General features: G+C 41.2%; 1 protein-coding gene across 1 annotated transcript; it reads left to right on the top strand.

Moving 5' to 3' along the window:
* The first annotated feature begins 30,056 nt into the window (after positions 1-30,056).
* Positions 30,057-49,626, top strand: MGC80947 (protein). Its single transcript, NM_001092397.1, is given in 9 exon segments — positions 30,057-30,106; positions 31,629-31,666; positions 35,433-35,439; positions 35,527-35,568; positions 38,321-38,452; positions 39,558-39,647; positions 42,036-42,209; positions 45,107-45,210; positions 49,176-49,626. Coding segments are annotated over 7 exon segments (552 nt in total). The 5' UTR covers positions 30,057-30,106; positions 31,629-31,655; the 3' UTR covers positions 45,203-45,210; positions 49,176-49,626.
* Positions 49,627-72,089: the final 22,463 nt, after the last annotated feature.

Genomic DNA, 72,089 nt, shown 5'->3' with positions numbered 1-72,089 from the left:
TCAGTTTCAACTGTAAGGAATGTAATCAGGAAATGGAAGGCCACAGGCACAGTTGCTGTAAAACCCAGGTCTGGCAGGCCAAGAAAAATACAGGAGCGGCATATGCGGAGGATTGTGAGAATGGTTACAGACAACCCAAAGATCATCTCCAAAGACCTGCAAGAACATCTTGCTGCAGATGGTGTATCTGTACATCGTTCTACAATTCAGCAAAATTTGCACAAAGAACATCTGTATGGCAGGGGGATGAGAAAGAAGCCCTTTCTGCACAAACAGAGTCGCTTGTTGTATGCAAAAGCTAATTTAGACAAGTCACAGTTATTTTGGAACAAATATGCTAAAAAATAAGGTTATTATTAACAAAATTGCAGACGGGCAGGAGCTAGGACCCGAATGGACTAGGGGCGCACGGCCTAGGAAATCTGGTCCTGATCACTCCTTGTAAAATAGACCAACATAAAAAGGAGAAATTCATGCAGATGAAAAAATGTTTGAAGGATTTATGAAATACTTCATTCACCTCGGCTTTCAAAAAAACCCCAAAACAAATGTTAAATCAGGGACATCCCATGGCACTTCTGCCCCTTCCTGAACCAACGCTCTCTTAAAGGGAATTCTGTTCCTGTAAGCTTCACATTAGTGTTTGATTTAATGCCAAATTAGATAAGTGCTTCAACTAAGATGTTTGGAGAGTGGCCATGTAGAGAGATATTATTATACTGCCAGATACATAGCTTTTCCAGCTGATTTATGCACAGAATCTGTGCCTTGTTGGTTCACTCTTTCATGTGTAATCAAAGTTATTTTAGCCCCAGGATAAAGATGGACAGTTTGATACCTCTGGGTTTCCGTGGAGGTACAGCTTGAGCAGCTTAAAAATGAAGGAGCTGCACGTTTTACCTGCACTTGGCATTTATTGTTTTAGTATAAGCCAACGACAATGCCACTACGGAAGGTTCCTCTACAGTAGGCACTAATGGGCAGATTTATTTAGAGTTGAACTGGAAATTCGAATTTTCAAATAGTTTTTTTGGTCAAAACTCACAAATAAGCAAACTCGGTTCGAATTTAGCAAACTTTTACCCTGGGAATAATTAGAATTTGACTATTCGCCACCTAAAACCTGCCGAGTTCATGTATAAATCAATGGGAGAGGTCCAGTGACCCATTTAAAGCTATTAATAGCCTTCCTGACATTCAAGTTTTTTTCAGAGAAAAAACTCGATTCGAGTTTTCGAGTCTGTAAAATTCTTTTGAGTTTTAGACATTCAATTTTTTTCTTAAATAACCTCACAATCAAATTTTGAGTAGATTCGAATTTATTAGAGTAAAAAAAACCACATGAATTCGAAATTCGACTTTTGATAAATGGACCTCCCAGTCTTTGATTATAAGCTATGGATGTAACCACTCCAAGCCGGGTGAGGACATGGGCATAGGGTAGAACTCAAATGAGGCTCTTTATTATGGATCCACTGTTACAAATTTCTCAGGATTTCAATAGTAGCCAGTTACCATTCAGTAGCTCTACCTGCAAATGGTGCCAGGGTTGGGCACTGCTAATGGGAGGGAGCTCCAGGAGCGAGCGGCCATGTCTTGCATAGCGCATGCGCATAATGAGCAAGTTGCGCCATTCATTATGCTCATTTGTGTGTCTCAATATGGCTGCTCATACTGGGAACGGTAGGCCTACTGTTACTCCCTACCAGAATACAGGTTCTATTAGCCCGCAGTTGGGAACAATATTTTTGCCCAACAGGTGCCTTATCCAAGGACAATGTGGCCTGTGATGGTTCAGTGGTTTAGGGGAAAGAACACTCAGTTCTTCAAGCAGTGGTAGATTTCTATCTTTTGCACCTCTAGGCTGGCACCTCACGCCTACTTTTCCTGAGCCTGCTCGAAACTCTTGTGCCAAAAGAAGCCATTGTTATCTACATGGCCCACACACTACTTGCCACCCAGGGTTTTGTTGCCTGATCACAAATCCAGCCTGCCTTTAAGCATAACAAGACATTTCCAGATATTTTTAGGATTTCATGTTTAGTGTAATCCAGAATAGTTTTTCAGTAGTCCGCTTTATGGACCTGAACACAAAACGGGAAACAATAAGTACATAACAAGAAGTCTTAAAACTCTGGAGACCTTCTCAAAGGAAAATGTATAGTTATGTTGAACTGAAGCCAGCACAGAAGTCCATGTCCTCCTTTGACACCATAAACAAACACTTCCAGTATATAACAAAATGATGCTGCTCAAAGACATAACAAAACCGCAGAATACTGTAATAATTAATTATATTAATTAGGGATGCGCCAAATTCAGCTTTTGGTCTTTTTCAGTCCCTGACCAAACCGAATGCTAAAAATCATGTGATTTTGTCGGACCATATGATAGCATCTATCGTCTCCTCTTCTAGGGACTTCGACTGTATCGATTACTTGGAATTTAAGATGAATAACCAAGTGTTTGTCCTGATTGACATGTGTTAGAATAAATAGTGTGATGACTTGGGGCAGCTGGGAAATTGACAATATGTCTAGCCCCATGTCCGATTTCAAAATTGAATATAAAAAAATCTGTTTGCTCTTTTGAGAAATGGATTTGAGTGCAGAATTCTGCTGGAGCAGCACTATTAACTGACTTTTTTTTTCCCATGACGGTATCCCTTTAACCGCTGCACCTCCCCTCTGTATGGTTACAGTGTAGGTACAGTGTAGGAGATGTCCCAAAAATACAGCTGTGTAGGAAACAATGTGTACCGTTTCTGGAGAAGCCTCCAATATGTTTTTGTTTTGCACTTAATAAGCTGAATGCTTCCAATAGAGGGGAGGGCGTATTATGTGGAATGCGCGCTAATTATTCCACTTCTGTTGGCGACTTAAGACATAAACTTTACTAAACTATACTCAAGGGCCTTTTTTTCTAAGCACTAATGTGTTCATATTCCTGTGCCTCACATCAATAAACTGCACTTCTTTTGTACAATTTCCTTCAATCCATTTATCTCCAAGGCTGGGTAAAAAGTATCTTCCGGATTCCCTCAGTTCCCAAATTCTTTTCAATACGTTTTCCATGAGCAAGAATAAGGGCTTGAATAGAAGAACACGTGACTAAACAAGTAAAAAGCCTGTAAAATGTTTATAGTGTTGTTGATATTCTGTTTTTTCTCGGAGCGTCCTGTCTACGGAACTTCCTTTCTCCCCTAGTAACATGGTGTACATCAAGTAGATAAAAGCAACAAAATTGCCAAAAAAGACCAGTAACATCAGAAAACAAGACAGAAATAACATCCCTTCTTCGAAGGGCTACTCTAGCATCTAGGAGATGCAGCTGGCTTATTAATGGAAAGACAGAACATTGGAAACTAGATCCCACCCTGGCTGGACCACAGCAAGTTAATTGAACTGTAGAGTATGTCCACAGGTTCTTCATACTTCACTAAACAGAAACAATTGCCAGTCTACGGTCAAGGTGGCCATAGACGTTACAATTATGATCTTTCCTGGAAAACAGCTTTCCAGGAAAGATTGTTCTTTTTAATACACATGAGGGGGGCACATGGGGTACTGTTGTACTGGGCTCAGGCCTAAAGGGGAGCCCGGCTGTGCTGCACTTATTCAAAATAGCCAGGCCCCCCTTGACATCGCCAAAGTCATGCCGCACCTGCCGAAGTCCCGAAATGACGACGTCCCAAAGAGTCGAAGTCCGGAAGAGCCGAAGTTCCGAAGCTGCAAAAAGACCCGAAGCCACAAAAGTAGCCGAAGTTAAAGACCCGAAGCCGCAAGAAGACCTAAAGCCACGAAAGGAGTTGAAGTTGAAGTCCCGAAGCCATGAAAAGACACAAAGCCATGAAAGGAGCCGAAGTTGAAGTCCTGAAGTCGCAAAAGGAGCCTAAGTTGATGTCCTGAAGCCATGAAAAGACCCAAATCCACAAAAGGAGTCACTGTTCCAAAGCCACGAAAAGACCCAAAGCCATGGAAGGGGCCAAAGTTGAAGTTCTGAAGCTGCAAACAGACCAGACGCCATGAAAGCAGTCGAAGTTGAAGTCCCGATGCCACGAAAAGACACAAAGCCATGAAAGGAGCTGAAGTTGAAGTCATGAAGCCGTGAAAAGGCCCAGAAGCAAGGAAAGGAGCCAAAGTTGAAATCCTGAAGCCACGAGTTCAGTTCAATTTGTTTGGTACGATAATATCTGCGGGTCTATAGCCACCTTTACTGATATCAATACCTGACCAATATCTAGTCCGTTAGACGAGCTAATTTTCAATTTACATTTTTTTGATCTTATAGTTAGCAGAGGATGCTTTTAGCTGCCCTTGGTATCGTGCCGCCTAAGAATAGGTTCTGACCTTCCCCCAAAACAGAAGCACTATTGGTCTTTGGTCATGGACCACAATGGCAGTCCTCTCCCAACAGATCTCCATAGACTGGCAGTGGAGGTCAAACAATCTGATTTGGTCCAGCACTTCTTGGGTGGGCAAAATCGGGACAAAAAAAAAGAGCTGGGGGGAAAGTTGGGACATACAGTATTATGGAGTAATATTGCTGTACTAAATATTTATATATTGTTACTGCTTATAATGGCACTTAACAAAGCATAAAATAAACTATTATTTAGTGGTATGAACCAGGCATTTTCTATTTAAAGGGGTTGTTCATGTTTAAATTACCTTTTAGTATGGTGTAGAGAGGGACACAATTTGCAATCGGTTTTCATTTTTTATTATTTGTGGTTTTTGAGTTATTTAGCTTTTTATTCAGCAACTCTCCAGTTTGCAGTTTCAGCCATCTGATTGCTAGGGGACAATTGACCCTAGTAACCATGCATTGATTTGAATAAGAGACTGGAATATGAATAGGGGAAGATCTTAATAGAAAGAGGAGGCATAAAAAGTAGCAGTAACAATACGTGTGTAGCCTTACAGAGCATTTGTTTTCAGCTGAGGTCACTGACCTCCATATGAAAGGTGGAAAGATTTGGGAAGAAGGCAAATAATTCAAAAGCGATGAAAAATAAATAATGAAGACTAATTGAAAAGTTGCTTAGAATTGGCATGGCATACAAAAAGCTAATTTGAAGGTGAACCACCCCTAACACATAAGAAAGTGTTAGAGCAACATGCACAGTACATGGGTATAAACTGAAGCAATTGTGGATTTTAAGATGTTTAACTTCCATGCAATGTTGCAGCTCAAGCACATGCACAAAGTAATTACTACTCCAGCATAATATTTCCAAACAGCAGGGAAAGTAGTTATAAACACTCTCCTTATAATGCAAGAAGAGGTCACCCTAAGGACTTCCCATTCCATTAAGTGGGTTTATGGTCTGCTCCTCTCTGCCATATGGAATAGGATTTAAATCTCTCAGCGGTAATGCTTTGAAGTGCAGTCATGTTTCTTTAGCTCCTGTAGAGTGATCCCTCTAGAGGAATTTTGGGACTATTGTTTTTGATTCAGATGAAGCTTTTCCTTTAATCCTACCTTTTGGTTGCCTCTCTCTCTCTCTCTCTCTCTCTCTTTCTCTCTCTTTCTCTCTCTCTTGGTGCAAGGAGGTTTAAGCTGAAAACAGTAAGTCTGATACAGAAGCCCATGAGTACACAATAGAAGGAAAGAAATGTGGTGTTGCGACAGCCCCATAGAGTAAAGCTGGCCATATATGTAAAGATTTTTAAAAGATCTTTTTGTAATCGTTAGACCAAGCTTATCTTGAAACGATCGTTTAAAGGAGAAGGAAAGCTCCAAGACAGTTTATTGCCAACAGATTAGCCACAACAGTGCAAGCTAGAATCATGTATTCATTCTACAGAATGCTTTACCTTACCTGAGTAAACAAGTCTAGACACTGTCTCTGTTTGTTTAGGATAGCAGCTGCCATATAAGCTTGGTGTGACATCACTTCCTGCCTGAGTCTCTCCCTGCTCACTCATAGCTCTGGGCTCAGATTACAGCAGAGAAGGGAGGGAGGGGGAGAGGAGCAAACTGAGCATGCTCAAGCCCTAGCCCTGGAGGTTTAAGATGAAAACAGGAAGTATGATACAGAAGCCCATGAGTACACAATAGAAGGAAAGAAATGTGGTGTTTCTTTTGACAGAGGACTCAGAGCAGCATTACTGAGAGTTTACTGGTGTATTTATATAGACCTTTCTGATAAAGCTTACTTAGTTTTAGCCTTTCCTTCTCCTTTAAAGGATAAGTAAACCTTTAAAATAAGTGAATGTAAAATTGATGAGAGTGCTATTCTAAGCACTTTTGTCATTTACAATCATTATTTATTTTCTTTTTATTCCAAGATATTAGGGGATACATGTGCTGTTAATATGAATGAATTTTGTTCCTGCTGGTCAGTTTCTGACCAGTCTGACCACCAAGTAGTCAAGGAAGTTGTCAGGAGAAAGAAAGAGGCTGCTCTGATGTTCTTCTGCTTGGTATTACAATATCTCCATGATTATGGGAGAAAATCTTTACCTCCATTCATAAATCGTATAGATCAGGGCTGTCCACATGCGGCCCTTCCCTTTCCTTGTGAGGCCCCTCGCATGAAAGTCTGTCTGCTGTGTCTGCTTACCATGTGTAAGATTTCAAAGGTATAACTGCAGAGATTAAATGGCCCCTGCATTGTTTAAACCTCAAATTCAGACTGTAATCCCCTGTTTTGTTCACACATGTAATCTCACCCCTGTATTGTTCACACCTGTGACACCTCTATTGTTTACACCCCTAAAGCCCTGTACTGTTCACACCTGAGACCCAGACCGAAACTGCCCACATTGTTCACCTGTTCACACTTTATACAAAATGCTAATGGGGCACCAGCACTGTGTCACTGTATGTAGTACATATTAGAGTGGTCCTGATAGGTTTCCCTGTCTCTTGCTCTGTTCTGCCTTCCATATGCTCCCTGGGTGTGCCATACTCTGACTGCCCTATTGTGCTTGGGTGTGCCATACTCTGCCAGTGTCTGCCATACTCTGCCTTCCTTGTGCTCCCTATGTGTGCCATACTCTCCCTGTGGAAGCCTGGTATTTGTTCTGGGTATTTGCTAGCATTTGAAAATTATTGTTAAGGGCCCCTAAGGTGTTTATGCAGTGAGCACCAACCATTTGGTCCTTGGTCCTTTTAAGTGACAAGTTTTCAACCATATGCTGTCTGATTAATACAGTCATGGGATCCGTCATCCAGAAACCCATTATCCAGAAACTCAGAATTACATAATAGGCTCCATTTTATCCAAATAATCCAAAATGCTTTCCTTTTTTGATCCAAACTAAGATACAATTAATCCTTATTGGAAGCAAAATCAGCTTATTGGGTTTATTTCATTTTTAAATGATTTTCTAGTAGACTTAAGGTATGAAGATCCAAATTGCAGAAAGATCCCTTATCCGGAAAGCCCCAGGTCCTGAGCATTCTGGATAACAGGTCCCATACCTGTAGTCTGCTTAGCTACGTACCACATTATAATACAGCTCTACAGTATGAAAAAGGCTCAGTCTGCATCTGGATCGGGTTCCTAGTCCACTATAGAGGATCTCTCATGGCATGCAAGAACAATATCAGCCTGTTTCCATCCATACCTCCTCCACTGCACTAGGCGCTTCTAAGCTTTTTTTTCCAGATTTAATGTAAGGCTTCTCGGTGACATCTAGTGGTTGTTTTAGAGGTTTTGCTGGATCCAAACTCAGCAGTACAATACTGAAGCCACAAATGTATTGAAGCAATAAAGAAAAAAAGGAAAATTACTGACCTGTTACATATGTTTAGCAATTAAAGGATAAGTAAACCTTTAAAATAAGTGAATGTAAAATTGATGAGAGTGCTATTCTAAGCCCTTTTGTAATTTACATTCATTATTTATTTAATTTTTATTCCGAGATATTAAGGGATACATGTGCTGTTAATATGAATGAATTTTGTTCCAACAGCGCCACCTTCTGGTTAATTTCTGACCAGTCTGACCACCAAGTAGTCAAGGAAGTTGTCAGAGGCTGCTCTGATGTTCTTCTGCTTAGGAAAGGTTTCTAATTATTTTCCTAAGCAGGGGTTAGTCCAACTTTATGTTAACTTTTAACAGTTTCTACAATGTTCGGTTATTAGCAGTTTATACAATGTTCTATTCTTAGCATAGTTTCAATTGGTCTGCATTTTATACGGATTTTGAATGATTTGCCTTCTGCTTCTTTCCACTTTTCAAATGGAAGTTATTGGCCCCAACATCCAATGTATATGAGCCTAAATGTGTATTACTTTCCAGCTTTGTCCTTAGCACCTGTCATAGAACAGGCAATAAGTACAGGGTCTGTGGCTCATGCAGCTCCTTAACATGTGGGTCTAAGGTACATACAGTAAATGCCTCCTCCTCACCAATAAATCAATGACCAACACAGTCAGTACTGTATTCATGAGGCAAACAGCAAGTCTCTGATCTGAAACCTGCGCAATTCAAGAATGGCATAGTGAAATGTGTAAAGAAATGGCAAATTGTAGTCTTTAATTAACCCTTTGGTGTTGAATATCACTCTCTACATCATACTAACAGTTAATTTAAAGGTGAACAATCCCTTTAAAGGACAACTATACCCCCAAATCAAATACTTGAGCAACAGATAGTTTATATCAAATTAAGTGGCATATTAAAGAATCATATCAAACTGGAATATTTATTTAAGTAAATATTGCCCTTTTACATCTCTTGCCTTTAACCACCATTTTGTGATGGTCTCTGTGCTGCCTCAGAGATCACCTGACCAGAAATACTGCAGCTCTAAGTGTAACAGGAAGAGATCACCTGACCAGAAATACTGCAGCTCTAACTGTAACAGGAAGAGATCACCTGACCAGAAATACTGCAGCTCTAACTGTAACAGGAAGAGATCACCTGACCAGAAATACTGCAGCTCAAACTGTAACAGGAAGAGATCACCTGACCAGAAATACTGCAGCTCTAACTGTAACAGGAAGAGATCACCTGGCCAGAAATACTGCAGCTCTAACTGTAACAGGAAGAGATCACCTGACCAGAAATACTGCATCTCTAACTGTAACAGGAAGAGATCACCTGACCAGAAATACTGCAGCTCTAACTGTAACAGGAAGAGATCACCTGACCAGAAATACTGCATCTCTAACTGTAACAGGAAGAGATCACCTGGCCAGAAATACTGCAGCTCTAACTGTAACAGGAAGAGATCACCTGGCCAGAAATACTGCAGCTCTAACTGTAACAGGAAGAAGTGTTGAAGCAAAAGACAGAACTCTGTTTGTTAATTGGTTCATGTGACCTAACATGTATAGTTTGTTTGTAATGTCTGTGTTCAGCGTGAATCCTATGATCCCAGGGGGCGGCCCTTGTTTTTTAAAATGGCAATTTTCTATTTATGATTACCCAATGGCACATACTGCTAAAAAAGTATATTATAATGAAAATGTTTTTTTTTTTTTTTGCTTTTTGTAGAATTGCAGGGGCCTATTCATATTCCAGTCTCTTATTCAAATCAATGCATGGTTGCTAGGGTTATTTGCCAGAGCTGCTGAATAAAATACTAAATAACTCAAAAACCACAAATAATAAAAAATGAAAACCAATTGCAAATTGTCTCACAATCACACCCCTCAGGAACTATTTTCATTCTAAGGGATCTTACAGATGAGCGTTTGAAGCTACGCTCCCCTGCGTTCTGTTTTTATGCGTTGAGCCGCAGGGGAGTAGGGATGTAGCGAACTGTTCGCCGGCGAACTAGTTCGCGCGAACTTCGACTGTTCGCGTCCGCCGAATGTTCGCGAACGTCGCGCGACGTTCGGCAATAGGCGTTCGCGTCAAAAATCGTTCGACCATTCGATTCCTTCGATCGCTAAAATCGAAGGATTTTCGTTCGAATCGAACGATCGAAGCCATTGGATTGAATGAAATCATTCGATCGAATGGCTTCGATCGTTCGATTCGAACGAAAATCCTTCGATCGAACGATTAAAATCCTTCGATCGTTCGAATCGAACGATTTTCGGATGTTCGAAGTTCGCGAACAGTTCGCGAACTGTTCGCATTTTTTGCAGGTGTTCGCGAGGTGTTCGCGAACGGCGTTCGCGAACATCAAATCGGCGGTTCGCTACATCCCTACAGGGGAGCACAGGAGTAGATGCATTCAGTTTTTTTCAATGGGGCTGTAGTCACACAGGTGCATGTAGGCGCCGAACTCAGGTTGAGATGCAACATGCTGCATTTTTCCTGCGTTCGTCACCTACATGCAACTGTGTGAGTACAGCCCCATTGAAAAAAACTGAATGCGACTACTCCTGCGCTCCCCTGCGGCTGAACGCATAAAACCGGAACGCAGGGGAGCGCAGCTTCAAACGCTCATCTGTAAGAGCCGTTATGTTTCTCCCCAACCCTTCTTACATTTGAATGTGGCTCACAGGTGAAAAAGGTTAGGGATCCCTGTTCTACATCATACTAAGGGCTCTTACACACGGCCATTTTTGCCTGCACTCCCTGTGTTTTGCGCTTTCTTCCGTTCAGCCGCAGGGGAGCGCAGGAGTAGACGCACTCAATTATTGTGAAGGGGGGCTGTACTCACACAGACACATGTATGCGCCGAACGCAGGTGAAATGCAACATGCTACATACATGCGTCTGTGTGAGTACAGCCCCCTTCACAATAATTGAGTGCGTCTACTCCTTCGCTCCCCTGCGGCTGAACGGAAGAAAGCGCAACGCAGGGGAGCGCAGGATAAAACGCCCGTGTATAAGAGCCCTTAAAGTTAACTCAAAGGTGAACAACTCCTTTAATGGTATTATTTTGTACACGCTATGAGCAAACACGGGGGGGCAGTTCCTGCTGAATTGTGAGAATACCTTTATTAAAATATTGTTTGGGTGCGTGCAACACAAAACTCTTATAGAAATAGCTTTTTTTGCCACTGATACACATATTTAATTAATTTCAGAAATTAGTTGGCAGAAAATATTCCTTTTTCTTTTTTTATGGTTTCCCTCTCTTGTGTATTGTTTAGTTGTCCATGTTTTCAACTAAAAGTGTATGGCAGCTCTGGCACAAGTTATTATAGGCAAATGGAATTTTACATACAGTAGTAAGTAAGGTTGAAAAAAGACACATGTCCATCGAGTTCAACTTTTTTTTTTTTATTAACTACCTATATGCCAGTTGATCCAGAGGAAGGCAAAAAACCCATTTGAAGTCTCTCCAATTTGCCTCAGGGGGGAAAATTCCTTCCTGACTCCAAAATGGCAATGGGACCAGTCCCTGGATCAACTTGTACTATGAGCTATCTCCCATATCCCTGTATTCCCTCACTTGCTAAACACCATCCAACCCCTTCTTATACCTATCTAATGTATCAGCCTGTACCACTGATTCAGGGAGACAATTCCACATCTTCACAGCTCTCACTGTAACAAACACCTTCCCAATATTTAGGCGGAACCTCTTTTCTTCTAATCGGAATGGGTGACCTTGTGTCAGCTGGAAAGACCTACTGGTAAATAAATCATTAGAGAGATTATTATATGATCCCCTTATATATTTATACATAATTATCATATCACCCCTTAAGCGCCTCTTCTCCAGCGTGAACATCCCCAATTTGGCCAGTCTTTCCTCATAGCTAAGATTTCCCATACCTTTTACCAGCTTAGTTGCCCTTCTCTGGAATGCTGTATGAATTTTGATGGCATTCATACAGCAGTCTATTATTCAGTTTATAATGAAGGTACAAGTCAGCTGGAAATTTATGTTTGGAACTGAAATGTTTCATGTTTATGAAGCCAAATATATCAGATATTGGTAATATGTCCCTGACAGTTCGTCCATGCCCTTGAATGTCCCCTCTTTTTCTGGGCCCTCCTTACAAGATAATGTTACAAATATAGGAAAACAATTGTGCACCAGCCATTCAGCCACAATCCCAACTATCTAGAGCAACAAATATGTTTTCATCCCAACTCTTACCCTAAGGGTTCTTACACACGGGCGTTTATTGCTGCGTTACTCTTTCTTCCGTTGAGCCGCAGGGGAGCGCAGGAGTAAACACACTCAATTATTGTGAAGGGCGCTGTACTCACAAAGCAACATGTATGCGCCTAACGCAAGTAAAATGCAACATGCTGCGTCCCATCTGCTTTTGACGCTTACATGCGTCTGTGTGAGTACAGCCCCCTTGACAATAATTGAGTGCATTTACTGCTGCGCTCCCCTGCGGCTGAACGGAAGAAAGAGCGGCGCAGGGAGCAGGAAAAAACATCCGTGTGTTAGAGTCCTTACTGACTTTTGGGAGATCGAATAGACAATCTTTCACAATTAGGTTACCCTGATTGGATTTCAAGTTGACACTTCCCTGAAACTGCTCCATTTTTCCCCCTAGGGGGGAATGAGATGGGGTTAGTAAAAAGCATGGGAGGTCTAGAAAAAACAAGGAATCACAGAAAAAAGCCCTAGAAAAAACAAGGAATTACAGCAGTGATCCCCAACCAGTGGCTCGCGAGCAACATGTGCTCACTGAACCCTTGGATGTTGCTCCCAGTAGCCTCAAAGCAGGTGCTTATTTTTGAATTCCAGGCTTGAATGCAAGTGTTGGTTCCATAAAAACTACCTGTACTGCCAAACTGAGTCTCCTGTAGTCGGCCTGTCTGGCTGCTATTGCTTAAAGGAGAACTAAAGCCTAACTAAAGAAGTAGCTAGAAATGTTGTACATTATGTTTTGTGCTTCTGTACCAGCCCAAGGCAACCACAGCCCTTTAGCAGTAAAGATCTGTGTCTCCAAAGATGCCCCAGTAGCTCCCCATCTTCTTTTCTGCTGATTCACTGCACATGCTCCACTTACTGAGCTTAGGGAGCCACTCACAATATACAGTACACATAGAATAGAAATGTCACAGTATAAGGCTGATTAGTAATTAATACACATAATTACTACATGGCAGCACAGAAACCAGTGCAATTAGCATCAGAATTTAATAATCAGCAAACCTGTAGCATCAGCTTATATTACAGCCAGGGAAGCTCATTTTCTGCTGGATAATTAGTGACGAGCCCTAAGCTTAACTTCTCAACAGCCAATCAGAGCCCACTGAGCATGTGAGTGTCACAGACACTTTCCAAGATGGTGACCCCCTGTGACAAGTTTGAAGTCCTGGATCATTGCTGCTATTGACAAGCTCAAACTTTAGCCTCGTGTAATAAGTTCCATTTATAAAATATGGCATTTGTAGCCATATTATTTTTTAGGTATTACTTCTCCTTTAATTACCCTAGCAAGCAGACAGCAATTTGCAAGCCAAAGCAGAAGGATAAAGAATAGAAATAATAACATTTAAGCTTCACAATCAATTTGTTATAAGGGGTTAGTCATCAATAACAATCATTTTGAGATGAAGGCCAGTAAGAACCAGAATAGAAAGACCAACTGAAATTTGCTTAGAATTGGACCATCCGCAACGAATAAAGCTAATCAGTATTATCCTCAGGGTTAATTAATCAAGTCTGGGTAATTAATGAAGGTTTATTTCGAGAACCCATTACATTCCCTACTGCCGTGCCGTCTTATGTGTTTTCTGTGGAATGAAAAGTCATTGTTTTTCCAGTTACTTGTCTCCCCTACAGTAAATCAACATTTCAGGGCTATTTTTGAGCGGTGCTGACGCCTGGTAATGCATCGTATGGAGGTGGCGCATGGTCCAGCTGTAGTATATAAACTATTTATATCTATTCTTATTCAAGGTCATTGGAGTTAGAGCTGTTGAGTGCATGCTTAAGGGTGAGGCTTTGCTTCCCTAGGGATTGTATCTTCAGTACAGAATGTGTGCCCTTAGGTTAAGAGTTACCATTTAAATAGTTTGGTTAAATGCTATATCTATATATATATATATATAATTATTATTTTTTCCTTACATTTGTCTTGCTGGAATGTTTTCTTTAGCTTTTATAATGGTATACAAGCCCACTCCTTGCTTCTTTCCTATAATGCTTCCAAAGTTGGCCTTATATGGGCCAACAGTAACTGACAGTTTGGCCACTGTTCGTAATGTGCAAGGCCAATATCAGTGGTGTAACTAGTTTATTATTGGGCCCCACAGCAAATTAATTTAAGAGCCCCCAACATAAGCAGAGGTTGTCCTTTTTTTACCAATATATGTTTAAATTGCTCATTATTTAGGGTCTCCCTATACCTCCCGGGTCACATGGTCTGCTGTAGTTACGCCCCTGGCCAATATCAAGCCCCCACCCTCATGGAATGCTTGATTGGGGCTTTGTGAAATATAATGTGGGGAAAAAGCCCAGTAATATGGACCAGGGATGCAGCCACCCACTACTCACAAGGCCCCCTCGCTGTTGGGCACTGCCAAGAAATAAAATTGGTCCCCAATAGAATAAAAATGCCCCTCGCACACAGATGGCCGTGACTAGTAATGGGCGCATAAATCTGCAGCGAATTTCCGTGTTTTGCGAAATTTGCGAAATTCTCAGGCGAAAATTCACCGGCGTCAAAATGGACACAACGTCAATTTTCGAGTTCCATTAATTTTTCACTTTTCAATTTCGCGGCAAATTTGCAAATTGTTCGGTGAAGTAAAACAGGAGAAATTCGCCCATCACTAGCTGTGACTCTAAACCAGGTCGCTCCCTGATTCAGCCAAAACTTTGCCCACGATCCACACTAACTCTCACCACTTCTCATAAGCAACACCCGTTTCACAATCCACAAATGAAGCTTTTAGGTGCCCCCTTCTGTCCCCCGATTGCACCTGCCCCAACCCCCCTGATGGTAACAATTACCCCCAGCCCCCCCTCCATCGCAAATAACACCACCAGGAAGTCTCACAGCTGCACCTAACTAAAAACTGTAACTGACTAATAAATGCCGATTAGCAGAAAGCCTAACGCGTTTTGTATCACCAAAGGACATTTAATCATAGACCTAAGATTAAAACTGGCCATACATGAAGAGATTCGCTCGCCTGGCGGCATCGCCAAACGAGCGGATCTTTCCCCGATATGCCCACCAATGGCAGGGCTATATCGGGGTAATCCGAACATTGGGCCCTAGTGCTGACGATCGGATTACAACGAGGAGCAATGGGCTCCGGAAAAAATAAAACTTCCCAATCGATATCGTGGCCAGATATCGATCGGGAAGACCCGTCGGAAGCCCTCATACATGGGCATACATACATTAATTGCCGAATTTAGCTGCCCGTGTATGGCCACCTTAAGTGTTCTTTGGTGACACGAAACGCATTAGGTTTTTTTGATTTAAAGGGGAACTATCACAAAAATTTTAATTTTGTATTAGCTTCCTCATACTGAAATAATAAACTTTCTAAAAACAACCAATTAAAAATTCTGTACCGTTTCCGAAATAATCACGTTTATCTTCACTATTCCTCTCTCAGCATCTATTTCTGTTCATTCAGGAGTTGGGTGTCAGATGAATGATCCAATGTATCTTATAGGGGGGGCTCCTTTTGCCTAGAAGATGTATTAGAGCTCCTCTATTAAACTCACCAGACATCATGTCTCTCTACATGCAAAGTTTGTACTGGAATCAGTTATTTGAGTGAACTCTAATACATCTGCTAGAAAAAGGAAGCCCCTATAAGATATATTGGATCATTCATCTGACACCCAACTGTTGCATGAAGACAGAATGAAGAGAAACAGATGCTGAGAGAGGAATAGTGAATATAAACTTGATTATTTCAGAAACAATGCAGAATTTTTAATTGATTGTATTTAGAAAGTTTCTTACTTTAGTAGGAGGAAGCTTATATTAAATTTTCATTTTCGAAATAGTTCCCCATTAGTTATGGAAAATAAACATGTATCATTTGAAATGTCAATAATTTGACTTCCTAGTTCCTCAACTACATATAGTCTGGTATGTGCCTGCTTGCAATGATGTTTTCCTTTGCACACCTCCCCCGCTGATGGTCTGGGGTAAAGGTGGCCATAGACACACAGATCCTATCGTACGAATCGAGGATTTGTACGATTTTCGGATCGTGTGTGGGGAGTGCCGACAGCTTTCGTCCAGCGGAGATCGGTCGTTTGGTCGATCAGTCAGGTTTGATTTTGACCCGACCGATCCCGCCGGAGCCCATTGCACATCGTAATCTAATCAGATTACCCCCGATTTAGCCATGCTCGTTAATGGCATATCGGGGAAAGATCTCCAAACGAGCGGATTTTTTCGTCTATGGCCACCTTAAGTGTACCCAGACCCACCATGTGTAGCGGTAAGCATTTACTTTGGCAATTAGCCAATGTTGTGGGATTTCAAAGTCAACACTTACCACTAAACATGGTGGGTGAGATTTGGCCAAACTTGGCCAGATTAGCATCGGCTGTGGTACACTCATAGGGGCAAATTTACTAAAGCGCGAAGTGGCTAACACTAGTGCAAATTCGCCAGCGTGACGTCATTTCATTACTTCGCCGATTTACTAACGGGCGCTGGCGTTAATTCGCTAGCGAAGTGGACCTACTCTAGCTCTACACGCACCCTGACGCCAGGCGAAGTTGCGCTATGGAGAAGGGACGTAACTACGCTAATTCACTAATTTGTGGATTTTCATGAACGTTACCTCTTGTGCCAGACTTGCCTTTGCCAACTGAGACCAGGCGAAGTGCAATAGAGTAGATAGGGATTACTTCAAAAAAAGCTTTTTTAAGGGTGATAGGCTAAAAAAGACTTTTTTTGGGGGTACCCTCCTTCCCCCCTACATTTCCTAACATATGACACCTAAACTATACACTGGGCACATGTATAGGGCAATATAACACCTCTATTTTATTTTATGAAGCTTTCCCAGGCTTGTGTAGTGTAATGTATTTGCTGCTACATATACGTCAGTTGTACTTTAACTTGGCGCCGTATGCAAATTAGGCAGCGCTAGCGTAACTTCGCTTTGCTTGACGAATTAACGCTAGCGCAACTTTGCTACCGTTCGCCTCCCTGAGCGCAACTTCACATTTTAGTGAATATCGTAGCGCTGGCGAAACTACACCTGGCGAAGTGCGGCAACTTCGGATTTTAGTGAATTTGCCCCATAGAGAAGAAGAAAGCAGAGTGAGATGGCAACTGCCAACTCTGTAGTGCTATTTGGGATGGAGTCAGCAGGTTTTGTCCTCCTTCCACCTCCTATTTTACAGAATTCCGAGTTACCTCCATGGAACAACAAACAACAAACACATTCCCTCTGTCCTGACTGTATTTATGAAATATGTCTATTAGGTTAATCCCCCTCGAGTTCCTAATTGCAGAGACAATCTCTGATTGACTAGCAGCATCCCTGGAAATTTTAAGCTTGGAAATATTCTTGATTTTCAAAACTGACCAGAAATCGGCTTAATTTATTTTTAAGGGTTGCAAGAAATTTTGTCCTTAAGGGTCCATTTCTTTCATGGTTTCTATGATAGAAAACTTGAGACTTAAAATACATTTCCGTATTTTTCACCTGTACATGCATGAAAAGGAAAAAAATGGAAAGGATGATTGGTGAAGCACATTTAATCTTTGTGCATTGGAAGTTCCATTGGGTGCCTTGGGTGTTCCATCTATGCACATGAATTTTGGGCCAGATTGAGCTGTTCACTAAGCAAACGACATGATTTAGCATGATGTATATTTAGATCCTCAATCTCTCACGTTTTTAAAGGAGAAGGAAAGATACGGAGGCATTTTATTGCCAATAGATTAGCTGCAAAAGTGCAAGATATAACACTATATTTATTATGTAGACTGCTTTACCATACCTGAGTAAACAGCTCTAGCAGCTCTCCTGTTTATTTAGGATAGCAGCTGCCATATTTACTTGGTGTGACATCACTTCCTGCCTAAGTCTCTCCCTGCTCACTCATAGCTCTGGGCTCATATTACAGCAGGGAGGAGGGAGAGAAGACCAAACTGAGCATGCTCAAGCCCTAGCCCTGGAGGTTTAAGCTGAAAACAGGAAGTGTGATACAGAAGCCCATGAGTACACAATAGAAGGAAAGAAATGTGATGTTTCTTTTGACAGAGGACTCAGAGCAGCATTACTTTGAGGGTTTACAGGTATATTTATGTGAACCTTTCTGAGAAGGCTTACTTAGTTTTAACCTTTGCTTCTCCTTTAAAAGAAATAGCAAGAAATAAGAAGGACACTGATTGGCACGTTGGGAAAGTGTTCCTGGAAATTTCTTTGAATGTTGGCGACTATGGGAGAGTAGGAAGGGATCAAGCACTTGCACATTTATGGAAAAGATAGTAGTAGTAGCCTATAATCTTACAGGCACAATTAATGCTGTTAAACAGCTTCAAAGTCACAGCAGGATTGTCTTCTTTAGGGCTCTTACTGACGAGCGTTTTTACCTGCGCTCCCCTGCGTTCCATTTTTCTGCGTTCAGCCGCAGGGGAGCGTAGGAATAGACGCATTACATTTTTTCCAATGGGGCTGAAAAATGCAGCATGTTGTGTCTCAACCTGCGTTCGGCGCCTACACTTGCCTGTGTGAGTACAGCCCCATTGGAAAAAATGTAATACGTCTATTCCTGCGCTCCCCTGCGGCTGAACGCAGAAAAACGGAACGCAGGGGAGCGCAGGTAAAAACGCTAGTCTGTAAGAGCCCTTAGGGCTCTTACTCACTGGTGTTCTGACCTGCGCTCCCCTGCGTTCCGTTTTTTGGCGTTCAGCCGCAGAGGAGCGCAGGAATAGACGCATTACATTATTTCAAATGGGGCTGTACTCACTCAGGCGCGTGTAGGCGCCAAACGCAGGAAAAATGCAGCATGTTGCGTCTCAACCTGCGTTCGGCGCCTACACGCGCCTGAGTGAGTACAGCCCCATTTGAAGTAATGACATGCGTCTATTCCTGCGCTCCCCTGCGGCTGAACGCCAAAAAACGGAACGCAGGGGAGCGCAGGTCAGAACGCCAGTGAGTAAGAGCCCTTAGAGACACTACTCCTAGTATGATGTACCCCCTCCCTTCTATTATTCAGGTTTGGGTATGCCAGATATGTATGCTGGGATGGCTTTGGTCAGTTTTGCAAAGGGTCTGCAACAACACCAAGAGCAGCTGTCTACAAGCTCGGCTACATTTAGGAAGGTTAAAATAACACTAACGAGGGCTGAAAATGTTTATTGCAGTTAACAAGGTCTACATAAGTCCCATTCAAGTTAAGTTGTAGGTGTGGGAAACAAATTCAATAATGTTCCCCAAATTTTATCATGACTATGAAAGCAGCACTGGCAAGAATATACTATGGATAAAGCTTGCGGAATTCCAGGTGCAGCAGGACAAGCTGACAGCAGTAATTCAGATAATTCAGAGTGTGCAGCCTATTAGCAATTGCCCTGAATAGACTGAAAAGTGAAGGCCTAGGAAAATCAAAGAAAGGAGCTCCATGTGCAGGTACTGTATTATAATAAGCATAAGCATTGTTGTGCCATGTAGGAAAAAGTATGGATATCAGTATAGATTTCCCTGGAAACTGCCCCGGGGTAGGAATCTGCAATTGTTAAAGGAGAACTAAACCCTAAACATGAATAGGGCTAAAAATGCCATGTTTAATATACTGAACTTATTGCACGAGGCTAAAGTTTGAGCTTGTCAATAGCAGCAATGATCCAGGACTTCAAACTTGTCACAGGGGGTCACCATCTTGGAAAGTGTCTGTGACACTCACATGCTCAGTGGGCTCTGATTGGCTGTTGAGAAGCTAAGCTTAGGGCTCGTCACTAATTATCCAGCAGAAAATGAGCTTCCCTGGCTGTAATATAAGCTGATGCTACAGGTTTGCTGATTATTCAATTCTGATGCTAATTGCACTGGTTTCTGTGCTGCCATGTAGTAATTATGTGTATTAATTACTAATCAGCCTTATATTGTGACATTTCTATTCTATGTGTACTGTATATTGTGAGTGGGTCCCTAAGCTCAGTAAGTGACAGCAGCACAGAGCATGTGCAGTGAATCAGCAGAAAAGAAGATGGGGAGCTACCTGGGCATCTTCGGAGACACAGATCTTTACTGCTAAAGGGCTGTGGTTGCCTTGGGCTGGTACAGAAGCCCATAACAAAAGCCCAATGCCCTTTAAATGATCACAGAGGGAGGGAACAGAAGGAAAGAAGGGGGTGGCTTTAGTCAATAGCAGGGAACTGTAATGGCTATAGTGGGGTGATGAGGCCAATGTATCTGGTTGCCAATATTTCCAGCATTCAGCAAGTGATCTCTGTGCCCAATTCTTTAGGTGCAAGTGCAATGTGTAGATTGACGCAGGTCGCTGTGGGATGCCTGGAGCTACTGCCTGGTTTGGAGGTGACAGTGATTTTAGGGTTCCCCTGAATCGATAGATGCAACTGCACAAAATTCAGCATGATACATTTAGTAACTAACAGGTATGTACCCATAAGATTGGCAGTGCTTCCCTAAGTGCAAAGTATTTGGTCGTGACTTTTTTTCTGATACAGGCCTCGAGGGGTTAGAACAATTACTACACACATAAAAGTTCACATTAAATTCTCTTTGTCAAATGGCATCTAAAACCCCCAAAAATAATCAATTTAAACTTACTCAGGGTGCTTGTCTGAGCACTTGTGCGATTTATAATCACATTCTAATCTGAGCGGTTTTCTGGAATAGTTATCATGCTCATCCCTGATCACGGTTATTCAAAGGCACAGCGTCCTGCAAATAAACCCACCAATTTGCCAAACGACAATGCACATTGTTTTTCACTTTTTTAAACTGTGCGACATTTTTTTAAAGGAAGTTGTCAGGAGAAAGAAAGCGGCTGTTCATTAAGATCTTGCCGAGACTAATGCCCCCCATACACGGGCCGAAAAAAGCTGCCGAATGCCGCTGCCCATGTGTGGGGCCATCCGACGGGCATCCCCGATCAATATCTGTCCGAAAGGTTAAAAGATTCCGTCGGATAGCGGCATCTTTTCCTTGATGCGGTCCCGTGATCTGACCTCTTGTTTGGCCTCCATTCTGATCCAATTGTTGGGCCCTAGGGCCCACAATCGTATCAGCCCGACTTCGTCCACCTCAATGTGGGCATATTGGGGAGAGATCCGCTCATTCGGCGACATCTCCCTGTTTATGGCCACCTTAACCTGTGATTAACCTCCTCTTGCCTGCCTCTCTTCAATCAGGTAATGCCTTATGCATCATTTGATTAAAGGGGAATTCTCCAAAAAGGTGCACAGTGGCCTGCAGCCATTCTCCATAGTGAGCCAAGGCCTGCAGCCATTTTTCAAATGCACAAAGCAGTGTGCAAAGTGCAAAAAAATGGTGGGGCTTTAATAACACAATGCGCACTATGTGGTGCATTGTCATTGGCCCTAATGCTCTATGTATTTCATTTTTAAATAATACCTGAGCCTGGTTCTTTAAGTGCAAGTCCAAAGACAAAGAGGCAACATCCAACTAGACTTGAATCTGCTCCAAAATTCATCCACTTGCTAAGCATTGCCATCTGCCATTATCAGCTCATTTCTGTACAGCACATTTTTTTAAAGGAGAGAAGTACTGACCCAGCACAGGTAGTGCCCAACAACCTGGACACCCCCAAAAATACTTCTTCTGCTGCCTTCCCCTAGTTCGGACCTTAATGTCCCCCACCTGCGGCGCATCTTGGGCACATGCACTCTTCTGAGCTTGCATGTTTGTACTCGCGCACACCAGGAGGGGGCGATGTAGTCAGCTGGGTTGCCTAGGGCTCCCAGCCAACTGGGCCCCCCAAACCTTTACATCCAGGACCGCCATCAGAAATCACAGGGCCCCATACGAAAAAATTTCCTGGGCCCCCTGGGCTGCGCCCACTGCAAGCCCCACCTACCGGTCCGCCCTCCCCACCCCACAGGTCCACCCCCCACCACACAGTAAAAAAACAAAAAAAATATTGGTGGCTAGGGTTCCCACATGTTAATAAAAAAGATATTGGTGGTCAGGGCCCCCCATAAAAAACATTTGTGGCCAGGGCCCCCCCATTAAAAAATATTGGTGGCTAGGACACCACATGAGAAAAAAAATTGGTGTGCAAAACTGGTGGCCAGGGCCCCTCCCACATTATAAGAAAATTGGTGGCCAGGGCCCCTTAAACGTCCATGCCTTCCCGAAGTCAGCAGCTCTCAGAAAATGGGGGGCCCGGCTAATCAAGTAAGTGTGGCGTGGCCGGGCCCCCCTTACCCTCGGGGCCCCCTACAACTCTCCCCCCCTGATGGCTGCCCTGTTTACATCCACTACAATTTGGGAGCCTTTTTAAGGATATGGTTGTTTAAGTTGCCGGAGAAGACGGTAAAGCTCATAACACTCAAACTTTTTTGAACTACACCCTCCAGAATTCCAGAAAAGCTGCAGGGGAGCTTGAAATATTTGTTTTAATATATTGCAGAAAATGTTATGAATGTATTTGATGGGTGTAATTGGTTCCATCTTGTGGCCGCCAGCCAAAATATTGCAGTAAATATTGTCATCACCCTCGACACTGGCACTGCCAGTCTGCACAACTGGGAAAACTGCCCAGGGATAATCACCTGGGATCTATCCATGAATCTTATCCAATTCATGGGAATATGCACACCCCTTGTTCTCACATTCACTTGCATAAGTCAAGGTTGTTTTTTTGATTCCAGGTTTCTGGGCCTGGTATGTACAGCTTGGATGCTCTGCAATAAATCTGTTAAAAATATACTGCCATCCCCTGCTTTTTATTTTTTTTAACAGTGCTATTTATTTTGATAGTTAATAGTGCAAGGCTGTTTTGTAGCTTTAGTGTCACATTTCATATATTTATTTAAGGCACATGTCATATCAGACTACCTGCAACATTGAGCATAAATAGCTACACAACTCAGACTTTCAGAGTGGACAAGCATTAAGGGTCAGGGCACACAGGCAGATTCGGGGAGATTAGTTACCTGGCGACAAATCTCCTCTTTTTCGGGGCGACTAATCTCCCTAAACTGCCTCCCCTGCCTTCCCGGCGGATGGAAAACAAATCTCTCCGAGTGCCATCCAGCTGACGATTTGCATTTTAGCCAGCGGGAAGGCAGTTCGGGGAGATTAGTCGCCCGAAGAAGAGGAGATTTGTCGCCGGGCGCCTAATCTCCTTGAATCTGCCTCTGTGGCCTGACCCGAACGGTATATCCAGATTGGAATGGGGTGATGACCATACGTCAACTAACAAATATTAAAGACCACACACCTCTCACATCGCAGCCTCATTTTTTTTTTAACTTGTAAGGGGGGCCCTGCCACCAATGTTTTTTTAAAAAATATTTTTTGGGGGCCCAATTTTTTTAACTTGTAAGGGGGGCCTTGGCGCCAATGTTTTTTTTTAAAAATATTCTTTGGGCCCCAATTTTTTTTAACTTGTAAGGGGGGCCCTGGTGCCAATGTTTTTCTAAAAAAAAAATTTTGAGGCCTCAATTTTTTAAACTTTTTTAAAAAAATATTCTTTGGGCCCAGGGGCGTAACTATAGAGGAAGCAGACCCTGCGGCTGCAGGGGGGCCCAGAAGGTATAGGGGCCCCACAAGGCTCTTAATTCATATACAAATTCAATAAAACTTGGTAAAACAGGTCAATCTCTAGACATTTTTGGGGCCTATAAAATTATTTGCTGTGGGGCCCAGTGATATTTAGTTACACCACTGTTTGGGCCCCCAATTTTTTTCACTTGTAAGGGGGGTCCTAGCACCAATGCTTTTTAAAAACAACTTTTATGGGGGGCCCTGACCATCAATAGCTATTTATAACTTGTGTGTGTGTAGGGGGGGTACTTTTTTAGCACTGATGTCTGTGTGTTTTTTTAACTGTGATGAGGAGTGGGCGGGATCTGGGGTGGGGCTTGGGCGACAGGGTGGGCAGGGTCCAGGGGGCCCCGAAAATTTTGTTGTACAGGGCTCCGTGATTTCTAATGGTGGCCCTGGAGGGGGTTGTTCAGTCACCACATTGAAGATATGTGGCCCATCCATAGTGTGATCAACCAAGTTTTAGCTTTTGAGCACCGAATTTGATTGATCTGATAGAGGCATGCAGGGCCAGCTTGTAGGATGTCCATTGAAATACTGTTTTTTTGTATTATAAAATATAAAGTTTTTAGGTGGACATCCCCTTTAGAACAAACCAAAAAGGAACTTTTAAAATACATTCGATTTTACGTAATATCGTAATCGTATTGTAATATCGAAATTATTGAAGCAAAATGTTAACTCTCTAAAGGTAATATCGCTTTAAGGATTCGTTGTTATGCCGGGTTAGGTGTCCGAAAAGCAGAATTAGGTGGATAGCTGGTTCTTCAGGACTAAATCTTTACACTGCACCTTATCTTCTTGTGCACTGAAACAACAATATACCCTGCCTTGTAAATCCTGCACCATCTGTTCCTTAGAACATTTGCTATTTAAAATAACTTCAATTCTAAATACATAGAAGCCAGGGCAGGTCCCCTGGAAACACGACACGGCTCACTTTGTACAAAGACACTAAACGGCATACTCTTCTGACACACTAAAACACTTAAAGGAGAATTCAACCCTAAAGTAAAAAAACCCTACCATCCCCCCACCCTACATAGAGCCCCCTCCCTCCTCCCCCCAGCCTAAGTGCTGCCCCGGGCAAATGCCCCTAAGTCTTTATTTACCCCTCGGTGCAGATTCTGTCCAGTGGAGTTCATGGGCGCCATCTTCTTCTCTTCTGTAATCTTCAGGATGAAAGAGGCGTATTGGCGCCTGCGCAGTCGGAGAATTTTCCCGGTTCACGACAAAGTGACTAAATTCCCGAAGCGTGGCTCTCATTCCAAAGATTAGAGCTGGAGGGTGGCTGCTGTGAACTCTGCTGGACACAATCTGCACCGAGGGGTAAGTAAAGAGTTAGGGGCATTAGCCCAGGGTGGCAGTTAGGCTGGGGGGAATGAGGGAGGGGGGTCTATGTAGGGTAGGGGTGTAGGGTTTTTTTTTTACTTTAGGGCTGAATTCTCCTTTATAGGGATTCTGTCGTGATTTTTATGAATCGTTTTTATTTCAAAATGACACTGTTTACACTGCAAATAATTCACTCTACAATATAAAATTGGTGTGTAGGTGCATCTCAGGTCATTTTGCCTTGTGCTTTCAGAACCAGCACTTAAGGATGGAACTGCTTTCTGGCAGGCTGTTGTTTCTCCTACTCAATGTAACTGAATGTGTCTTAGTGGGACCTGGATTTTACTTTTGAGTGCTGCTCTTATATCTACCAGGCAGCTGTTATCTTGTGTTAGGGAGCTGCTATCTGGTTACCTTCCTATTGTTCTGTTGTTAGGCTACTGGGGGGGAAAAGGGAGGGGGTGATATCACTCCAACTTGCAGTACAGCAGTAAAGAGTGACTGACGTTTATCAGAGCACAAGTCACATGACTGGGGAGAGCTGGGAAACGGACAATATGTCTAGCCCCGTGTCAGATTTCAAAATGAAATATAAATTCCTTCACCAGTGTCCAGAAAAATAAGAAGACACGATTTTAGAGAAAACACACAACAATTATTTATTATAAAGAATCTCAGGATGTTGTTAAGAATGGAGGCCTAGTCTGACTCAAAGGGTTTATGTGGGGTTGAACAGAGTGGCTCATGATCCTTGGAGTTTTGTCTACCCAGAAGAGTAAAATAAAATCTGGAAGCAAAGATAGTTGTCACAGAGGAGAACTTAAAGGGATACTGTCATCGGAAAACATGTTTTTTTCAAAACACATCAATTAATAGTGCTACTCCAGCAGAATTCTGCACTGAAATCCATTTCTCAAAAGAGCAAACACATTTTTTTATATTCAATTTTGAAATCTGACATGGGGCTAGACATATTGTCAATGTCCCAGCTGCCCCCAGTCATGTGACTTGTGCCTGCACTTTAGGAGAGAAATGCTTTCTGGCAGGCTGCTATTTTTCCTTCTCAGTGTAACTGAATGTGTCTCAGTGGGACACGGGTTTTTACTATTGAGTGTTGTTCTTATATCTACCAGGCAGCTGTTATCTTGTGTTAGGGAGCTGTTATCTGGTTACCTTCCCATTGTTCTGTTGTTTGGCTGCTGGGGGGAAAGGGAGGGGGGGTGATATCACTCCAACTTGCAGTACAGCAGTAAAGAGTGACTGACGTTTATCAGAGCACAAGTCACATGACTGGGGACAGCTGGGAAACTGACAATATGTCTAGCCCCGTGTCAGATTTCAAAATGAAATATAAAAAAATCTGTTTGCTCTTTTGAGAAACTAATTATTAACTGATTTTTTTCCCATGGCAGTATGCCTTTAATTCACATAGGGGGCAATTTACCTCCCTCCCTATTGTAAAATATAATTTATTAATATTCAACGAGAAGTCCCATGGCCACTTTTATACAGCTCACAGAACTAGGACGTTCCATGACCTGTATGAATGTGGCCATGGGATGTGTGTACAGTAGGGCAAATGGGTGCAGCTCTAGTGCATATAGCTAGGCATTATGGTGTCAAAAAATGATGTGCAATGTAATGCAAGATCAGAATGCCATATGATCTATATCTATAGTACTTTCTTTGGGGTACATCAATACAGCCTCTTTCAGTTGGGTCTTGACATTGGTATTGGAGATATTCCTTTGCAGCTTCTAACATACACTCTTTAAAGGAGAAGGAAACCCCCTGGGCGCAAAAATCCCTCCCCCTCCCCTGTGTTGCCCCCCTCCCTCATCCCCCTGGCCTACCTGTCCCCTCTGCGCAGGTCCTGTCCACGGAGCTCACAGGCGCCATCTTCTCCCAAGCGGTCTTCTTCCTGCTTTGATCGGCATCTTCTGGCGCATGCGCAGTAGGAGCATTTACCGATACGGATCTACTGTGCATGCGCCGAATGTCACAAAGTTAAAGTTCGGCTTTTCGATCTACTGCACATGTGCATCCGCGAGAAGAAAGAAGAAGCCGGAAGAGGATCGCTCGTGGTGCTCATTGGTATAACCCAGGGCTGGTGCAGTTTTCTGCTGATAGGAGCACCGGCCTGGGCTTTCAGGTAAGTCAATACAATCACTTGGGGGTGCCTAACATTTGGCAAGTGGAAGAAGACTTTCCTTCTCCTTTAACTTGTGTCTGAATGATAGTTTGCTCCTGTTTCGTGTACATTGCACTCTGTACATGGTCAATGACCCCTATGGGTCTTTAGCCTAACCAAATCCTAACCCATAATGTCACATGCTTGAAAAAACTGAACCCTAGAAATATGCCCTCTGCTGCATCACAGTCACCGGGCGGGAAAGGTGGCAACCCTATCCCCATCTTGGCTTCTATTTAGAAGGTCAGTGACATTGCATATGCTCAGTATGCTCTGAGAAGCTGGTACCAAGATAATCTTCTAAGGACATAACTACACAGCACCAGACCCCCTTTGGAAAAAAATCTTTAGAGGGTCCTGAAATGGCAAAAGTGCCTCAGGAGAAGCACACAGCTTTATTAATTGGCCCCATATATTTTCGGTGGGTCATTATGAAAACAAAAACCTAATTGTTATTTTGGCGCCAAGCCCAGCTTTCAGCAATATCATTTTCATACTTTGTCAATGAGTCTCAAGATATATTTTTAGCTTTCTAATGTTCTTTGCCTTCATAAATAGCATAAAGAATAACTCACATAAGTACTGTCTGATTGGTTCAGCCTGGATGCATGCCTCCTCCTTGTAATCAGACAGACGCGTGTCTGGTTGCACATAATACAAATGTTTTATATCAGGGGTGTCCACACTTTTTGCAACGAGGGCCAGATTTGGTGAGTTGAAAATGTGTGGGGGCCGACCATTCAGCCCGACATTCTTTGAACCATTAACATCATTTATCTCATTTAAACAAGGAATCGCGTAGCCGTAGCAGTAATATTTGGGCACATTAGTGAAATGATCTGCCCCTTGGTCTATACTGCTGCCTGTGAGCTGAAGGTGTTAGTAATAGACACGTACTGGCACGTAGTGATGCGCTGATTGATATACTTCTTTAGGGCTGAAGGTGTTAATAGACGAATATACCACATTCCATTATATTATTGACATCCTTGACATTCTTCAAGTGGGATTAGGGGGTAAAACTATAATATACATAGTAACATAGTAAATTAGGTTGAAAAAAGACTAGGGATGCAACGAATCCACTTTTTTGGATTCGGCCGAACCCCCAAATCCTTTGCAAAAGGTTCGGCCGAATACCGAACCGAATCTGAACCCTAATTTGCATATGCAAATTAGGGGTGGGAAGGGGAAAACATTTTTTACTTCCTTGTTTTCTGACAAAAAGTCCCGTGATTTCCCTCCCCGCCCCTAATTTGCATATTAGGATTCGGATTTGGTTCGGCTGGGCAGAAGGATTGGGCCGAATCCGAATCCTGCTGAAAAAGGCCGAATCCTGGCCGAATCCCGAACCGAATCCTGGATTCGGTGCATCCCTAAAAAGACACATGTCCATCAAGTTCAACCTTTTAACTTTTTTTTAGGGATGCACCGAATCCACTTTTTTGGATTCGGCCGAACCCCCGAATATGAAAACATTATTTTTCCTATAATATATGAAGGGAACATTTTCCCCCCCTATAATGTATAGGTAAAGATACATGTTAATAAGAGTGGGTATGAGTATTGACCCCAGTACCCTTGGGTGGTCCTAAATATTGACATTCTCAAACCAAAAACAGCAAAGTGTATCACAAACAAAAAAGAAATAATCCATTTCTATAATTGGCTACATCTAATTCATTAGCCAATCACAAAAGAAAATATCTATAACAACTTCTGCTACTAATCATACATTAAAGGGATAATGTCATGGGGAAAAAAATTTTTTTCAAAATTAATCAGTTAATAGAGCTGCTCCAGCAGAATTCTGCACTGAAATCCATTTCTCAAAAGAGCAAACAGATTTTTTTATATTCAATTTTGAAATCTGACATGGGGCTAGACATATTGTCAATATCCCAGCTGCCCCCAGTCATGAGACTTGTGCTCTGATAAACTTCAATCACTCTTTACTGCTGTACTGCAAGTTGGAGTGATATCACCCCCCTTCCTCCCCCCCCCAGCAGCCAAACAAAAGAACAATGGGAAGGTAACCAGATAGCAGCTCCCTAACACAAGATAACAGCTGCCTGGTAGATCTAAGAACAACACTCAATAGTAAAAACCCATGTCCCACTGAGACACATTCAGTTACATTGAGAAGGAAAAACAGCAGCCTGCCAGAAAGCATTTCTCTCCTAAAGTGCAGGCACAAGTCACATGACTTGGGGCAGCTGGGAAATTGACAATATGTCTAGCCCCGTGTCAGATTTCAAAATTGAATATAAAAAAATGTGTTTGCTCTTTTGAGAAATGGATTTCAGTGCAGAATTCTGCTGGAGTAGCACTATTAACTGATGCGTTTTGAAAAAAACATGTTTTCGATGACAGTATCCCTTTAAGTTCTCCTCTGTGACAACTATCTTTGCTTCCAGATTTTATTTTACTCTTCTGGGTAGACAAAACTCCAAGTAGCATGAGTCTCTCTATTCAACCCAACGTAAACTCTTTGAGTCAAAATAGGCCTCCATTCTTAACAACACCCTGAGATTTTTTATAATAAATAATTGTTGTGTGTTTTCTCTAAAATCATGTCTTCTTATTTTTCTGGACACTGGTGAAGGAACATGGCAGGGTTGAATCATTCTATGTGTAGTTGCTGAGTAGGGAGGAAGATGGTAATTTAAGACTTTTTGTTTGGCACTAAATAGTTGAAAGCACCGTGCAAGCTTTAACGACTGAGTATAAGGAATGAAGATGTAACCTCACTCCAAGCACATGCCTTGATGGTGGATATTTTAAGTACAATGAATGAGTGAAAAGCCTCGTTCCATTACAAAGGGCACCTTGTAATCAAAGTCATAGAGAAGGAAGGCTTGTATGACAGAAGATGCAAAAAAAAAAAAAAGTCAGGGCAGTTTACAATGCAACTGGTATCGTATTTCTAACCAACAAGGCAATGGCAAGGAAAGAGGCTATTTAATGAGCCATTCACAAGTCAGGAGGTGGAAGAAGAAGTGAACAGAACTTGGCCACCAGCTGCCGGCACTCCTCACCACCGAGAGCTTTTCCAGGTAAGTCATCTCCTGCTATGGCTAGTTACATAGATAGAGAAGCAAGTATACAGTCAATTGAATTGATACAAGTGATGGAAACAAGGACAACTAAAGAATTATAGAATAGATTTATGGGATACATGGGTCAGAGAACGATGGTGGAAAGCTAAAGCAATGGACGCCGGCTGTATCTGTATAGATCCCAAGAAGTGGACTTTGATCATTTCATATATAAGAGGGTAGATTTGTGTCCAGACATATTTGTGTATTACAGATTTGCCAGATATTTCTTAATCTTCTTGGCTCTGGATGGACAGGTCAACCAACCTTTCCCTGATCACATGCAGACTCTCAGCATGTACAGTATAGGTGCAGGTATAGTATATCTATTTTGTGGCACTTTGTAGCCCTTTTATAATAGATATACAGGTTCTGTGGCTGGTATATCGGCATATGTCAATGGTAGAAATAACATCAAAATACATAGGAGGTTTCTTTTTTTTTCAGTCAGTAGTAGTTGCTGGCTTACCGTTTTCTGATCGGTTGCTATGGGTTACTAGACCTGGAACAAACTTTGCTGCAAATCTGGAGCAAAATTGTTGGTCCCTTGTAAGGTGACAGACTTCTCAGCACAGTGGAATATTCCACTGTGCATATAACTATTTGTACACCTCTATGATCTTGTTAAAGAAATAGGTTACATGTATTAGATTAATTATATTCCCATTGGATATCCGGATCAGTTGAAGGCTCACATTCCCCCTACCTACCCAAGATAAAAGTTACTTCTTCATCCTGACCTGGTCGATTCACCTCTGGAGTGACGCTACTTTACGGTGACATCCCTGCTGGTTTCATGGGTCCCCCAGGTTGAGTTAAAGGGTCCAGATCGGGTTGAGAGTCAGTGGACCTGGTTTGGCACAGGTTTGCCCAAGGGAACCCACACAGGCTTCTATATTATGTTATTCCAGCAGCACTTTGATGGAGGATTCCATTCTCACATTGGGGATGTCTTACTTGTATCCTGTAAACTACTGTTGAACTGTGAGCCTCACTGCAGTTTGGGTGCACCTGATTAAGGTGATTTTTTCCCACTCAGATTTTTTGCCCTAACCTCCCTGAATTTCCAGGCTCCTCTTCTTCTCTCACTCTGGCTCTTCAGCATTCATATGGTACAAGTTGCTAGGGGCTTTAGTTAAGTGAAAGATTGTTGATTAGGAATGTCCAACCCAATGCTCTCAGAGTTTACTCCCATTTGCTGTGAACATGAGCAGCTTTTATTGGGGTCAATGGTTTTGCCACAAGGAGTATTACTTGGGAAGGTGACCAATGTCACACACTACACAGCAAATGTACTTTATATACACACACACTATATAGATTTTGTTTGGTGCTTTGTGTTTGGTAAACATGAATGGAACTGCAAATCAGGATTTTTAATATACAGGATTCATAGTCTAATATTTATATAAATATAAATGCAATGAGTAAAGATTGTTGGCTTAGTAATGCTATTGCTAACCTGTAGATTTTCATTCAGGTTGACAGACGTACTAAAGATTAAACCATGTCTGAAGGGTAAGTACAGATGGTTTTGTGCACTACTGTTGAAATGTGTGAGATGTTATTTCTTTGTTTTTAAAAAATAAAAAAAAAATAGTATACTTTTATATATATCCTTATACACACAACTACTACTTGCAGCATGGATAATAGTCTCTGGGAAGGGACTGTGACTGTGGGATAGCAGGTATAGTAGGGAGAGATGGTGTCTATAGTAACAGTGGGATAATAGTCTCTGGGAAGGGAGTGTGACTGTGGGATAGCAGGTATAGTAGGGAGAGATGGTGCCTATAGTAACAGTGGATAATAGTCTCTGGGAAGGGAGTGTGACTGTGGGATAGCAGGTATAGTAGGGAGAGATGGTGTCTATAGTAACAGTGGGATAATAGTCTCTGGGAAGGGAGTGTGACTGTGGGATAGCAGGTATAGTAGGGAGAGATGGTGCCTATAGTAACAGTGGATAATAGTCTCTGGGAAGGGATTGTGACTGTGGGATAGCAGGTATAGTAGGGAGAGATGGTGCCTATAGTAACAGTGGATAATAGTCTCTGGGAAGGGAGTGTGACTGTGGGATAGCAGGTATAGTAGGGAGAGATGGTGCCTATAGTAACAGTGGATAATAGTCTCTGGGAAGGGAGTGTGACTGTGGGATAGCAGGTATAGTAGGGAGAGATGGTGTCTATAGTAACAGTGGATAATAGTCTCTGGGAAGGGAGTGTGACTGTGGGATAGCAGGTATAGTAGGGAGAGATGGTACCTATAGTAACAGTGGGATAATAGCCTCTGGGAAGGGAGTGTGACTGTGGGATAGCAGGTATAGTAGGGAGAGGTGGTGCCTATAGTAACAGTGGGATAATAGTCTCTGGGAAAGTAGGGAGAGATGGTGCCTATAGTAACGGTGGGATAATAGTCTCTGGGAAGGGAGTGTGACTGTGGGATAGCAGGTATAGTAGGGAGAGATGGTGTCTATAGTAACAGTGGGATAATAGTCTCTGGGAAGGGAGTGTGACTGTGGGATAGCAGGTATAGTAGGGAGAGATGGTGCCTATAGTAACAGTGGGATAATAGTCTATGGGAAGGGAGTGTGACTGTGGGATAGCAGGTATAGTAGGGAGAGATGGTGTCTATAGTAACAGTGGATAATAGTCTCTGGGAAGGGAGTGTGACTGTGGGATAGCAGGTATAGTAGGGAGAGATGGTGCCTATAGGAACAGTGGATAATAGTCTCTGGGAAGGGAGTGTGACTGTGGGATAGCAGGTATAGTAGGGAGAGATGGTGCCTATAGTAACAGTGGGATAATAGTCTCTGGGAAGGGAGTGTAACTGTGGGATAGCAGGTATAGTAGGTAGAGATGGTGCCTATAGTAACAGTGGGATAATAGTCTCTGGGAAGGGAGTGTGACTGTGGGATAGCAGGTATAGTAGGGAGAGATGGTGCTTATAGTAACAGTGGGATAATAGTCTCTGGGAAAGTAGGGAGAGATGGTGCCTATAGTAACGGTGGGATAATAGTCTCTGGGAAGGGAGTGTGACTGTGGGATAGCAGGTATAGTAGGGAGAGATGGTGCCTATAGTAACAGTGGGATAATGGTCTCTGGGAAAGTAGGGAGAGATGGTGCCTATAGTAACGGTGGGATAATAGTCTCTGGGAAGGGAGTGTAACTGTGGGATAGCAGGTATAGTAGGGAGAGATGGTGTCTATAGTAACAGTAGATAATAGTCTCTGGGAAGGGAGTGTGACTGTGGGATAGCAGGTATAGTAGGGAGAGATGGTGTCTATAGTAACAGTGGATAATAGTTTCTGGGAAGGGAGTGTGACTGTGGGATAGCAGGTATAGTAGGGAGAGATGGTGTCTATAGTAACAGTGGATAATAGTCTCTGGGAAGGGAGTGTGACTGTGGGATAGCAGGTATAGTAGGGAGAGATGGTGTCTATAGTAACAGTAGATAATAGTCTCTGGGAAGGGAGTGTGACTGTGGGATAGCAGGTATAGTAGGGAGAGATGGTGTCTATAGTAACAGTGGATAATAGTTTCTGGGAAGGGAGTGTGACTGTGGGATAGCAGGTATAGTAGGGAGAGATGGTGCCTATAGTAACAGTGGATAATAGTCTCTGGGAAAGTAGGGAGGGATGGTGCCTATAGTAACAGTGGGATAATAGTCTCTGGGAAGGGAGTGTAACTGTGGGATAGCAGGTATAGTAGGGAGAGATGGTGTCTATAGTAACAGTAGATAATAGTCTCTGGGAAGGGAGTGTGACTGTGGGATAGCAGGTATAGTAGGGAGAGATGGTGTCTATAGTAACAGTGGATAATAGTTTCTGGGAAGGGAGTGTGACTGTGGGATAGCAGGTATAGTAGGGAGAGATGGTGTCTATAGTAACAGTGGGATAATAGTCTCTGGGAAGGGAGTGTGACTGTGGGATAGCAGGTATAGTAGGGAGAGATGGTGTCTATAGTAACAGTGGATAATAGTCTCTGGGAAGGGAGTGTGACTGTGGGATAGCAGGTATAGTAGGGAGAGATGGTGCCTATAGTAACAGTGGATAATAGTCTCTGGGAAGGGGGTGTGACTGTGGGATAGCAGGTATAATAAGGGAGATAGTGCCTATAATGGCAATTGTGCAGCCAACACAATTGCATTTGTAGCACACCCTTGAGTGTACTTTTGCTGTGTATTAAGGCGATGTGTGACCAGGCTAAAACTGCTTGTAGTGTGCCCAGACCCCCAGTGTACCCGTGCAACTCCCGGTACCTGGTGTGATTAAATGCAGCAGGATATTCAGCCAGACAGTTTCTTTGCAGTAAACTATAACTGGTTTATTTACAGAGAACAGTGGAGAATTAGTAGTTCACAAGTACTTTGATGTTCACAGCAATCATAGAGTAGCTTCAAACAGCTATATTCCCTCCAGGGGGTACAAGGTACAGCAGACAGGCTAATATTCAATATATTATAGTTACAGCAACAATAGACTTGGGGGAATAGTTACCACTCTCACTGGGCACTATCCCTCTGGTGAAGCACTAAGGCATGGGTTTCTCAGCCTGGGGTCTTGTATCTTGGCACCGGACTTGGTCCTCACCTCACCCACTGTATTCAGCCTGGGGTCTTGGGTCTTGGTACCCTATATGGTCCTCAACTCACCCACTGTAGTCCCTGCTCTAGTGGTTCAAATACCACGGGGTCCTAACCCCACTATTTCTCCTCGTTGGAGCCACATCTGCTCACTAGCTACCCTGTGCTGACTCTCACTCCTAGAGTGACTGTTACTGTATTCACTATCACTAAGTCACACTTAACTAACTTCACCGGCAGACCTGGACCTGTAGTACCTCTCAGTGAGGCAAAGTCCCAGGACAGACCCAGACCGCATGGTGCTAAACCCCTTTATATTGACAAACAGTGCCATCTAGTGGACAATCTCCGTGAACTAATTTGGACCCAGCAAGGGACATAGCTGCTTGAGTTAACTAAAGGACCCTTAGGTGTCCAAATACTAAAGGGGAACTGCCTGAGTAATTTAACCTAAATCTCAGGGTCCCTACACATTTATTTTAAGTGTCCCTGATTTCAACTGATCTGGTAGCTGTACGGTAGGGTATAAGTTACAGCAAGACTCATAACCAGGTGTAATATTAATTACATAGCTAAGTTATATACACAGATAGTCTAACCTTTAAGGGAAAATGGAAATATTCTAGTATGAGTTTTATTTTTAGAGTATCACAAGTACAAATTTTAACCTTTTTTCCCCTTTTCTTTTAATCCATACATCAAGCTCAGAGGTAAGCTCCCCTTTTTTTTACATTTCAGATATATTCTAACAGGAGACTTTTTTCGCAAATATCTAACGGTAGCTTTATTATTTCTAGAGAAAATCAAAAATCCCTGCTTCCAGAAGGATACTTCTGAAGGTATGTTGTGTTTAGTTTCTTTCTATATAAGCATGAATAACCTTAGTGATGTCATCAGTTAAGATCTAAACGCAGGATGAGTGTGTGTCGTACAGGTACGGGATCCGTTATCTGGAAACCCGTTATCCAGAAAGCTCCGAATTATGGAAAGACCATCTCCCATAGACTCCATTTTATCCAAATAATCCAATTTTTAAAAAATGATTTCCTTTTTCTATGTAATAATAAAACAGTCGCTTGTACTTGATCCCAACTAAGATATAATTAATAGTGATGGGCGAATAAATTTACCAGGCGCGAATTTGCGTTGAATTTCCACATTTCACCGCCGGCGAATAAATTTGCGAAACTGTCATGAAAGTTTCTGGCGAAAAATCCGCCGCATCAAAAAAATTTGGCCGCGCATCAGAATAGTCGCACGCATAAAAATTGCCGCGCGTCGAAATTATTCAGACGTCCATTGACTTTAATGCATTTGGACAAAATAGGCACGTGTATAAAAATTTGAAATTGACGGGCGTCAAAATAATTTTTACGCCCATTGACTTTAATGCGTTTTGCAAATTTTTCACCGTTTCGCAGGAAATTGGTGAAACGGGACAAATTCGCTCATCACAAATAATTTATCCTTACTGGAAACAAAACCAGCTTATTGGGTTTATTTAATGTTTACATAATTATCTAGTAGACTTAAGGTATGGAGATCCAAATTACAGAAAGATCCGTTATCAGGAAACCCCCAGGTCTCGGGCATTCTGGATAACAGGTCCCATACCCATAACATAGGTATATAGATTGTGTTGGTGACCTCCCTGGGGGGGAGATGCCACATAGGATGACATATAATGGGTCGTGGACACATGAGCTTGCCATTTAATGCTCATGCAGGAAATACTTCTACCTGGCGACTGGCTGTGCTGTACAGGGAGTCCTCGAGTTACATACAACTCACACTAAGGGGCATATTTATCAAGGGTCGAATTTCGAAGTAATGGGGGTTTTTTTGAACTCCCATAACTTCGCATTCAAATGAAAAAAGACCAAACTTTATCAAAAAATCAAAGTTTTTTTTCCGAGTTAGGTCCGTATTCGTTTGAATTCAAATCGTACTAATTGAAGTACTGTAATAGCGTAATTCCAAAAAAAACCTCCAGTCCACCAATTGACTCCAAATAAGTCATAGGAGGTCCCCCATAGGCTAAAACAACAATTCGGCAGGTTTTAGATGGTGAATGGTCGAAGTCGAATTTTAAAGAGACGGTACATGATAAATTTCGATATTCGAATTTTCGATTGTTTTTCAAATTCAAATCGAATTAGGACTATTCCCTAGTCGAAGTACAGAAAAATTTTCATTTCGACCTTTAATAAATCTTCCGCTTACAGTATTACGGTAACACACTGTGGTTTGCTTGACCGTTATTAACATTTAGCTTTAATAAACCACCTGCCCCAATCCCCTCTGGCGTGTGTTGTCTACTGTACACCCAGGGACGTAACTACTGAGATAGCAGACCCTGCGGCTGCTAGGGGTGATAGGATCTATTGGTGGCCAAAAAAAAAAATCGGCAGGTGCGAAATCACTGCGAATTTCTGCCTTTTGCCACCGGTGTATAAATTCATGAAACTCCCGCGAAAAATCGCCGGCGTCAAAAAAATTTAGGTGCGTGTCGGAAAAGTCGCTCGTGTCAAAACCGTCACGCGTCAACACTATTCGGACGCCATTGATTTTAACGCCGGCGTCAAAATTGACACGGGCATCAATTTTGGAGTTTTTGCAAACCTTTGGCCATTTAGTGAATTTTGCGGAGCAATTCGTACATTTTTCAGCGAAACGGGAGAAATTCGCCCATCACTAATAGGGTCCCCATCTAATTCATATATCATTTCATTAAATATAGATAAAACAAGTCAACCTCTTGACATTTCGGGGGCCTGAAAAATTATTTTCTGTGGGGTCCCGTGCCTCTGGTTCCTGAAAAAAAAATGCGGAATTGTGGATAAAAACCTGATTTCATCCTGCGCACTTGCACTGCATTCATAAATGTACCTTAATGTTTCCATGTTTATATGACCTTGCCGTGAGTAGTGATGGGCGAATTTGTCCCATTTTGCCAGGGTTGAAAAAACTTTGACGCCGCGAAATCCGCAAAAATTTGCGAAACAGCGGTTTTGACGCCTGCGCCCATTAAAGTCAATGGGCGTCCATTTATCGTCGATGGCGTCGAAATTGTCGTCGTGGTTGAAAAAGCTTTGACACCGGCAAATTTTCGCCAGTGAATTTTGGCGGCAAATTATTCACCAGCGGCGAAACAGGCATGTTTATATGACCTTGCCGTGAGTAGTGATGGGTGAATTTCTCCCATTTCGCTTCGCCGTGAAATCCGCAAAACTGGTGAAAAATTAGCAAAACATCGGTTTTGACGCCTGCGCCCATTAAAGTCAATGGCCGCCCATTTATCGTTGCTGGTGAAAAATTTACAAAACAGCGGTTCGCTGGCGGCAAACGGGCAAATTCGCTGCAAATTCGCACCTGGCGAATAAATTCACTAGCCATGAGTTTGCAGAAGCCCTGACCAAATGGTGGAGAGCAAAGAGGAGCTTGAACCCACAAAGGCCGAAAGCTACGGACTTGGTCCGTTTATAAAGCTACGACATTTTTGGGGACTTAGATGTATGATCTTTAATTATCGCAATCGCCGCAAATAAGTACACTGTATAAGCCAGACTGATCACTTTTTGCTTTGGGTAGACTCTTATGCTTCAGAAGGCGACTGAAAAGTTGGAAAAAGAAAAGAGAGAGGCAGACGAGGAGAAGACAAAGATTCTTGACGAAAAGGTTCCATCTTTACAAATTGCTGGGCTTTCCCTCCAGGAGCTGCAGGTAACATATTTGCATTATTCATATGATACTCAGTGTAGCTTGGTCTCCATATTGCTTCTTCTTCTACTGTCCTTCTGTTCAGTCCTTATCAAATGCCATTTGTCCCAGGTCTTATAAATTGCCATTTGTCCCGTCTTCGTTTCCATCTCCATCTCTAGGAGCAAACACAGGTGACAACCACTGTTACTACTCTTCTGCCTGACATCTAGTGCTGCGAGAAGCAGTAGTAAGCAACATCATTGGTGTGGTTCCAAAAAGGGCAGTCACTGTAGGGAACCAAGGTTGTGTAAATGGGTTTTATACTCTTTTAAAGGAGAACTGAACCCTAAAAATTAATATGGCTAAAACTGCCATATTTTATATAGTGAACTTATTGCACGAGGCTAAAGTTTCAGCTTGTCAATAGCAGCAATGATCCAGGACTTCAAACTTGTCACAGGGGGTCACCATCTTGGAAAGTGTCTGTGACACTCACATGCTCAGTGGGCTCTGATTGGCTGTTGAGAAGCTAAGCTTAGGGCTCGTCACTAATTATCCAGCAGAAAATGAGCTTCCCTGGCTGTAATATAAGCTGATGCTACAGGTTTGCTGATTATTAAATTCTGATGCTAATTGCACTGGTTTCTGTGCTGCCATGTAGTAATTATCTGTATTAATTACTAATCAGCCTTATATTGTGACATTTCTATTCTATGTGTACTGTATATTGTGAGTGGGTCCCTAAGCTCAGTAAGTGACAGCAGCACAGAGCATGTGCAGTGAATCAGCAGAAAAGAAGACGGGGAGCTACTGGGGCATCTTTGGAGACACTGATCTTTACTGCTAAAGGGCTGTTTACTTAAATACATAAGTACAAACATCTTAAGGTATTTGAATTGCATTTTTCAGGGGAAAGCAGTGTTTTTTCTACAGAGCATGAAGTTCCTCATAGTCTCCTATAAAGAGGCCTCTAAAACCCAGCAGGACATTGCCATAAGGGAGTTTGCATGTGCAAAACAAGACAGTTTTCACTGAAAAAAATGTGTTTTTGTCATACACACCCATTGCTATTTTCATTGTTTTTCCCCTTGAATCTGTATTACTGACAATATCCCTTTCTCTCTAGGAACTGTGCACAAAACTACACAAACAAATTGATAGCGTAGATGAGGAACGTTATGACATTGAGATGAAAGTAAAAAAGCACAATATGGAGGTACCTCTTTCCAGTCTTGTTTATTTGTAAGCATTTAGTAACTGTCAATAAATACATAACGCTCACCACATATATACACACAACAGGAAGATAATTGGACTGTGGGATAGCAGGTATAGTAGGGAGAGATGGTGTCTATAGTAACAGTGGATAATAGTCTCTGGGAAGGGAGTGTGACTGTGGGATAGCAGGTATAGTAGGGAGAGATGGTGTCTATAGTAACAGTGGGATAATAGTCTCTGGGAAGGGAGTGTGACTGTGGGATAGCAGGTATAGTAGGGAGAGATGGTGCCTATAGTAACAGTGGATAATAGTCTCTGGGAAGGGAGTGTGACTGTGGGATAGCAGGTATAGCAGGGAGAGATGGTGTCTATAGTAACAGTGGGATAATAGTCTCTGGGAAGGGAGTGTGACTGTGGGATAGCAGGTATAGTAGGGAGAGATGGTGCCTATAGTAACAGTGGATAATAGTCTCTGGGAAGGGAGTGTGACTGTGGGATAGCAGGTATAGTAGGGAGAGATGGTGATTATAGTAACAGTGGATAATAGTCTCTGGGAAGGGAGTGTGACTGTGGGATAGCAGGTATAGTAGGGAGAGATGGTGCCTATAGTAACAGTTGATAATAGTCTCTGGGAAGGGAGTGTGACTGTGGGATTGCAGGTATAGTAGGGAGAGATGGTGCCTATAGTAACAGTGGATAATAGTCTCTGGGAAGGGAGTGTGACTGTGGGATAGCAGGTATAGTAGGGAGAGATGGTGTCTATAGTTACAGTGGATAATAGTCTCTGGGAAGGGAGCGTGACTGTGGGATAGCAGGTATAGTAGGGAGAGATGGTGCCTATAGTAACAGTGGATAATAGTCTCTGGGAAGGGAGTGTGACTGTGGGATAGCAGGTATAGTAGGGAGAGATGGTGCCTATAGTAACAGTGGATAATAGTCTCTGGGAAGGGAGTGTGACTGTGGGATAGCAGGTATAGTAGGGAGAGATGGTGCCTATAGTAACAGTGGATAATAGTCTCTGGGAAGGGAGTGTGACTGTGGGATAGCAGGTATAGTAGGGAGAGATGGTGCCTATAGTAACAGTGGATAATAGTCTCTGGGAAGGGAGTGTGACTGTGGGATAGCAGGTATAGTAGGGAGAGATGGTGTCTATAGTTACAGTGGATAATAGTCTCTGGGAAGGGAGTGTGACTGTGGGATAGCAGGTATAGTAGGGAGAGATGGTGCCTATAGTAACCATGGGATAATAGTCTCTGGGAAGGGAGTGTGACTGTGGGATAGCAGGTATAGTAGGGAGAGATGGTGCCTATAGTAACAGTGGGATAATAGTCTCTGGGAAGGGAGTGCGATTGTGGGATAGCAGGTATAGTAGGGAGAGATGGTGCCTATAGTAACAGTGGATAATAGTCTCTGGGAAGGGAGTGTGACTGTGGGATAGCAGGTATAGTAGGGAGAGATGGTGTCTATAGTTACAGTGGATAATAGTCTCTGGGAAGGGAGTGTGACTGTGGGATAGCAGGTATAGTAGGGAGAGATGGTGCCTATAGTAACCATGGGATAATAGTCTCTGGGAAGGGAGTGTGACTGTGGGATAGCAGGTATAGTAGGGAGAGATGGTGCCTATAGTAACAGTGGGATAATAGTCTCTGGGAAGGGAGTGTGACTGTGGGATAGCAGGTATAGTAGGGAGAGATGGTGCCTATAGCAACAGTGGATAATAGTCTCTGGGAAGGGAGTGTGACTGTGGGATAGCAGGTATAGTAGGGAGAGATGGTGCCTATAGTAACAGTGGATAATAGTCTCTGGGAAGGGAGTGTGACTGTGGGATAGCAGGTATAGTAGATAGAGATGGTGCCTATAGTAACAGTGGGATAATAGTCTCTGGGAAGGGAATGTGACTGTGGGATAGCAGGTATAGTAGGGAGAGATGGTGTCTATAGTAACAGTGGGATAATAGTCTCTGGGAAGGGAGTGTGACTGTGGGATAGCAGGTATAGTAGGGAGAGATGGTGCCTATAGTAACAGTGGATAATAGTCTCTGGGAAGGGAGTGTGACTGTGGGATAGCAGGTATAGTAGGGAGAGATGGTGCCTATAGTAACAGTGGATAATAGTCTCTGGGAAGGGAGTGTGACTGTGGGATAGCAGGTATAGTAGGGAGAGATGGTGTCTATAGTAACAGTGGATAATAGTCTAAAATGCTAGAACCCTTAATGATCTTATACAAAAATGTTAGAGGAGCCACAAAAAAACTTGTGAAATCCTGCACCTCAAGTTGGACACCCCTACTGTACAAGATAGTTTTTGTATGTACATTCTCAGATGTTTGAGACATTTATACATCTTTATCATCCATCACCAGCATAAAACATTCTCCTGTTTCCTAGATTGATGCCTTAACTCAAAAGATTTTCGACTTGAAAGGAAAATTCAAGAGGCCCAACTTGAAACGAGTGCGTATCTCGGCAGATGCCATGCTCACAGCCCTTCTGGGAACATCGATGAAGGTTTCCGTAGATCTAAGAGCCAACCTGAAATCCGTGAGAAAGGAAGATGAGAAGGTGAGTGGATATTTAATGATTATCCTATATACTAACCGAAGGCCTATCTATGTCCCGAGTGGAGGGGAGGCAGATGCGCACGCAACTTCGGTTAGGATCTATGAGATGCGCGCGCAACTTCAGCCGAAAGACATAGATGCGGCCTTCGATTAGCAGATGTGCTGGAAGGTTAGGATCAGAACAGGTTAGGATCGGGGAGGCAGATGCGCTGGAAGGTTAGGATCTAGGGAGGCAGATGCGCTCACCGTCTCCTTCTGCCTCCCGCCGCCTCTTCTTTCCTGCTCACTCAGGCGGCGACCGCTGGAAGGTTAGGATCTAGGGAGGCAGATGCGCTCACCGTCACACTAGGGGAACCGGTTGCGTACCTGCACGAAAGTCTGTATAAGCGTCGGCCATCTTGCTACTCCTCTGCGACTTTGTCATCCGCCCACTGCCAAATCCGCCCACTAAAGTCTGTATAAGCGTCGGCCATCTTGCTACTCCTCTGCGCGTTTGTCATCCGCCCACTAAAGTCTGTATAAGCATCGGCCATCTTGCTACTCCTTTGCAAGTTTGTCTAATGGCGGCGCTAGCGTCACTCTAGGAGGGGAACCGGTTGCGTACCTGCACGAAAGTCTGTATAAGCGTCGGCCATCTTGCTACTCCTCTGCGACTTTGTCATCCGCCCACTGCCAAATCCGCCCACTAAAGTCTGTATAAGCGTCGGCCATCTTGCTACTCCTCTGCGAGTTTGTCATCCGCCCACTAAAGTCTGTATAAGCGTCGGCCATCTTGCTACTCCTTTGCAAGTTTGTCTAATGGCGGCGCTAGCGTCACTCTAGGAGGGGAACCGGTTGCGTACCTGCGTGGGTGGCCATTTTTAGCAAAACGGGCTATATTATCTCCAAAAAATATTGATGTTGACATGATAAACAACCAAGTGATTGCATTACTTCCTGGACAAAGCTGTGTCTTTCTGAGTACTGACTGTATTGATTCTGAAGACGAAAGTGAGAAACTTAACTTCCCATTAGAATATTTAAACACTATCAACAATGCTGGATTACCACAACACAATCTTATACTCAAAGTAGGAACAATAGTCATGCTGTTAAGAAACCTTAAGGGTAGGGGCACACGGCGCGATTTCGCCGCGATTCTGCGCTAAGCGAGTTGTCGCTGCGTTTTTTAAGCCGAAATAGCTTTGCTAACTTTGGCGCTGGCGTCAATGCAAATCGCGGCAAAATCGCTGCGCTAATTCACACGCGGCGATTCGTTTTCTATTGTCGTCCGAAGTTGCCTCGCTGAGCGTTTCCGGGCGACAGTAGAAAAAGAATCGCCGCGTGTGAATTAGCGCAGCGATTTCGCCGCGATTTGCATTGACGCCAGCGCCAAAGTTAGCAAAGCTATTTCGGCTTAAAAAACGCAGCGACAACTCGCCCAGCGCAGAATCGCGGCGAAATCGCGCCGTGTGCCCCTACCCTAACACTAAGCAAGGTTTATGTAACGGTACACGGTTGGTTGTGAAGAGCATGAGACAAAATGTTATCAAGGCAGAAGTGCTTACAGGATCCCATAGCGGTGATACTGTTTTGATTCCCAGAATTGACCTTACCAGTTCTGACCAGGAATTACCTTTTAAACTTAAACGACGACAATTCCCCATTAAGGCTGCATTTGCCATGACAATCAACAAATCACAAGGACAAACATTGGATAAAGTCGGCATTTACCTATCTGAGCCTGTGTTTGGTCATGGTCAACTTTATGTTGCATTTTCAAGAGTGCAGCGTTCATCTGATGTTAAAGTCAAGATTTTAAGTACAGCTCACCAGGGAGAACTCATTCAAGGACAGGAGAACATTTTCACAAAAAATGTTGTTTATAAAGAAATTTTTCAGTAACACTTTACTACCAATAAACTCAAAATTTAAGAATTCTAATAGCAGATAGGTAATAACAAGCAATAGGCACAGATTCACTCTACATCCCCACAAATTAGCGTCGCCAGTTGCTGCCTGGGGATGCCGAGTGAATCAGCACCCATCGCATTTTGCTGCCTCACTGTTGTTACCATTCTTTCATTAACGATTCTTTAGAGAATCGGGGGTTTACTGGTAGATAATAAGAGACTAGACAAGGAGGAGAGGACAAAGATCTGAAACAGGATGAATGGTGGTGAAGCAGGACCGATTGGAGGGGTGTGTGTTAGAGAAGCAGGACAGATATTCAGTGTTTTAACAAATGGACACAGAAGAGCCCGGCCAAGAGATACAGGAGCTCAAGACTGCCCAAAGCCCCCAGCTTGTTGACAGCCCATCCCTTGTTTTCTACTGATCAACCCATCTCCCTAGTACTACATGCTAAGGGCTCAGGGTGGTGGTAACTGATGGGAATTAAATCCTCCTCCCCCCCAGAATGGCTACCCCAAGGTACCTGCCTACCCTATCTACTAGTGATGTGCGGGTCGGATAAAACCCAACATGCACGCAACCTCCCTCCACCTGCGCCCGCCAGAACCCAACTTCCGGCTTTCATTTATAGACCCGCATCGCCCCGCCGATGATGTCACAAAAGGGGTGGGGTGATCAGGAGCGTGTCTATAAAAAAGGAAGCCGGAAGTGCAAGGTGGCGGGGAGAGCAGAAAGAAGAGCTCAACCCGGACCCTCAAAAGGGGGTGCAAGGTCGCTCCGAACCTGCCCTACCAGCAGGTAAACCCGCAGGACCCGTGGGTATCAGGGTGGCCCTCATATCACTACTCACTACCTCTAGCTACAGCCATTGGACACAGAGCAAAAACAATTACAACTATAATATACATTGATTATTTTTTTGGGCTTGTGATCCTCCCACATCTAAATAATATGCAAAAACATTTTATAAAAAAATATATTTTTCTGTATCTTTCTGTAATACAGGAAAAGGCAGTAGAAGTTACTGATTGGCGTAAAAACATTGAAGCCATGTCTGGCATGGAGGGCAGAAAGAAGAAATTCGACACCAGCAACGCTTAAAAATCAAGGTAATTATACAAGGCAACATAACTGACCCTATGGGAATACCATAGGGTCAGTTATCTTGAAGATCAGTTGGGGTTAGATTTTGGGGAACACTTATTTTCTGTCCTAGATTAGGGTTGCCAACTGTTCAGTTTTGACCCGAACAGTTCAGTTTTTGTAAGGCCTGTTCGGGGCTGAACTTTCTGTTTGGTTTTCAGCCTTACGAAATCAGAACAATAATCTGGCCAATACATGAAAAGCATTTCAATACTCATCTCAACATGGCTTAGTTACTATCAAGTTCAGTTCATTTCTTATTATTAAAGATACAAAAAAAGCTAATCTATCAAAAATAAGAATGTTTTTTTCTAAATTAGCATTGCTGTATTTCAGAGCTTTCTGGATAACCGATTTCTGTATAATAGATCTCATACCTGTAATTAAAGGATTGGGCTTAATCATCAAGCAGAATGTAGCTAGAGATAGGGGTGCCACCTGTGTGGTTTTGAACTGGGCATCAACACTTAAAAACATTGAGAATGCTGGATAGAAATCTAGCAAGTTGCATCTAAGTGATGCAATAACCTTGCCCTGGTTTCATAATTCCATCAACGTCATTGTGATGTCATAATGCTAGTTCCTACATCACTGCCCCACCCCCAATGTTATCTGCCCTGCCCCCCGTGTTCGGGTTTAGCCATCAGAATTGGTGGCAACCCTAGGACCTAGATGTTCTTAGAACTATGGCTTAATGGCTGGTGCACCAATGTTTTCATAGACCTCTAACCTTCTTAGGAACTAAAGAGGACCCTGACCAAAAGATTGGACCTCAAAGTCAATGTGATAATTGGCTGTAAGACACTTCAGTACTGTTGAGGTCCAAGCGGACATCTTTCTCCTCATACTTTGCAGTAAAATGTAGGATCTTAAAATACTTTCTTTTACATAGTTAAATTACATAGTTTAGCTTAAAAAAAAGACAAAGTCCATCAAGTTCAACATGAAACCCAGAAAGATTATCCTGTTGAGGTTGTTGGATCTAGAACAGGAAAAGCAACCTTTGGTGTTCCAGATGTTACAATTACAACTTCCATGCGTTTTAGGAGTATCTAGCGTGCTGAAGAAAGCCCTTAAAGGATAATTAAACCTTTAAAGCAAGTGAATGAAAAATTGATGAGAATGCTATTCTAAACACTTTTGTCATTTACTTTAATTATTTATTTTTTATTCCAAGATATTAAGGGATAAAATGGATGTAATGGAAAACAATTAGAAACCTTTCTCAAATCTTTCCTAAGAACATCAGAGCAGCCTCTTTCTTTCTCCTGACAACTTCCTTGACTACTTGGTGGTCAGACTGGTCAGAAACTGACCAGCAGGTGGCGCTGTTGGAACAAAATTCATTCATATTAACAGTACATGTATCCCTTAATATCTTGGAATAAAAAGATAATAAATAATGAAGATAAATGACAAAATTGCTTAGAATAGCACTCTCCAGGGGTGTAACTACAGAGGAAGCAGACCCTGTGGTTGCAGGGCCCCATGAGGCCCTAATTCAAATACAATTTCAATAAATATTGCTAAAACTTCTAGACATTTTGGGGGCCTGAAAAATAATTTGCTGTGGGGCCCATCAACATCTAGTTACGCCACTGGCACTCTCATCTATTTTACATCCACTTATTTTAAAGGTTTACTTATCTTTTAAGATCTGGAGGTCCAATGTATGGTTTTCTGATTCCTCCGTGTTACACAGAACATACATTGGGCCTTCTACTGGCCCCACAGTAGGGCTTTTCTTTTTTACTAGAGCATTGACCAGCATATACCATATGTCAGTATAAAGTACCGAATTAGACAATCGGCCAATACCTCTGCGTAACAGCAACATTGGGCCTGCCTTTCCATGGTTCTACCCTTGAGCTTCATCTTGGACATGTGGATAATTAGGCATGCACAGAATCCACTATTTGGGGATTCTGCCAAATCCTGAATCCTTTGTGAAAGATTTCGGCAAAATACCAAACTGCATCTAAAGAAGGGAAGGGTTAAAAAAAATGTACTTCCTAGTTTGTGCAAGGAAAAGTCATTTAAGATGATTTAAAGGATTCCGATTTGGTCCAACCCAAATGCCTGTGAAAATAGTCTAAATCCTGAACCATATCCTGGATTCAGTTTATCCAGTAACTGGCTCCGTATCATGAGTATCATAAGTGTAAAGTAAAGAAATACACTATTAACCAATATCAATTCACATATAGTAAGGTGATTATATAGGCTATTTATGGTGTACAGTAACCCTTGGACCTGTCTTTTCAATGGCTCAATGAGCTTGAGCATGTTGATACAATTACTGGCCCCACTGTAGGATTTTTTTTCTAATTACATCATGTACTCCCTGGCAATTTAATGAAAAGAGAAAGACTGTTGGCCAGTACCTATTTACACAGTATGCCATTGGTTTATAGCAACACTACAACCTGCCTTTTGCTGAGTTCTACACTTATAGGGATACTGTCATGGTTTTTTCCCAGGTGCCCCCAGTCATGTGACTTGTGCTCTGATAAACTTCAGTCACTTTTTACTGCTGCACTGCAAGTTGGAGTGATATCACCCCCACTTCTCCCCCCCAGTAGCCTAACAACAGAAAAATGGGAAGGTAACCAGATAACAGCTCCCTAACACAAGAGAACAGCTGCCTGGTAGATCTAAGAACAGCACTCGATTGTAAAATCCATGTCCCACTGTGACTCCTTCAGTTACATTGAGTAGAAGAAACAACAGCCTGCCTGAAAGCAGTTCCATCCTAAAGTGCTGGCTCTTTCTGAAAGCACATGACCAGGCAAAATGACCTGAGATGCACCTACACACCAATATTACAAGTAAAAATACACTTGTTGGGTTAGGAATTAAATTTTGTATGGTAGAGTTAATTATTTGCAGTGTAAACAGCAGCGTCGGACTTACATAGCCAGCGCTCCTAACTTCCCCCCGCCCAATAGCGTAAGGAAGGCCGCGAAACGCTTATTACGCTTATGCAAGCTCTGAGAACATGGCATGTATTCCTTTCTGGAATATGTGGGCTGGGGCCATAAAGCCTTTTTTTACAAGGTTTGACTCACACATGTCAACAGATTTATTTTATTTATTCCTTTTATCCTTTTCACATCACATTAAAGCCGAATCAATTACACAACATCCAAAGAATGGAAGGGTTTATGAAAATCGTGTGCACATGTCTTGTTTCTTCTGCCTCTTAAATATGGGTTGACTTCATTTTAAGGGTGAGGTAAACAGAACTCTAGAGAGATGATAATTGCTTTTCAGCACTTCTTCATTACTTGTCAAGGGGTGTTGACAAACATATAAATCTGCCCTGAAATTAAGACGGTCAGAAAAATGCCTGCCTCAATATTTTATGCTCGAAATATGGTGTTTGAACAAAGGATCATTATATAGAGACTCCACTGGAGGTTGACACTGTAATATTCTTACATTATAGAGAAATGAAGACACAAATGCCTGGGTGTTCTCAAGCCTTTGAGCAAACTACCAGGGTTATAACCCAGAGACTAATTTGTTTCTTCCAGTTTGGCCATGTATTTTTTCTTTACCATATTGGCATTTAAAGGAAAACTAAACCCTAATATTGAATATGGCGTAAAATGCCATATTTTATTTGCCTGTTCCGCATATGAATTTGCCATTGAACGGTTCCGACGCCGGCGCAAATAAACAGAAGGCCATTGACTGGAATCATCACTGGCGTCAAAATCGCAGTTTCACAAAATTTGAGGGAAATTCGTGGCGAAGCGAAACGGGACAAATTCGCCCATCACTAGCCATAAAGTAATAAAAGTTGCACCATGGATTTAAGTCTCGTCTAACTTTATAGGTATATAGATATCACTGTTTGTATGATATATAAATGTGTAAGTACAAGATCATATAACATTAAACAAGGGATTTTCTTCTAATTTTACAGACCAGGAGGCAGTTGGCGTTCCAGAGGAGTTGCAGCATTTTATGGAAAGTCCGGCTGTTATGGATACAAGAGTACATAAACACCGTAACAGTCTGCGGAAATATTTATGTTTCCTTTAATATATAAAAAATGTATAATGTACTGTTCTTTGTTAAAAAACCTTTTTCAAATTATAGCACCTGTAACTGAGCAACCACCTAGATAATTGGATAATGTATGAGAGTCTTTCCATCCCAAGTCAAAGGCTCATGGCACAGAGACATCTCCAGTTCTCAGCTGGTGGAGAAGAGCTGAAACCTGACTTTACAGCCAATCATCTGCATGAATTCATACCAATATGAACAGAAAATACATCTCATGTGCCATCATCCGAAAAGATGATGTCTTGAAAGTATAAATAGATGGAAATCCTGAGATTTTTTTTGAAAAAATAAAAATCACAGAAGAAAAAGTTCTTCCTTCTTCATCCCTATAAAAAACTATCATAAGAACCATTTCTTGTATAGCCCAGAATGTAATAAAGGTTTAGGATTATTCTGAAACCTGTTATCCAGAAAGCTCCACATTAAGGGAAGGCTGTCTCCCATAAATCCTGTTGCGTTTAATGTTTACATGATTTTTTTTGGTAGACTTAAAGGATAAGTAAACCTTTGAGAGTGCTTTTCTAAGTCCTTTTGTCATTTACATTCATTATTTATTTTTATTCCAAGATATTATGGGATACATGTGCTGTTAAAGGAACAGTAACACTAAAAAAATGTATTAAAAAATCCATTCCCCCCCCACTAATAATAGATCTACCCTGCATAAAGTTTATTCATATCAATGCTTTATTAAAAAAATACTGTTTGAAAGCACTCCTTCCTGTCTACTGCAAAACGGCGATATGACGACTCACTCTGCAGATCTGCGCTCCACATCTTCCCCCAAACCCGTCTTCAGCCAAAACTGGAAGATAGGCAGGAAGACTACTGACAGCTCAAAATTTTCAGCAGCACTAAGGACAGAAAACACTTTCTGTTGCCACCAATTTCCAAGCTTTTTTTTTAGTGTTACTGTTCCTTTAATATGAATGAATTTTGTTCTACCAGTGCCACCTGCTGGTCAGTTTCTGACCAGTCTGACCAAGTAGTCAAGGAAGTTGTCAGGAGAAAGAAAGAGGCTGCTCTGATGTTCTTCTGCTTAGGAAAGATTTGAGAAAGGTTTCTAATTGTTTTCCTAAGCAGAAGAACATCAGAGCAGCCTCTTTCTTTCTCCTGACAACTTCCTTGACTACTTGGTGGTCAGACTGATCAGAAACTGACCAGCAGGTGGCGCTGTTGGAACAAAATTCATTAATATTTACAGCAAATGTAATAAATTACAAAAGGGCTCATAATAGCACTTTCATTTATTTTACAGCCACCTATTTTAAAGATTTATTTATCCTTGCAGGGATCCCCAACCTTTTGAACCCGTGAGCATCATTCAGAATTAAAAGGAGTTGGGGAGCAACACAAGCATGAAAAATGTTCTTGGGCTGCCAAATAAGTGCTGTGATTAACCTTTTGGTATCCCCTATGTGGATTGTCAACCTACATTGAGGCTCTGTTGGGCATTGCACCTGGTTTTTACACAACTAAAATTTGCCTCCAAGCCTGGAATTCAAAAATAATCAACTGCTTTGAGGCCACTGGGAGCAACATCCAATGGACTGGAGAGCAACATGTTGCTCATGAGCTACTGGTTGGGGATCATTGCTTTAAGACATGAAGATCCAAATTATAGAAAGATCCATTATCCAGAAAACCTAAGGTCCTGGATAGCAGGTCACATACCTGTAAATTAATATTATTCAACCAAAAACACATCTTTAGAGCTAAGTTTTATTTACTGGTCTTTATCTCTGACAAAAAAATTATTACATTATAGTGTAAAGGAAAAGTCTATTTAGAACAACTAATGGGCAAATAAACAGTGGTGTAACTAAAGTGCGCCGGGCCCCCCTGCAAAAAAACTAGGGATGCACCGAATCTAGGATTCGGTTCAGGATTCAGCCAGGATTCGGCCTTTTTCAACAGGATTCGGCCGAATCCTTCTGCCAGGCTGAACCAAATTCTAATCCTAATTTGCATATGCAGGTTAGGGGTAGAGATGTCGCGAACTGTTCGCCGGCGAACTTGTTCGCGCGAACATCGGGTGTTCGCGCTCGCCGGAAGTTCGCGAACGTCGCGCGACGTTCGCCATTTTGGGTTCGCCATTGTTGGCGCTTTTTTTTGCCCTCTCACCCCAGACCAGCAGGTACATGGCAGCCAATCAGGAAGCTCTCCCCTGGACCACTCCCCTTCCCTATAAAAACCGAAGCCCTGCAGCGTTTTTTCACTCTGCCTGTGTGTGCTGAAGAGATAGTGTAGGGAGAGAGCTGCTGCCTGTTAGTGATTTCAGGGACAGTTGAAAGTTTGCTGGCTAGTAATCGTTTTGATACTGCTCTGTTATTGGAGGGACAGAAGTCTGCAGGGGTTTGAGGGACATTTAAGCTTAGGTAGCTTTGCTGGCTAGTAATCTACCTTCTACTGCAGTGCTCTGTATGTAGCTGCAGTGGGCAGCTGTCCTGCTTCTGATCTCATCTGCTGACTGCTGCAATAACAGTAGTCCTTGTAAGGACTGCTTTTATTTATTTTTTTGTTGTTTTACTACTACTACTACTACTACTACTATAAGAGCCCAGTGCTATTAGTCTAGCAGTGTTGGGGAGTGGGACTGGTGTCCCTGAAATCACTAACAGCTCTCCCCCTACACTATCTCTTCCAAGCACACACAGGCAGATTTTTCAGATACATTTTTGCCCTTGATCCCCCTCTGGCATGCCACTGTCCAGGTCGTTGCACCCTTTAAACAACTTTAAAATCATTTTTCTGGCCAGAAATGTCTTTTCTAGATGTTAAAGTTCGCCTTCCCATTGAAGTCTATGGGGTTCGCGAACCGTTCGCATTTTTGCGCAAGTTCGCGAATATGTTCGCGAACTTTTTTTCCGACGTTCGCTACATCCCTAGTTAGGGGCTTTTTGTCACAAAACAAGGAAGTAAAAAATGTTTTCCCCTTCCCACCCCTAATTTGCATATGCAAATTAGGATTCGGTTCGGTATTCAGCCAAATCTTTCAAGAAGATTTGGAAATTGACGCTTCCTGAACACACTAATACCAAATATGTATAGTTTTGTGGAGATTTCACACTTCTATTGATCAACCCCAGCAGTACACTAGCACATCTCCAAACTAAAAAATGCAACTTCTAAATCAACACATTTAATGCATTTTATGTGGGGCTGAATTTGTCAATGCTGTATTAGTAAGGGACGGCATGGGGAGGTATGTAGACATCGCCCAAAGTTTCTTTGTGAGGCAACTTTGTTTTCTGAAGTCACCTGAAGTTGCCTCACGAAGAAATTTTGGGCGACTTCTGAAAACGAAGTAATCCCATTGCCATCCTCCCGGCGATTTAGATTCTAGCCGGCGGGGAGGTAGTTTGGGGAGATTAGTCACCAGAAGAAGAGGAGATTTGTCGCTGGATGATTAATCTCCCAGAATCTTCATGTGTGTCTCTTCCCTTAGAGGCACAAGGTACGGAGCAGCAGGAGACACAGTCCACATCGGACACCCTAGACAGGGCTCAGCTGAATCACCTCACGCTGCTCAGAACGCCGGATTTTGATCTGGCGTTCCATACAGAAAGTGCCAACCCTTGGGGCGCAAGTACTGGTGAATAACAGAGGTCTTCTGAACAGTTTTTATGCCCAGATTACATAGATTTACCCAAGTATATGATATGTAGAGGCCCCAAAATTACAATGATGCATATGCATTTTCATCGTTTACAACCTGCATGCATTTTATGTGTCATAAAAACTAAAATATGCCAGTTTGATGCCTACTGTGCATAGGTTTACCTAAGTATGTGGCATGTATTTGCCCAGAATAGAAATAGTGTATATGATTTTTATTTTGGGTGGCAATACAGCTTCTGCAAGCAAAGCCCCTGGCCTGAAAACCATATATTTTTCTGATGAATCTAAAATGCATAAATATTTCTTCCTAAGCCACACTGCAAAACTTTGCTAAAATTAGTGTTTTTTTTATGACATTTCTGAAAATAACCTAAAAATATTGCCACATTAATGTTACACAATTTCTTACATCCAAAATCAGATCAGATCCAAAAACAGCTAAATACTGTAACTACGGACCAATAGGCCAAAGTGAGACACCCCTGAAAATGGTTAGTGAAGATTTAGCAGTTAACACATTGAACCAAATCTCTTAATTTTGTTTTTTTTAGACATTTTACCCCCATCATGACTTACATGTCAATAAAATGTCTTCTTTGCCCTACTGACATACATACTGTATATATGTGCGTAAAGGAAACATTCTTTAAATAGCCTACTGACAGGTATGTGCCTTCTGGATCCTTAAAGGACAAGGAAAGGCAAAAAAATAAAAACCCATTTTTACTTTCTTTAATGAAAAAGAAACCTATTTCCAATATAATTTAATTAAAAAATGCGTACTGTTTTTATAAGAAAACTGACTGATGCAGTGATATTCTCCCTTCTTTTACTGCTGTGGATAGGAATTGTCAGACGGTCCCTAACTGCTGAGCAGGGAAACAATCATACTTATGAACAGCAGGGGGAGCCCCTGCCTTACTTACCAGCCATGCAGAACTCAAGCAGCTTTGTTTATGACAATCCCTAAGCAGCCCAGACCACACTGAGCATGTGCAGGGTCAGGGTCAGGCAAAGATGTTTAACAAAGTTACAAGATGACAGCCCCCTGTGGCCAACTTTGAAAGCATAAATTATTTGTTTGATTAGGCTTGTGGTGCAGTAAGTTCATGTTTATGTTTAGTATACAAAATACAGCATTTCTAGCCTTATTCTATTTTAGACTTTCCTTGTCCTTTAAAACAGCGCAAGGAGGCCCTATACAAAGGCTTAGGAATCTTTCTCAAAGATAGAGGTAGCAGGTATGCCTCTGGATATGGATAACAAAGGGTGCAGCATAAAGCAATTTTGTGATATAATTTGCCATTGTGCGCTGGGGATTAGAAATCACCATGTTTTTTTTTTTACCTAGAATTCAACATTCTTTCCCATAGTGCCAAAATAATTATTCTCCCCCTCCAGAAAAAATGTTTGCATCAGATACAGAAGGTGCGTAGGGTAGTGAATTTCTTATAACAGGACTGCGAGGGAAGCGGACCATGATGGGGGGACTTTTTTTATACAGGTCATGGATCTCCGAGGTTACTTCTAATATTTTTATATTTTCCAACAAGGGGTACTTTATTTATTATAATGCACACGTTTTAGTGAGTCGTGTGACAAAAATGACATCACTAAGCTCCGTTTATAACCGATGAAATCACTAAGAGCTGTTTATAAGGATTTAATTTACAGGATATTCATGGCGTTTGTGTATTACATAGTGAATAAAGTACCCCCTCTTGTAAAGGATATAAGGATATTTTACGTTACCGAGGAGTTTCTGGAACTTGCCTTCATTTTCTGCCAGCTTTCACATTGGGGGTCCCTGACCCTTTCAGCTGGAAATCTATTGCTCTGTGAGGCAAAAATTATATTAATTACTTATGTTCCTATAAAATATTTTGCCTATTCATATAAATCACTGAAAACCCACACAAAAATGAAGACCAATTGCAAAGATTCAGAGTAACTACATCATAGTAAAAGTTAATTTAAAGGTAAACCACTCCTCTAACCACATCTTGGTCTTACCCCTTACCCCCATTGCCTATTTTGCTCAGCAGGAACAAATGGGGGTTATTTACCAGGGGTTATTTATTATTCTCTGAATATCCGAAATTTGAACAATTCGGACTAAAAAAAAAACCTACGAATTTTTCGGAATTTATTAAAGTCTGATGGTCTTAAAAGTCCAACTCCGAAAATCCAGCACCTCAAAGCTCTCGAGGTCCTGTATAAGTCAATCGGGCCGTCCCAGTGTATGCGCTGCTGTCCGTACTGATATCCAATCATTTCGGGGATTTTGGACCAGAAAGTCTGAAAACTCCGAAAAATTCGTAGTATTTGCGGAAAAGTACAAAAAATGGTACTTTTCGGGCAAAGCTCTGAATTATCTGTATTTTTGACTGGCCCAATTTTTTCGAACTTTTTTAATGATAAACAAGGTCCGAGTTGATCGAATTTTTATGTTAGAAATACTTGGACCTTGATAAATAATCCCCTAAATGTATCAATTTAGAACAGTTAAAGAGTCGGCGACCTTATTCAGATTCAGAAAATTCCCTTATTCTCTGACCCAGCTAGAATTTATTTACAGTTCTGGACCGAAGGACAGACAAAGGATGAGATTTTCCAGCGGCTTGCTGATGAATTATAAATGGTCTGAGTAAAGTTATTTATTTCTCGCACAGAGGTGACTCATTCCTCCTGTAGAGCAGCCAAATGCCCCCGGCAAGTGTGCGGTTTGCTTGGCAGTTACTGAGCTCTCGCTTATCCTTTCCGTGAAATGAGCCTCTATTATGGCACCAAGAAACCGTCCCCCAAAACACACATACACACACCTGTAAAAACACTGGTTAACATGTAAGGCGTATGCACAGTACGAATCTATTCTAATCATAGAATATTAAAATGCCATCCAATATTCTCTTTGTCTAAAAAACCTCCAGATTCTATCGCCGTCCATTGAATTAGGCAGGGCTAGCCATAGCCAACTGAGGCTAGTGGACCAGATACAGAGTTGTTAGTGGCGTATTTAGAAAACTGCACAGACACTTACGAGTACTATTAACCTCACTGGTCAATATTGACTTTTGTGAAATCTTACTTGACTCCATCGGGGAGTGGCACCAGGATACAGATAGGGTTGCCACCCAGCCGGTATTTTACCGGCCTAGCCGAAAAATACCTGCCAAGGCCGGGGCCGGTATTACAAATTTACCGGCAATGTAGCTGCCATTAAATTTGTAATACCATTAAAAAGAGCCCTTGGCCTGCCCCCAATCCCCTTGAACTTAGCTTTCCTTTTGGCGTCCGTGGCGCGGCCGGCCCCCTTTGATGTCACGGCCCGCCCATTCTGATGTCACGGCCCGCCCCTTTGTGTCCCCGCCCCCCACCAGCCGGTAAATAATTTTTATAAAGGTGGCAACCCTAGATACAGACAGTTTCTCACTATCCAATTTTGCGGAGAGGCTGTTTTTGTAAGTTATTGTTAGTTTAAGTTTCTAAACCTGACTGTTTTGCCAACCTAACTGTCCCATCTCAGCCTGTTAGAGTTTCTAATACTAATGGACTCCTGCTGCACAAATATGGCAGCCTCCTCATACAGGAACATGGGGCATCAGACAGGTGCAAATACTTAATGGCAACGTTATAAGTAGCTTTCAAAGACATTATTATGATTATAATTTTTGGTGTCAGTATCTCTTTAAGTAGTGAAGAAGCTCCCGAAAGTCACCGCCGATTAGACCCGAAAGCCGCTGAAAAGATCCAAAGCCACAAAACAGGCCTGAAGTTGAAGTCCTGCAGCCACGAAAAGACTCGAAGTTGCAAAAAGAGCCAAAGTTGAAGTGCTGAAGCCGTGAAAAGACCCGAAGTCCGTCCTGAAGCCACAAGTTCTGTTCAGTATGGGGACCTTCCCCATAGGCTTTCTAAGTAATTTCTGAATGAAGGAAAATCGTTCGATCGATGGATTAAAATCCTTCGAATCGTTCGATCGTACAATTTTTCCTTCGATCGTTCAACCGAACTAAATGCGGTAAATCCTTCGACTTCGATATTCGAAGCTGAAGGATTTTACTTCTATAGCCAAATAACGAGGGTTAATTAACCCTCGATATTCGACCCATAGTAAATGTGCCCCTTAATGTTTGAGAAAGTTCTCATTCATCCAGGTCATGGTATATATATAGAAATAAGTCAAATCAACTGGACTTGCTGTGTTTTTCTTGAAGACGTTTCTCCAGTCATCCAACTGGCTTTCTCAATTCAGAATAACTTGTACATAGGATTTTGCTTTGCTATGTACAAGTTATTCTGAATTGAGAAAGGCAATAGTGCAAGCTAAAAATGCTATATTTATTCTGTAGAATGCTTTACCATACCCAAGTAAACAGCTCTAGCTCTCTCTGTTTAGGATATCAGCTGCCATATTAGCTTGGTGTGACATCACTTCCTGCCTGAGTCTCTCCCATAGCTCTGGGCTCAGACTACAGGAGGAAGGTGAGGAGGGAGGGGGAGAGAAACAAACTGAGCATGCTCAAGCCCTAGCCCTGGAGGTTTAAGCTGAAAACAGGAAGTCTGATACAGAAGCCCATGAGTACACAATAGAAGGAAAGAAATGTGGTGTTTCTTTTGACAGAGGACTCAGAGCAGCATTACTTTGAGGGTTTACTGGTGTATTTATATAGACCTTTCTGATGAAGTTTACTTAATTTTAACCTTTCATTCTCCTTTAATTTCCTTTTTTTGGTCCGTACCTAACACTAGAGCATTGTTTTTGTTTTGTTTTGTTTTTCTTTTCTCTCTTCTTTCTTTCTGGTAATCTACCAGTACATAGTACATTAAAATACATGCTTTATTGTACTGCTATGAAAGTAAAATGTAAGATGTCTGTTTTTTTTTCTTTTCTTCTCTGTAATTGATTCTATATTACTAAATAAAGGAAAGATTTAATTAAAAAAAAATATTGGTGAATTGATATATATGGCATCATTACAGTTGCAGCCAACGGCAATCAGCAGGTACCATTTGGGCACCCAATGCCTACCAAAATGGTTTAAAATAGACCAAGAATTGATAAGATTGGACTTGGAAGAAACACTATATTGGCAAAAAAATGTTGGGGTTCATTTACACAGACGGTACAGCCTTTGTGATGCACGAACTCCTCATCCCTCTCCCAGTGTGGACTATAGGCTAATTCTTGCACCATTTTGCTCTTTATAAGAGGCATATAACTTTTATGCATGATAAATAACATTCTGCATACACTTTTATTTTTCTTTAAACAAATAAGCAACAACAAAACTCCCCTCCTTCGCATTCCCGGTTCCCAGAGGGTAATGATGCTCAGCGGGACTGTCTCAAACTAACTCTGACTCTGCTAACTAAGGGGAAAAAAATAATGGTTTACCTTCTGGTAATCTGTGCAATTAAATCAGTTTTTTTTCCAGTGAACTAAAAGCACATTTTTTTTTTTTAACGTTGTCAGCTCCTACTCACCAAGAAGGAATGTCGTCCTGACCCATTCCCCATAACTTCAAGACAGTGGTAAAATTCATTGCCTGTGTTTCAAAAGCAGGAAATTGTCCACTTCATCTTTGCCGTCGTCCTGCTGAAAAGAGAAATCAAAGTGCACCAGAAAAAATTGCGAGAAAGTACAACACATTCTAGAATATAAGGGCTCATTCATGAAAGCTCATTTTATAAATGCTCGAGCACACAGGGGCCGATTCACTAAATTCGAGTGAAGGATTCGAAGTAAAAAAACTTCGAATTTCGAAGTATTTTTTGGGCTACTTCGACCATCGAATGGGCTACTTCGACCTTCGACTACGACTTCGAATCGAAGGATTCGAACTAAAAAACGTTCGACTTTTCGACCATTCGATAGTCGAAGTACTGTCTCTTTAAAAAAACTTTGACCCCCTAGTTCGGCAGCTAAAAGCTACCGAAGTCAATGTTAGCCTATGGGGAAGGTCCCCATAGGCTTTCCTAAGTTTTTTTGATCGAAGGATATTCCTTCGATCGTTGGATTAAAATCCTTCGAATCGTTCGATTCGAAGGATTTAATCGTTCGATCGAAGGAATAATCCTTCGATCGTACGATCGCAGTATTTGCGCTAAATCCTTCCACTTCGATATTCGAAGTCGAAGGATTTTAATTCCTAGTCGAATATCGAGGGTTAATTAACCCTCGATATTCGACCCTTAGTGAATCAGCCCCTAAGGGTTGCAAAAGCTCAATTCTGTTTAATAAGGCAGGACTTTATCTGGGGCAAATGTCTAATAATCTACTATATTTCTCAGTACTTTGCACACATTGGACTCCCCAGCCTGCTGAAAAGCTTGAAATACTTTTAAATATGGTTCTATACTTTCAATATCAATGATTCCAAAGATATTTGGTATGGGGATGCAGAATATAAAATGACGTATAATAAAATCAATATTTATTATGTCCCAAGCCTGCAAGATTTTCATTCCAAGAGCAGACAGCAAAAAAATGTGTCTGGGGATATTGAATCCTATAGAGCGCTAATAGCAATGATCAACTTTTTTTCCTCTTAGTTAATCGATATTTACAGAGTTTCAGGTTTCCTAGTAAAGAGATCCAATTCAATCAATTTTATTTTATTTAAAGGAGACATTTGGGGGGTTATTTGGGGGATTTTTTTTCGCAGCACCCGTTTTGACACCAAAAACCCAAGAAAGTCACAGTAAAAAAAAGACGCAATTCTTTCGCGATTTATCATGCCCCAAAGCTGTTCCAAGTCTGAATCTAAAAATAAGACATCTAAAACCTGCCGAATTCATGTAAAAGTCAATGGCAGATGTATGTTTAAGGGTAAGGGCACACGCTGCTATTTTAGGAGATTAGTTGCCCAGCGACAAATCCCTTCTTCTTTGGGCGACTAATTTCCCTGAACTGCCTTCTCAATGACTAGAATCTAAATCGCCGCGATTAGTTTTCCAAAGTCGTCCGAAGTTGCCTGGCGAGGAAATTTTGGGCAAAGCGATTCGACTGCCATCCTGCCGGTGATTTACATTCTAGCAGGTGGATAGGCAGTTTAGGGAGATTAGTCGCCCGAAGAAGAAGCGATTTGTCTCCGGGCGGCTAATCTCCCGAAATAGCAGCGTGTGCCCTGGCCCTTAACCCTCAGAAAATGTTCCGAGTTTTTAGGGTTAGATGCTGGTTTTTCCGTGAAAACTCAAATTTTTCTTGGTTTTCAACTGTCAAATGCGAAAAATTTGGGTTTTTTGTGTGAGTTGTGTTTTTTCCCGATTAGAGTTTTTTTTATTGATAAAAAAGGGAAAATCGTGGTAGACTTTTTTTATTTAAAAAATATGAAAAATTCGGATTTTGATAAATAATCGCCTTTATGTGAAAAATAAAAATGTACCAGTATATTAAACTCTTTTCATACCAGTATATTAAACCAGGACAGGTGTGAGTCTGTTATCCAGAAACCCGTTATCCAGAAAGCTCCAAATTACGAAAAGGCTGGCTCCCACAGACTCCATTATAATCAAATAATCCAAATTTTTAAAAATGATTTCTTTTTTCTGTGTAATAATAAAACAGTAGCTTGTACTTGATCCCAACTAAGACATAATTAATCCTTATTGGAGGCAAAACCAGCCCATTGGGTTTATTTAATGTTTACATGATTTTCTGGTAGACTTAGATATGAAGATCCAAATTACAGAAAGAGCCATCATCCATCCTGAGCATTCTGGATAACTGATCCCATACCTGCATATTAAACTCTTACCCTGACTGTAGGCTATGAACCATAGGCAGCTAGGCTTACCTGATAGGGAACAGTTATTCAATCCAATAAAAGGGCCATTTTTATATTAGTTTTTAGCACCATATATTATTCATAATTACCTCCAAAATTAGTTTTTTTTTCGCTTATCCTATATGTCTCCTAAAATGATCATTCTGCTCCCTGTATCATTGCCAGTAACCCGTTGCTCTACTGATTTCCGCTGTCACCCTTAGTCCTTTCAAAGGGGGCATTTAGGTGTTACAGTAGATTTTTAAGATTGTTCAGGTATGGGATCCGTTATCTGGAATCCCGTTATCCAGAAAGCTCTGAATTAGGGAAAGGTCGTCTCCCTTAGGCGCAATTTTATCCAAATAATCCGAATTTTAAAAGATTATTTCCTTTTTTTCATTAATAATAAAGCAGTAGCTTGTACTTGAGCGCTCCTTAGCAAACAGCTGGGCGGCATACCGCCACTTACAATTTGCCGTCATAGGCCCGGGACTTTGTGGCCTCGCCACAAATCAGTGCCTGTATTTAGGAGCAGATTTATCAAGGGTCGAAGTGAAAATTATAATTTTCGCATTCGAGATTTTTAAGTGAAATTAGACTAGGGAATAGTTAAAATTCAATTTGAGTTTTTAAAAAAAATTCAAATGGAATTTCAAAATGTATCATGTACTGGCCCTTTAAGGATTCAAATTCTATTATTCGCCATCTAAAACCTCCAATCAATTTCGATTCATTCGATTCAAATGTTAATCAATTCGATTTGAGTTTGCGGGTCTATCCCATTCACTCGAGCTTAAAAAATTCGAATTGTTTGATAAATTTCAATTTGTGTTTTTTTTATTCGAATTTCTTTGTTTTTATAACAAATAAAAAAACAAACAAATACAAAAAGTGTTGTAGAAGTGATACCTATATTGGCTAACAATAAAAATACATTGCAAGCTTTCAGAGCACCAATGCCCCTTCCTCAAGCAAAATACAAATGAAAGCTAGAAATGCACAGCATATATTCTGTTAGATCAGTGAAAGGTTTTCATGGGCAATAAATTAGGAAGTTACAAACTCAGATGAACTCTAAATTCGACCCTTCGAAATCTGCCCTTTAATGTTCACATGATTTTCTAGTAGATTTAAGGCATGATCCAAATTCCAGAAAACCCCAGGTCCTGAGCATTCTGGATAACAGGTACCATACCTGTATAACTAAAATGTCGACCTTGCAAAAAAAAAAAAAGAACAAACCTGTTTTTCCAGGTTCTGAGGCTTTTTGCATAGATCTGTAAGTCTTAAAACATAACTTTCCTAGAAATATTTTGCCTTCAAGCATCTTTGTTTTTTCACCTTGCCTTTTATATATAAATGTGAATATGATAAAAAAAATTAATTAACCGCCAAGGGCTTAAATATTTGTGCTTTTAGCATGTTATTGAGGAATCTGTTCCAATCTACATGTAATAGATGGACATGTTCTATTGGTAGGAGCCACCTTTTCTGTAAAAAAAAATACTGGCCTTCCTATATATTTATCTTGATTCCCTATTAATAACATTGGGATCACTGACCTTCCTATATATTTATCTTTATTCCCTATTAATAACATTGGGATCACTGACCTTCCTATATATTTATCTTTATTCCCCATTAATAACATTGGGATCACTGACCTTCCTATATATTTATCTTTATTCCCTATTAATAACATTGGGCTGACTGACCTTCCTTTATATTTATCTTTATTCCCTATTAATAACATTGAGATCATATCACTGACCTTCCTATATATTTATCTTTATTTCCTATTAATAACATTGGGATCACTGACCTTCCTATATATTTATCTTTATTCCCTATTAATAACATTGGGATCACTGACCTTCCTATATATTTATCTTTATTTCCTATTAATAACATTGGGATCACTGACCTTCCTATATATTTATCTTTATTCCCTATTAATAACATTGGGATCACCGACCTTCCTATATATTTATCTTTATTCCCTATTAATAACATTGGGATCACTGACCTTCCTATATATTTATCTTTATTCCCTATTAATAACATTGGGCTGACTGACCTTCCTTTATATTTATCTTTATTCCCTATTAATAACATTGAGATCATATCACTGACCTTCCTATATATTTATCTTTATTTCCTATTAATAACATTGGGATCACTGACCTTCCTATATATTTATCTTTATTCCCTATTAATAACATTGGGATCACTGACCTTCCTATATATTTATCTTTATTCCCTATCAATAACATTGGGATCACTGGCCTTCCTATATATTTATCTTTATTCCCTATTAATAACATTGGGATCACTGACCTTCCTATATATTTATCTTTATTCCCTATTAATAACATTGGGATCACTGGCCTTCCTATATATTTATCTTTATTCCCTATTAATAACATTGGGATCACTGACCTTCCTATATATTGATCTTTATTCCCTATTAATAACATTGGGATCACTGACCTTCCTATATATTTATCTTTATTCCCTATTAATAACATTGGGATCACTGGCCTTCCTATATATTTATCTTTATTCCCTATTAATAACATTGGCATCACTGACCTTCCTATATATTTATCTTTATTCCCTATTAATAAAATTGGGATCACTGACCTTCCTATATATTTATCTTTATTCCCTATTAATAACATTGGGATCATATCACTGGCCTTCCTATATATTTATCTTTATTCCCTATTAATAACATTGGGATCAGCCATCATTTTTACCGGCCAGACCAGTAAAATACCGGCCAGGTGGCAACCCTATCTATTGGTTTGTTTGTTGGTCCAGGCTCTTGTTGGTCAGTATTTGTAGGCAATTTGTATGTTTCAATTATTTACCTCTCTATTGTACAGCACTGTGGAATATGTTGGGGCTTTATAAACATAAAATGATTATAATAGAGATTATTGGCATTCCCATTCTGCCTATTTCTAGCCTGTATACAACAATTAATATATAAAATATTAATATAATATTATAAAATATTTGGTTGTCAGGGTTCCACATCCCAGAAACATTGAAGCATATTTACTAGAGGTTCCAGTTTTATTATTATTTTTAAGGTGGTTTGTTCCCCTTTAAGTTAATTAACCACGTTATGTTCTATGTCTTAGCAACTTTTCAATTGGTGTTAATTTTTTAAATATTTGCCTACTGTTCTGCCAGCTTCCAAATGGGGCCACGGGCCTGAGCAGGTAAAAATATCTCCAACAATTGCTTTTTATTCTTTTAATTATTTTATTTTTATTGTTTCTTAGTAGAACTGGCCAGTAGAACTGGCCCTCCAGGATACCTTGAATATTTCCAGTATTTACTCAACTATTTGACCTTTTAAGCCTATGTCATGCCCATTCCTCATTTCTGTAGAAGAAGATAAATGGAGAAAAGGACAAATGAGAGTAAAAAGAAGAATTAAGTATTAAAAAGAAAAATGGTGGTGTATGACCCTGTATCTGAAATTAAGTGAAAAAGTACTGTATAATCCTAAGGAATAATAATAATTAGTTGTTTAATGAAAAAAAAACAACCTAAATTCAAAAATTACAATATAGATTAGCCTATGAAGTAAGTGCCCATTTGGCATGAAACGCGTTAGGCTATACATGTCCTAATAAAGAATTTTCTGCTTTTATAATTATTTTGGCTACTGCATTACTACTATTTGGTCTCTTCTATTGTAATTTTTATGTTAAGGTCTATTCACAGTGGTGTAACTGTAGAGGAAGCAGGCTGGGCGGGGGAATAAGGGAGCCCGGACTGTGGTTTGTCTACTTCTATATTTAAGAAAATCCAACCTCCCCAGCTGCTGTCTTACACTTTCCTATGTGAGAGACCAAGGGAGGAAACTTGGGAACGTGTTTTTGCCGTGGGGCCTGCCGCAACTTGTGTTACGCCTCTGCCTATTCATATGTTACTTTCTTATTTAAACCACTACCTGTCGCTGGACGAAAAACTAAATAATTAAAAAAACGCAAAAAAAAGGAAGACCAACTGCAAACTATCTCAGAATATCTCTGCCTACATCCTACTAAACCACCCCTTGTTTTTCTACCTTCTTCCAAACTACTGCATGGTTGCTAGGACAGTATGCCCTAACAACCACATAGCAGTTAAAAATTCTCAGAATTCCTACAACTTGAGTTTAGTGTAAATTAATACAGTTCTGGGTTCAACCTGCTCAGTTGCTCAGAAATGCAAATTACGGGGCATGGAGATGCAAGGGAATCCTGCAATGAATGCTGACTTGCATCTAGTGAATCTCATGTAATAAACAAAAATAGTTGTGAGTCCCTCCAGAAATCAGGTAATATGGTAAAAAGTACAAAAGTTTATTAAGACATAATAAATATCGGCCTAATGTGTTTCATGCCTGTTGGGGCACTTACTCATAGGCATATATATATATATATATATATATATATATATATATATATATATATATATATATATATATATATATACACACACAATATCAAAACAGGGGGGTTGTGGGAGCACTCTAAAGGCTTTAAAGTATATATATAAGTATAATAAATGCTATTGCATATGTACCCAAATGGGGGTTATTTTGTTACAAAGTTATGATCATAAAATTGATAAGCCACCATACCACGTCAAGGTAAACCCCGAATGGCGGTCCCTAACTTGTTTTATTTTTTATGTGCATTTTAGCATTACCTGTAATCAATGTCCATTGAACGCTGTTTTTTCACTGAGGGCTAAATCCTCCCCAGCCAGCAATCAAGCTTTTAAAGGAGAGATATTCCCAAAACAAACGATTTTAAAAGCATAGGAACACCACTAGTTTAAAGGGGGGGTATGGGGTGCTGGGCGTTTGTTTTGGGAATATCTCTCCTTTAAAAGCCTGATTCCCTTGCTTATCGTGTGCACATTGCAATAATGTTACCAAAGGGAATTCTTTTACACATCCCCATACGGGTAAAAACATTTCAATTAATAAATACTATACTTGTGAGTCTAGGTATGTGGTTCACCTGATTAAGTGCCCATGTGGGTTAGCGTATGTGGGTGAAACGACACAGAAGGTGAAAGAAAGGATAAAGCAACATAAATCTAACATACGCTGTCAATTGTTGCATCTAGCGATACCCGCACATTTTCATGGAATGAAACAAACGGTTTCACAACTACGATATCAGGTTATTGATAATGTGGAGCCACTAAGACGTGGCGGTGATAGACAACAAATCCTTAAGAAATTAGAGATGTGTTGGATCAATACATTGGGCACTCTAACGCCGGGTGGCTTGAATAAAGAATATACACATATGTTATTTATATAAGTAAGTGCTTGTAGTTGACTGTATTGATATGCTTGTTTTTAACAGGTGTCTGTTTATAGATTTAAAATTACTACTATATAATAATTTTATTTCTATTTTTATTGTGTTATAGGACAGTGAAATTTAAAGATATGGGAGCTCCTGATTCAAAGTAATTCTGGGGTATTAGTTCCCTGAAATCAGCATTGGAGACAGAAATAAGTAAAATCAAGAGGTTTAATATTGAGATAAAGCAAAGTAAGGCTTTCTGTCCTTGATACTTATGTTGCAATGGTTATTTAAAAGGATTTTAATACATTGTGTCACTGTTTAAAAAGATTTTTATCTATTACCTGTTACTATATAGCACTTTCTACAATCCACTTTTTTTGTAACAATATATGAGTATGAGACACTTGGGGGCAGATTCATTAAGGGTCGAATTTCGAAGTTAAAAATACTTCGAAATTCGACCCTCGAATTGAAAAACTTCGACTTCGAATATCGAATTCGAAGGATTTAGCGCTAAACGTTCGTTCGATCGATCGAAGGATTTTTCGTTCGATCGAACGATTAAATCCTTCGAATCGAACGATTCGAAGGATTTTAATCCAACGATCGAAGGAAAATCCTTCGATCAAAAAAAGGTTAGCAAACCTATGGGGACCTTCCCCATAGGCTAACATTGACTTCGGTAGGTTTTATCTGCCGAAGTAGGGGGTCGAAGTTTTTTTTAAAGGGAAAGTACTTCGACTATCGAATGGTCGAATAGTCGAACGATTTTTCGTTCGAAACGTTCGAATCGAAGTCGAAGGTCGTAGTCGAAGGTCGAAGTAGCCCATTCGATGGTCGAAGTACCCAAAAAATACTTCGAAATTCGAAGTATTTTTCATTCGAATCCTTCACTCGAGCTTAGTGAATGGGCCCCCTGATATATGGGTTAATTTGGTAAATTGAATGTAATTTGGCATGGAAATAGCTCACTGTGACTCATGGGTAATATGGAGGTGGAATGGTGTGACTCCTCCCTATTGTGGGTATTTAAGCACATTTAGGGGCCCATTCACCAAGCTCGAGTGAATGATTTGATGTAAAAAAACTTTTTGGGCTACTTCGACCATCGAATGGGCCCATTCGATGGTCGAAGTTTGAATCGAATGATTCAAACTAAAAATAATACGACTATTCGACCATTCGATAGTCGAAGTACTGTCTCTTTAAGAAAAAACTTCAACCCCCTAGTTTGCCACCTAAAAGCTACCGAACCCAATATTAGCCTATGGGGAAGGTCCCCAGAAGGCTTGCCTAACTTTTTTTGGTCGAAGGATAATAATTCGATCGAAGTATTTGCGCAAAATCCTTCGACTTTGATAATCGAAGTCGAAGGATTTTCATTCCCAGTCGAATATCGAGGGTTAATTAACCCTCGATATTCGACCCTTGATGAATTTGCCCCTTAGACACTGTTAATTATTGGCTTGACAAAGGGCCTGCGTAGCCGAAACGTTGCCTATGGCATTTGAGTAAAGTTTTTCACTTTTTCAACGATACCGGAGTGCTGCTGCTTTATTTGATATTTGACCAAACACTGCTATGTTACATTCTCCTCAAAAAAATGGTGCACACCAGGATTTGTTATAGAAAAATTTAAAATTCATAATTTTATTTAATACATTAAAAAGTGGCACATGTTAAAGTATTTTATATATATATATATATATATATATATATATATATATATATATATATATATATATATATATATATATATATATATACAATACATACATTTATACATTTGAACTCCCATATTACGTTTTTCAAGGGACCAGAATAAAAGCCTGTAAAATCAGGGAAATGTATTATGCATAATATATAGGTGGGTGATGCCCAAAGCTGAAATAAAGGCTTTTTAAACATAAAGTTTTACAGTCTGGTGCTGTTCTGCATACAAAGGTTGTCGTGATATCAGTGGAAAGTGGCTACTGAGGAACGTGCACCAATTCTATACAGGAGAGATAATCGATGTGCTGACTGCTTTTCCAAGATAATATATAGGTGGGAGCACAAAATATTAACCTCTCTGCCCCTAATTTGCATAGGCAAATTAGGATTTGGTTCGGTCGGGCAAAAGGGTTTGGCCGAATTTGTGCATCCCTAATATATATATATATATTATATGTCTCCACATTAATAAAAATGGCATCAAGCACTGTTTTTACTGGATAAGTAGAAACCTTACTCTGAACACCCATCTTTATTACATTACCCCCTTAATATAAAATTAAATTGGCACACCTGCTATTTCTCTTCTGAATATTTTTTTATTGTGGTATGTTTGCTATTACCTCTGCTTTGTTTACTTATCTTTTACTTGTGCACTAAACAAATCCCTACTCAGGGGAGCCTTAGATGATGACGCATATGTTATATAATACATGTTATATATAATAATTGGCATATTCATAAACTACTCCAATAGCCCTGCAACACAGAAATAAATGAACAGTTCCTGGTGTTACAGGATAGTCAATTAAAAAGCGACACGCCCAATTCTCTGGCGCCACATGCAACCTCACACTGGGAGTAACACCTCTGCCCTTGGAAGAGTTAATACATCAAGTTGATATATTACAGGTTATGTGTGTGCTAATGATAATAATAATTTAAGACTTGTGTCATGCCACTGGGATTCTTCTATTGCATACAGAATAGCTCAAAACAATGAAGAGGTTTCTGCCAGCAAATTGGATGTGTTTGTATAAGCCTGTCTGTATTGATTCATCATATTAGGGTTATATAACTATCATGATGAACAATGTTTCTTTAATGGCTGGAAAGTCAACTCTTCTGCCTCTACAACTTCAGCCAGTAAACAACTTGTACTAAAGGAATGTACCACCAGACGGCACTAGTTCACTCCCATCATATTGGATTTAAAAATAATTATGATTTAAGTCACTCTTCTTACCCTCTCCGGACAAAGTCTTAATAATTTGGGTAAACCCTGCCATTTTTTAATGTCCAGTGTTCCAGAAGAGTTTGGGTGAACAGTTGGTGTGTTTTGAAACAATTGGTATTGATAAGTGTAAAGTATAACAATGAGTTATACAGGGAACTTTGAGTACCACACGGGATAATGTACCCCCTACTGTAAATGATAAGGATATTAGAATTCACTGAGGGGTTCTGTGATCATATAGAGGCACAAGGCTGGAGGCTGAGTTATACAGGGGACTCTGAGTATCACTCATTTATTATAAGGGATAATGTACCCCCTACTGTACATGATAAGGATATTAGAAGTCACTGAGGGGTTCTGTGACCATATAAAGGCACAAGGCTGCAGGCTGAGTTATACAGGGAACTCTGAGTATCACTCATGTATTACAAGGGATAATGTACCCCCTACTGTAAATGATAAGGATATTAGAAGTCACTGAGGGTTGTTCTGTGACCATATAAAGGCACAAGGCTGGAGGCTGAGTTATACAGGGGACTCTGAGTATCACTCATGTATTATAAGGGATAATGTACCCCCTACTGTAAATGATAAGGATATCAGAAGTCACTGAGGGTTGTTCTGTGACCATATAAAGGCACAAGGCTGGAGGCTGAGTTATACAGGGAACTCTGAGTATCACTCATATATTATAAGGGGTAATGTACCCCCTACTATAAATGATAAGGATATTAGAAGTCACTGAGGGGTTGTTCTGTGACCATATAAAGGCACAAGGCTGCAGGCTCAGTTATACAGGGAACTCTGAGTATCACTCATGTATTATAAGGGATAATGTACCCCCTACTGTAAATGATAAGGATATTAGAAGTCACTGAGGGGTTCTGTGACCGTATATATAGGCACAAGGCTGCAAGCTGAATTATACAGGGAACTCTGAGTATCACTCATATATATAAGGGGTAATGTACCCCCTACTGTAAATGATAAGGATATTAGAAGTCACTGAGGGGTTGTTCTGTGACCATATAAAGACACAAGGCTGCAGGCTGAGTTATACAGGGAACTCTGAGTATCACTCATGTATTATAAGGGATAATGTACCCCCTACTGTAAATGATAAGGATATTAGAAGTCACTGAGGGGTTGTTCTGTGACCATATAAAGACACAAGGCTGCAGGCTGAGTTATACAGGGAACTCTGAGTATCACTCATGTATTATAAAGGGATAATGTACCCCCTACTGTAAATGATAAGGATATTAGAAGTCACTGAGAAGGGTATGATCAAACCTGCACTATATATGCATGGCCAAATATATGTTTAAGCAGTCTTTCAGACAACCATGGTTTGAGAACTACCCACAAGCACATAGTGTATAAAACAAATGTATGATTGGCTTCTGTACTGCATGACTGGTCCCCACATTAACTTCTGTCATTTTTAAATACAGCTTCAGAAGTCACTTTGTGACCTCTCCCGTGCCGTCGTGTGTGATTGCTACAGCCATCTCAGGCAGAGCCATGGCAAATTCCCAAATGCCTGCAACTGAATGCTTACTTTTCAATGGAAAGTGTGCTGCTAACAACAGACATAATTGCTAGGGATGTAGCGAACTGTTCGCCCGCGAACTAGTTCACGCGAACTTCGACCGTTCGCGTCTGCCGAATGTTCGCGAACGTTTGGGAACGTTCGCATTTTGAGTTCGCGTTCGATCGTTCGACCATTCGACCATTCGAATTCCTTCGACCGCTTAAAATCGAACGATTTCCATTCGTTCGAACGATTGTAAGCATTCAAATCATTCGATCGAATGGCTTCGATCGTTCGATTCGAATGAAAATCCTTCGATCGAACGATTAAAATCCTTCGATCGTTCGAATCGAATGATTTTAGCGGGTGTTCGAAGTTCGCGAACTGTTCGCGAACGTTCGCATTTTTTGCCGGTGTTCGCGAACACCAAATCGGCAGTTCGCTACATCCCTAATAATTGCTGCCATTCTGTGAAAATGTGGCCCTAATCTAATTGCTCAGGCTTTTTCTACCTGGTACAGATATATTTTGACAGGATGCCTTTAATTTTAATCTAGCAGGTTCTTAGATACCTCGAAAATTTTAGTCCCACATTTGGAACTCCACCTTTGGTGCTATTGTGTAAAGCAGCTTTATGTTTATGAAACAAATAAACACCATCAGGTCACCAGAACACAATTTAGGGCAGTACAGAGCCAGAGGAACTGGATGGGGAGCCACAAGCTAATTTTTTAAGTGCAGTTGCTATCTGGTAAATTTGTATCATGTGGGTTTTGGAGTTGAGAGAGTTGCACACTGCAGACGGCCACAGAAGAAACATTACAGTTATATGAAAAAGTTTGGGAACCCCTCTCAGCCTGCATAATAATTTACCCCACTTTCAACAAAAAAGATGGTATGTCTTTCATTTCCCAGGAACAGTACTGGGATGTTTTCTGAACAAAGAATTTTAGTGAAGCAGCATTTAGTTGTATGAAATTAAATAAAATGTGAAAAACTGGCTGTGCAAGAATTTGGGTACCCTTGTAATTTTGCTCATTTGATTGCATGTAACTGCTCAATACTGATAACTGGCAACACCAAATTGTTTGGATTAGCTCATTAAAGGGATACTGTCATGGGAAAAAAAAAATAATTCCAAAATGAATCCGTTAATAGTGCTGCTCCAGCAGAATTCTGCACTGAAATCCATTTCTCAAAAGAGCAAACAGATGTTTTTATATTCAATTTTGAAATCTGACATGGGGCTAGACATTTTGTCAATTTCCCAGCTGCCCCATGTCATGTGACTTGTGCCTGCACTTTAGGAGAGAAATGCTTTCTGGCAGGCTGCTGTTTTTCCTTCTCAATGTAACTGAATGTGTCTCAGTGGGACATGGGTTTTTACTATTGAGTGCTGTTCTTACATGTACCAGGCAGCTGTTATCTTGTGTTAGGGAGCTGCTATCTGGTTACCTTCCCATTGTTCTTTTGTTTGGCTGCTGGGGGGGAAAGGGAGGGGGTGATATCACTCCAACTTGCAGTACAGCAGTAAAGAGTGACTGAAGTTTATCAGAGCACAAGTCACATG

Source organism: Xenopus laevis, chromosome 3S, assembly GCF_017654675.1.
Source record: "Xenopus laevis strain J_2021 chromosome 3S, Xenopus_laevis_v10.1, whole genome shotgun sequence".
Taxonomy (NCBI): Eukaryota; Metazoa; Chordata; class Amphibia; order Anura; family Pipidae; genus Xenopus; species Xenopus laevis.
This window is presented reverse-complemented; position numbering and strand designations above follow the sequence as displayed.